Source organism: Hipposideros armiger, unplaced genomic scaffold (assembly GCF_001890085.2).
Source record: "Hipposideros armiger isolate ML-2016 unplaced genomic scaffold, ASM189008v1 scaffold_504, whole genome shotgun sequence".
NCBI lineage: Eukaryota > Metazoa > Chordata > Mammalia > Chiroptera > Hipposideridae > Hipposideros > Hipposideros armiger.
This window is the reverse complement of record NW_017731854.1, coordinates 96,416-167,407: the sequence shown is the minus strand read 5'-3', so window position 1 is coordinate 167,407 and position 70,992 is coordinate 96,416. Positions and strand designations below refer to the sequence as shown.

General features: G+C 42.7%; 2 protein-coding genes across 2 annotated transcripts; both read left to right on the top strand.

Moving 5' to 3' along the window:
- The first annotated feature begins 22,242 nt into the window (after positions 1–22,242).
- On the top strand, positions 22,243–23,932 carry NDN (necdin, MAGE family member). The gene has a single exon (XM_019667738.1). The coding sequence runs from the start codon at positions 22,370–22,372 to the stop codon at positions 23,345–23,347; it is 978 nt and encodes a 325-aa protein (XP_019523283.1). The 5' UTR covers positions 22,243–22,369; the 3' UTR covers positions 23,348–23,932.
- Positions 23,933–54,915: 30,983 nt separating this feature from the next.
- MAGEL2 (MAGE family member L2) lies at positions 54,916–59,164 on the top strand. Its single transcript, XM_019667737.1, has one exon. The coding sequence runs from the start codon at positions 55,166–55,168 to the stop codon at positions 58,718–58,720; it is 3,555 nt and encodes a 1,184-aa protein (XP_019523282.1). The 5' UTR covers positions 54,916–55,165; the 3' UTR covers positions 58,721–59,164.
- Positions 59,165–70,992: the final 11,828 nt, after the last annotated feature.

Below are 70,992 nucleotides of genomic sequence, written 5' to 3'. Positions count from 1 at the left end.
ATATATACATATAGTCATGGGATGTGGAGTAGAGTGTGGGAATGGAGTAAATGGAATTGTAATAGATAAGTATGATATCGGGGGTGGGAGGGCAGTAGATAGGGGAGGGGTTGTTTCTGTGTGAAGGGTGAAAAGGGTAAGTATTGCATTGTTTCAGACACCTGAAACTAACAATAAAAAATATATTTTAAATTTATTAGTATAAAACAATATTTTACTTTGAAAAAAGAAATAAATAAACACTTAAAAATGGGCAAAAAACAAAAAAACATCGAAATGTAAATAATAAATATAAGAAAAATGTCTGACCTTCCAAATAATGACACAAATTCAAAATCTCAGAGTGATATACCATTTTCACATATCCAGTTGTCAGGAATTTAAAAATTATGTAGAGTAAAACGGATGAGACAGCATAATATCTTTTGCATCACAGGGAATGAATTAGGCAAACCCTAGCAAGTACACTGAAAACACCCTACCTTCTTTTTCTGAGATATTCCACATTCAGGAATCAGTAAGAAGAAAATGGTAGATTAGACAATCATTTATTTGCAAAGATGTGTACCATCATGTTGCTTGAGGACCACTTGAAACAAAAGAGAAAGTAAGTCAATAAAAAGAGCTGCACGCTAATCAAGTATTATATTTCTGTAGAAGTTTGGAGTCAGCAACGTCTGGAAGTCAGGACAGTATCAGCCTCTGGCATCCGAAACCCGAAACCAGGGTGAACAGGACAGGAGGTGCAGAGTACAGGCAAGAATCAACTTTCGCTACTTTAGAGTCAACAGGGGGCAAAGATTCTTTTCTAACGCAAACAATTTACTAAGAACTTCTTGCCCTATGCCCCGGGAAGTTGTGTGAACCTGTGCCCTTTCCATTCTCAGAACCCCTAACCCAGCCCTTAGTCCTTCATACAGACAAAGAAATTTCAGAGGAATGAGAAGAAATAAATGGAATTTGGAAGCCTCAGTTTAGAAAGAGGAGAAGGATCCAACTACTGTCTGTTGATAAGGACTATTGCAGAACTAAAGAGCTTTTTAGAAATGATATATAACTACTACATATTCATAAAAATACTATATTTATACAAACAAGGCAGAAAACCAGGTCACTATTCCCAAAACAAAGTGACCTCCGAGGTCATCAGTCTTTGCTTGGTTTCAGCGTGACATTCATCTACAGGTGGCTACTGGCAAGTTACATAAAGAGAGTGGGTTCCAGACTTTATTTAATTCTCACTTAGTGTCCCCATAATGACATCTACTGAGCAGCACCAAAGGTAGAGGGGATTGGGGAGAAAGCCAATTTCTCTAAATAAGCACATTTGGTTTGGGGGAGCCATCACTGAAGGCTGAATGATGTTATTCTTTGGCTTTCAATTCCAAAACACACGGTGAGATTGAAAACCCTTAAGAGTTTTGCATCCCAGCTGGAAAACAAAACCAAACTTGAGAACACTAGGACAATTTCCCTTTTAGAAGCCCCCAGGATTTTTAGGAATTCAAAATGACAATCCAAGTTTATTAACTTTGTTTTTTCATTTTGATAAAAATCCTGGGGTAGAAGTACAAAAATAAAGGCTTTTCCAGACGGGTTTCAGCTTGGAAATTAGTGGTGATTTAATTGAGAAGCAAAAGAGCCAAAGTTTAAGGGCCGAAGCAACACATCCATGCAAGAGAACTACTTGAGGCCAGGGAACACCATCTGAAAAAGTTAGAATTAACAGAGTATACCCCTAATATAGATCGAAAATAATATTTCTTCCCACCAGCCAAACTGGAAAACCTTGTAATTCATGGAGTACTGGGTGGAGTACACAAAAGGGTTTTCTTCAATTATGGAGAACAATGAGACCTACACTAAGCACTGATACAATCCACAAAAAAAAATAGAACAAAGATGACTACATGAGAATTCTTACAAATCTAAGAAATCCAACTAAATCTCACAATATCTGAATCAAGAATATAGAGATCGAATGTTTAGTGGTTCTGACAAGATAACATTCAAAATGTCTGTCATTCAATACCAGACGTACAAAGGAACATGAAAATGCAATATATATATATATATATATATATATATATATATATATATATATGTATGTATGTATGTATATGTATATAGCCACGGGATGTGGAGTACAGCATAGGGAATAGAGTCAATGGAATTGTAACAGCTATATATGATGTCAGAGGGGTAGTAGATTGGGGGATGGGGGTTATCACTTTGTGAGGGGTGTAAATGTCTAACTATTACATTGTTTTGTACACCTGAAACCAATAAAAAAAAGAATGAGGAAAAGATTAACCAATTGAAATTGATCCAGACTGGACACAGATATTAGAATTAGCAGGAAAAAAATAAAAACGTTAGAACTCTTATTATAACTGCATCCCATATGTTTGAAAATTTAGGTAGAGCCATTAAAGTTATAAAAGAGATAAAAATCAAACTCCTAGAGATGGAAACTATAATGTGAGATAAAAAATACACTTAATGGAATCAATGAGAAAATAAACATGGCATAAGAAAATACTAGCGAAATTAAAATGATAGCAATAGAAACTATTCAAAAACTTGAACACAGAGAACAGGAACTTTAAAAAAATCATTGAGCTGAGACAACTTCAAGCAGCATAACATTGTATTGTATATACATGCCATGTGTGTCTCCAAAAAAACTGAAGACGTCATGGTGAAAATTTTTCAGAATTTAATGAAAAATGTCAACACACACATTCAAGAAGCTTAATGAAGCCAAGGATAAGAAACTTAAAAGGAAATTACTTCAATGCTCCTCATAATCAAAATACCCAAATCCAGTGATAAAGAGAAAGTTAACAACATCCAGAGAAAATGAAGACACATCTCAGACAGAGGAAACAAGATAAAGATGCCATCAGATACCTCCCTGAAACTGTGAGATTGAAAAGACAGTAGAGCAATATCTTCACAGTACAGAGTCCCCCTTTTGCCATGGTTCCACTTCCCATAGTTTCAATCACCCAGGTTCAACCATGGTCTGAAAATATTAAATGGAAAATTCCAGAAATAAATAATTCATAAGTTTTAAATTGTGAGCAGTTCTGAATAGCGTGATGAAATCTCGTGCCATCCAACTCTGTCCTGCCTGGGAAATGAATCATCCTGCTGTCTCGGGTACTCATGATATAGTCATTACCCGACAGTCACTGAGAAGCCACCTCAGTTATAAGAGCGAAAGAGAGAGGCCACATTCACATAGCTTTTATTATAATATATTGTTATAATTATGAGTTATTGTCATTAATCTCTTATTGTGCCTAATTTATAAATGAAACCTTATCATAGGTATAAGTGTATAGGGAAAACATATTAATAGCATAAGGGTTCGGTACTATTCACAGTTTCAAGCATCCACTGGGGGTCTTGCACTTATCCCTTGCAGAAAACAGAGACTACTATACTAAAACAAGTAAAAACTTAAAACATAGAATTTTATACACAGTGAAAAAGCCTTTCAAAAAGAGGTCAAATGAAGATGTTTTCAGACACATAAAAGCTGAATGAAGGGAGAGTAGGGAGCTGGATTATTGGTCCCTCCACTGAAAAATCATTAAACTGGCCCAAACCAACAGATCCACTTTTTCTGAAGTTTAGAATCTAACCCAAAACTTACAGCAATCAGGGGAGTGCTCACTGAAGACAAAAACGGCTGAATTTTGGTTATAGAGCATTCTGACATTTCGCTTACCTAGTCACCAACCCTGTGGAGACAATGCTCCTACAGTGGCTTGCTCAGGGGAGAAATGTGAACTTTGTTATAAAAAAAAAAGTGGTCACTGTGCACTTTGAACTGTCAGGAAGTTCCTTGATGGAGCAGTGCAGGGGCTGACATTTGTTTTCCTCATGTTTGGCTAGGGTGGCTAGAAAGCAAAGAGACAGTGTGCAAATTGGGAGAAAATAATTTCAAATCTTATGTCTGTTAAGTGTCTAGTATACAGAATATATCATGACCCCCTCCAACTCAATGATAAAAAGATAAACAACCCAGTTTTAAAAGTTGGTAAAGGGTTTGAATACATATTTCTCCAGATAATCTAGACCTGGGGTCAGCAAACTTTTGAGACAGAAGAGCCAATTCTGTCCCTCACAACAATTTAAAAATTACTCGAGCCATAAAACAAATGAAATCACCATTATGTGAATAATATCCTTTAAAATTTTTTATAAATGAAACTATGATAGTTTTATTTTCATTTTTAATTTTATTTCAGAGCCACATGTGACTCGTGAGCCACAGTTTGCTGACCCTTGATCTAGACCAATGGCCATAAGCACATGGAACTATCCTCAATATCTTTAATCACTAGGAAATGCAAATCAAAATAAAAATGAGATACCACTTCACATCCACTAGGACAGTGACAAGGAAAAAAGAGAACATAACAAGTGTTGACAAGCATGTGGAGAAATTGGAACCCTTATAAACTGATGATTGAGAATGTGATAAAACAGGTTGGTAGTTCCTTGTAAAGGTATGTGTTAATTACCTTGACTGTGGTAATCGTTTTTGCCATGTATACGGTAGAAGTTGACAAATTAATTTGAAAATTCCTATTAAAATACAAAGAACCCTTTTTTCCTTCATCAAATACACGGTGATGAAAGAACTGACTCTGGGTGGTGAACACACAATGTGATATATAGATGATGTATTACAGAATTATATACCTGAAACCTATAACATTACTAACCATTGTCACCACAACAAACTTTAATTTAAAAAAATAAGAAATACAAAGAACCCAGAATAGCTAAAACAACCTTGAAAATGAAGATTAAAGGTGAAATTCTAACAGTATCTCATGATAAGGTTTATGATATTTTAATATTAATTAAGACAGTGTAGGGCTGGCCAAGTGGCACGTTGGTTAAGAACTGGCTTCGGATGCCAGAGGGCCCTGGTTCGGATCCCACATATGAGAGCCAGTGACACTGCCCTCTACAGCTAAGATGCTGAACAACAGCTCAACCTGGAGCTGGGCTGCTGTGGGTCGCTGGCGATGGCGTAGGCTGCAGTCCCATGCTGCAGTGGGCTGCCATAAGCTACCTACCGTGTGTAGCCAGCAACCAGTGTGAGCGGCCAGCAGCCGCAGTGAGCGGCCGTCCAGAAGCCGGAGACTGATCTGCCTTGCCTGGGAAGAGCGCAATGATGGTGCCAACTTGGGCCAGTGAAGCAATGTCCTCCACAACTAGACTGAAGAACAAAATGACAGCAACTTCTCTGTTCCCCTTCCCCCGATTCCCCAGCGCTGTTCCCCTCCCCCAACTCCCCAATAAAATCTTTAAAACAAAAGTGTAGTACTGGTGTAAGATAGATCAAATCAATGGAACAGAACTGAAAGTCAAGAAATAGAATGGCCCATATGCAGATGACTGAATTTTGACAATTTTTTTTTTTTTAGCTGAGCCATCCTGCTACCTGTTGGCAGCTCGGGCTGGACTCGAACCACTGTTGCTCAGAGCTCAAACTCTTGAGCGAGCTCTTAACCAACTGAGCCACTCGGCCAGCCCCAATTTTGACAAAATTTTGACAGAGGCACTACTGTATTGAAGAACAGTCTTTTTGAAAGAATTAACTTCAATCCATAACTTACATTGTATACAAAATTTGAGACAAAATTGGTAAGTATTTACATTGTAAGTGCACCCTGATATTAAACTTAATACTATAAAACTTTCAGAAGGAAACATACCAGAAAGTGTGACACCTCAGGCTAGGAAAATACTTCTTAGCTCTGACGTCAAAATGCACAATCCATTAAAGAGCAAATTGATTGATTGGACTTAATCAAAATAAAAACATTCTGTTCTCAAAAAATCCTTTTAAGGGAATGAAAAGACAGCTGCACCTAAGACAAAACATTTCCAAAGCACCCTTCACCACAGATGATACATGGCTGTTGAAAAACACATGACAAATTCTCAATATCATTAACCATCAAGCAAATGAAATTAAACTGCAACAAGTTATCACTGCACCCCTATTAGGGTGGCCAAAATTAAAGAGACTATACCGATTATTTGTGAGGATGTGATAAACTTGGACCCTCAAGCACTGTGAGTGGAAATGCAAAATGTTACAGTGACTTTGGAAGAACTTTTTGGCAATTTATTGAAAAGGGAAATGTTCACCTACCAATGGTCCATGCCTTCCATTGCTAGGAAGAGAAATGAAAACACATGTCCATGCCAAGTCTTTTATATAAATGTTCACAGCAATTTGATTTGTGATAGATGGAAACTGGAAACACATAAAATGTTATCAACAGAGGTGAAATAAACTGTTTAAACGGCTAAACAAAATGGTTAAACAAATGCAGTATGTGGTATATTTCTACAATACAATAGCATTCAGCAACATAAACTCTTGGTATGTGCTACAGCATGGATGGATCTCAAAATAACTGTGCTGAATGGAAGAAACCAGACAAAAAAGAGTACACACTATACAATTCCATTTATATAAAATCTAGAAAATGTATACTGGCCTATTGTGACACAAAAGCAGATCGCTGGTTACTCAAAACTGAAAGTGGGTGGGGAATGATTACCAAGAGACATGAGGAAATTCTGAAGGCGATGGATATGTTTATTATCTTGATTAAGGTAATGGTTATATATACTCATATGTCAAAAGTTGTCAAGCTATTCCCTTTCAATGTATGAGGTTGGACAATTAAGTTTGTAAACTCATCCAAGAAAAAGTGCTACATACCTCATTGCTGAATATCACAATAGTCACCTTCTAAGTACTCCCCTTGGGAAGCTATGCACCGACGCCAGCACCTAGTCCACCCTTCAAAGCAGTTTTGGAACTCTTTTTCTGGAATGGTCATCAGAGCTGTCATCGGATTACCCTTAATGTCCTGAATGTCATCAAAATGTCTTCATTTCAATATTTCCTTTATCTTCGGGTAAAGAAAGAAATCATTGGGGCCAGATCAGGTGAGTAGGGAGGATGTTCCAATACAGTTATTTGTTTACTGGCTAAAAACTCCCTCACAGACAGTGCCGTGTGAGCTGGTGCATTATCATGATGCAAGAGCCATGGATAGTTGGCGAAAAGTTCAGGTCGTCTAACTTTTTCATGCAGCCTTTTCAGCACTTCCAAATAGTAAACTTGGTTAGCTGTTTGTCCAGTTGGTACAAATTCATAATGAATAATCCCTCTGATATCAGAAAAAGTTAGCAACACCATTGCAACAAGTTCACAAACTTGTATGTGTGCATCATACATGCATGTACATATACACCTGTATACACCATCATATGTAACATATTCTGATATGAGGAAAGAAAAGTGCAAAATGCTTCAGCACTATTTTGTGTGTGTATATATATATATATATATATATATATATATATATATATATAATGAAACTGTCTTATCAGAGGCTGTGGGACAATTAAAAAATTGGTCTTTGTCCCAGGTTCCTGGCTAACAACTTCAAAGATTCTTGTAATGTCCTGAGTGATAGCAGTGTCCTTGATATGCTAATGAGGTGAATCATGGTGGGGCAATAAGCAACTTCAATATGGGAGATGGTTACCAGAAAGATCAATCACATGAGTCGATGGTTGAGACTTTTAGCTTCCAGACCTCCATGGAAGAGAGGGTGGCTAGAGATTGAGTTCAACTCCATGGTCAATGATTTGAGCACTCATACCTACGTAATGAAACAAACAAAAAAAATCTCTGGTCATTGAAACTCAGCAGAGCTTCCTGGTTAATGAATACATTGATGTGCTGAGAGGGTTATATACCCTGACTCCATGGGGAGAGGGAATGGAGAATGTGTGTTGGAAACCCTCCCAGATCTCGCCCTTTATAATAAAACTATTATCTTGTGTATAGCATGTTCAGTTGAGCACTGTGAGTCTTTCTAATGAATTCTTGAACCTGTAAGGATCATGGGAACCCCAGAATTTATAGCTAGTTGCTCAGAAGTGCTGGTGGTCTGGGGCCTGAGAAAGTACAACTGGTGTCTGAAGTAAAGGCAGTCTTGTCGGGGGCCATGCCTCTCAACTTGTGGGATCGGCATTCACTGAGTAATTACTGACACAACTGAATTTTAGTATATTCAATTAGAAGCAATACAACAAATTTAAAGCAAAATGAGGCTTATGTAGCTCTTTAATACATTGATAAGGGGGCAGGCAGGCAATAATTATTTTAAAAATTTGACATAATTTTACATAATTATGTAATTATAAAATTTAATCCCTACCAAACAACATAAGCGGGTGGAAGCTATCAACTAGGGGCTCTGATGCAATGAGGATTATTCCTGGAATAACAAAGACCTTTCCTTATTCCAGAAGATAGTGTTTGAATGTAAAATTCTAAGTTACCAGTGGATAAGTGGGATTTGAAGCTATTTACCCTGTGACTCCCAAATAGAGCTAATGAGACCTAATGATATTGAGACAGTGAATTCCCTCCCTCTTGAGACCAACCTATTGTGGATCAGTATGAGTGTACTGTACCACATACCAAGGAGTTAGGGAAAATGCTAGACTTGGATTTTACCCAGCAGCCCTTGCCAGCTTGATTTTCGCTGAATGTTAAAGATTCCATAAGGTTCCTTATAAATCCCAGGGTACTCTGTGCAATTTGAAATCATCTTATTATTCATCCTTCCAAAAGGATGACTTTCTGCAGGGCAAGGGTTTTGCTAGGATTCTTTCTTCCATTGACTTTTTGTTCAGGCACAGTTTTTTCGCTACTTCTCAGACTACTGAATTACCTGGATTCTCAATTTTCTTAACACATTATTGACCCCTGTGGTAAGATGAACAATACCCCCCAAGATGTCCATGCCTCAACCCCTGAGACATGTGAATATTGCCTAATATGGTAAAACAATAAAAATAAAAAGTGTCTTTGCAGATATGGTTAATTTAAGAATCTAACATGAGGTCATCCTGGATCTAAAGTGGGTCATATGTTTAATGATTGGTGTGCTTATAGGAGAAAGGCGAATGATGCAAGAGATACAGAGACACATGGGGGAGGCTGCCATGTGAATATCCATGTGCATCTAGATTGACAGCAAGTCCTCCTGAGACACAACTGAGGACCAACTGAACAGCTTCTGCACAGCAAGCAAGAGAGAGAGAGACTCCATAGGGAAGGTTGGGGAACCACGGAAGCTCTCTGGGAGCTGAGGGCATTCTCCAGGAGCAGAAGAACTGGCAAGCGCCATTGTTTTTGTTTCAGCTGCATGTGGATAGTGTACCCGATTCTATATAAGTGTCTGGTTGACTTGTAGGGCTGCTCTAGCATGTCCCCAGGTAGCTCTAGAAGGAACAGCAGCCCCCTACTGTGCATGCACGGGGGCCCCTCCAGATTGAGATTGTTCCAGAGGACACAGAAAAAAGTTGCTGTGTGCACATGCAGGGCTCCCCCACCCAGAGACAGTGCAGAACTAGTAGGGTGCTGTTGCAAGAGCACATAGGACTGCCCCGCTTAGAAAAAGTGCTGAACTAACAAAGTGCTGTGGTGTGAGTGCTCAGGGCTACCCAGTCCCATGAAAATGGGGAACTAGGAGTGCACTGTGAGGTGCACAATCAGGATAGCCTGCCCAGACCCGGCTGGGGCAACAAACAAAGCAACAGGGCACACAGCCCAGGGCATGGAAGTGTGCGCACATCAGACTGCCTCGCCTCTACTCCACTGTGGCCATATATAGCTAGAACAACTGGGAGCTACAGCACACACGTGCACACCAGACTGCCCCACCTGGAGCCCTCTCCTTCCAGCCAGGTGGCACACCAGGCACTGCACACGCTCACCCCAACTATTGGGTTGTTGGAAAAGTCATGACATATTTTTCCAATGCTTTTTGTTGCAAAATGCATGACTTTTCTGACAACCCAATACAACTGGCCTCCCCAAACCCTCTGGCACTCAGTCTAGACAGAGGCCATTTTTTTCAAGATTGGGAGAGATAGCTATTTCATCTAACTTACAGAAACAAACACAGAAAGTCAAACAAAGTGGGAATACAGAAACATATGCCCCAAATGAAAGATTGAGAAAAAATCTGGAGAAGAACTCTAATGAATTGAAGGTAAGTAATTTGTATGATAAAGAATTTTTTTAAATGGTTATAAAGATGCTTAACAAACAAGTATAGAATAGAGGAACCCAAAAAGAACTTCAAGAAAAGGTTGGAAAATATAATGCAGAACAAATCAGAGATAAAGAATATGGTAACAGAAATTTAAAAAACCAATAAGATAAATAAATATCAGATTAGTTAATACAGAAGAACATATTAGTGACCTGAAAGATAGAATAGTGGAAATCACCCAAGCAAAACAGCAAAATGGGGATGGAAAAAAAAAAGATACTGTAAGGTACCTCTGAGACAACATGAAGCACTCTAACATTTGCATTATAGGTATTACAGAAGGAGAAGAGAGGAAAAGAGCGGGGAGGGGCAAAGTATATTTAAAGAAATAATGGCTGAAAAATGTCCTCATATAGGGAAAGAAACAAACATCCGCATCCAAGAAGCACAGAGAGTTCCAAACAAGATGAAACTAAAGAGGCCCACACTAAGCCACATCATAATTTAAATGTCAAAGGTTAAAGACAAAGACAGAATCTTAAAAGCAGCAAGAAAAAAGCAGTTAGTTACCTACAAGGGAGCCCCCATAAGACCATCAGCTGATTTCAACAGAACCTTTGCAGGCCAGAAAGGATTGGCACAAAATATTCAAAGTGATGGAAAGCAAGGACCTACAGCCAAGATTACCCTACCTAGCAAGGCTATCATTTAGAATTGAAGGATAAACAGCTTCCCAGACAAGAAAAAGCTAAAGGAGTGTATCACCACCAAACCAATATTACAAGGAATGTTAACAGGACTTCTTTAAGAAGAAGGGGAAAGGAGGAGGAGGAGGAGAAGGAAGAGGAGAAGAAGAAATTAAAAACATGACTAATGAAATGGCAATAACTACCCATTTATCAACAATTACTTTAAATGTAAATGAATTAAATGCTCCAATCAAAAGACATAAGGTGCATGAATGGATAAGATAACAAGACCCTTACACATGTTGCCTATAAGAGACTCACTTCAGATTGAAAGATACACACAGACTGAAAATAAAGAGATGGAAAAATATATTTTGTGAACATGAAGAAAAAGAAAAGAAAAGTTAGGGTAAGAAGGGAAGGGTGGTAGATGAGGGTAAAGGGGATCAAATATATGGTGATGGAAAGAGAACTGACTTTGGGTGGTGAACACACAATGTGATATATATTGGGTTCTCAGAAAATTCATGACACATTTTTGCAATGAAAAACAGAAAAAATACGTCATAACTTTTCCGACAACCCAATAGATGCTGTACTACAGAATTGTACACCTGAAAGTGATGTAACTTTGCTAACAATTGTAACCCCAATAAACTTTAATAATTATTTAAAAAGTTGGGGTAGCAATAATTATACCAGACAAAATAGACTTTAAATCAAACCTATAACAAAAGACAAAAAAGGATCCAGCAATTTCACTTCTGGGTATTTACATGAAAAAAGCCAAAACACTAATTTGAAAAGATAAATGCATCCAAATGTTCACTGCAGCATATTTTACAATAGCCAAGATATGGAGGCAACCTGGATACCCTTCAATAGATGAATGGATAAAGGAGAAGTGGTACATTTATACAATGAAATATTACTCAGCCATAAAAAAGAATGAAATCTTACCATTTGCAGCAACATGGATGGACCTAGAGATTATTATGACAAGTGAAATAAGTCAGACAGAGAAAGACATATGATCTCACTTATATGGGGAATCTAAAAATCAAAATAAACAAACAAAACAGAAGCAGCCTCATAGATACAGAGAACATTTTGGGGTTGCCATATTGGAGGGGAGGTATTGGGAGGATGAGTAAGGGGGAAGGGATTAAGAGGTACAAATTTGTAGTTACAAAATAGCTATAAGGATGTGAAGTGTATCACAGGGAATATATTCAATGATATTGTAATAAGTATGTATGGTGGCAGGTGGGCACTAGACTAATTGGGGGATCATTTCATAAGTTATATAAATGTCTAATCACTATGTTGTACACCTGAAACTAATATAAAATTGTATGTCAACTATAATTGAAAAATGAATAATTATTTTAAAAATACCTATCCATCTCAAACTATTCGAAAAAAATTAAAGAGGAAAGAACACTGCCAAACTCATTCAATGAAGCCAGCATTACCCTAGTACCCAACTAAAGACATGTAAAAAAAAAAAAGAAAAAAAAGAAGAAAGAAAGAAAGAGAAAGAAAGAAAATTATAGGCCAATAACCCTGATGAACATAGATGCAAAAATTCTGCAAAAAATGTTAGTAAACCAAATCAACAATATCTTTTAAAAACTATATAACATACAATGTGATATATAGGTGAGGTATTACAGAATTGTACACTTGAAACCTATGTACTTTTACTGACCATTTTCACCCCAATAAATTGTAATAAAAAAAACCTATATAACATGATTAAGTCTGATTTACAACAGGGATGTAGGAGGGTTCAATTTTCACAAAACAATGTGATATACCACGTCACCAAAACCAAGGATAAAAAGCATGTGATCGGGCAGGCCAAGTAGCACGTTGGTTCAGAGTTGGCTTGGGACACCAGCTCTGAGCAGCAGGGCCCGGGTTCAGATCCCACATTAGGACCAGTGATGCTGTGCCCTCTACAGCTAAGATGGTGAACAACAGATTGACCTGGAGCTGGGCTGCTGTGAGTCGCCAGCTACAGTGACAGCGTAGGCTATAGTGGAGCTGCAGTGGGCTGCTGTAAAAAAAAAACCTACTGAGAGCGCTGGCAGCCAGAGTGAGCTGCCAAGAGCCGCCATGAGCAGCCATCCAGGGCCCAGCGACTGATCTGCCTCACTTGGGAAGAGCACAATGATAATCCCAACATGGGCCAGTGAAGCGACGTCCTCCACAACTAGACTGAAGAATGAAAGGACAGCAACTTCTCTGTTCCCCTTCCCCAATTCCTCAACACTATTCCCCTCCCCCAATTCCTCAATAAAATCTTTTTTTTAAAAAGCATATGATCATTTCACTAGATGTAGAAAAAGAATTTGATAAAATTCAACGTGCATTTATGTTGAAAATTCTCCACAAAGTTAGTATAGAAGGAACTTACTCAAAGATGACAAAGGCTATGTATGCAAAGCCTACAGCTCACATCAGAATTGATGAAAAGCTGAAAGGTTTTTCTCTAGGATCAGGAACAAGACAAAGATGTCCACTCTCACCATTATTATTGAACACAGTATTGAAAATTGTAGCCACAGCAATCAGACAACAAAAAGGAATAAAAGACATCCAAATGGAAAAGGAAGAAGTATTAGTTTGGTGAAAGGTAACTGAGGTTTCGGACTGTGAATTTTGAATCATTATAACTAAGCTCAAACACATCTTTATTAATCAAAATAGGAACCATTGCAATCAACACATTTTTGCCAATGCAAAATAAGTTTGTTTATTCCTGTAGCGTAAAAATCCATGCTTCAGGATTTGACGAACTCTTGGAAAACACTTTCTGCATCCTGCTGGTTGTGGAAGTGTTTTCCCTGCAAAAATTGTCGAGATGCTTGAAGAAGTGGTAGTCGGTTGGCAAGAGGTCAGGTGAATATATATGGTGGATGAGGCGAAAGTTCGTAGCCCAATTTGTTAAACTGTTGAAGCATTGGTTGTGTGATGTGAGGTAAGGCATTGTTGTGGAGAATTGGGCCCTTTCTGTTGACCAATGCCGGCTGCAGGCATTGCAATTTTGGTGCATCTCATCGATTTGCTGAGCATACTTCTCAGATGTAATGGTTTTGGTGGGATTCAGAAAGCTATAGTGGATCAGACTGGCAGCAGACCACCAAACAGTGACCACGACCTTTTTTTGGTGCGAGTTTGGCTTTGCAGAGTGCTTTGGAGCTTCTTCTCGGTCTGACCACTGAACTGGTCATTGCCAGTTGTCATATAAAATCCAGTTTTTGTCGCATGTCACAATCCGATCAAGAAATGGTTTGTTGCTGCTCTGTAGAAAAAGAGAAGAGGACACTTCAAAACGATGATTTTTTAAATTTTCAGTCAACTCATGAGGCACCCACTTATCGAGCTTTTTCAACTTTCCAATTTGCTTCAAGTGCCCAATGACCATAGAATGGTCGAAGTTGAGTTCTTCAGCAACTTCTTGTGTAGTTGTTGTAAGAGGATCAGCTTTGATGATTGCTCTCCAGTGGTCATTGTCAACTTCTGATGCCTGGCCACTACGCTCCTCATCTTCAAGGCACTCATCTCCTTTGCAAAACTTCTTGAACCACCACTGCACTGCATGTTCGTTAGCAGTTCCTGGCCAAATGTGTTGTTGATGTTGTGAGTTGTGTCTGCTGCTTTACGACCCATTTTGAACTCGAATAAGAAAATCGCTCAAATTTGCTCTTTGTCTAACATCATTTCCATAGTCTAAAACACATATAAAATAAACAGCAAGTAATAAGTCACTAGCAAAAAAAAATAAATCAAGAAATGTGCATTAAAATGATGTATAACTTAACCACATTTATTTAAGAATATATTCCAATATCAAAGGCAATTTTCGACAATGCAAAAACAGCAATTGCTTTTGCACCAACCTGTCACTATTTATAGATGACATGATACTATATATAGAAAATCCTAAAGACTCCACAAAAAATTTAGAGTTAACAAATGAATTTAGCAAAGTAGCAGGATACAAAATTAATATACAGAAATCTGTCACATTTCTATACACTAATAATGAATGATCAGGAGAAATTAAAACATCAATCCCATTTACAATTGCATCAAATAGAATAAAATACCTAGAAATAAATTTAACCAAGGAGGAAGATCTGTACTATGAAAACTATAAGACATTGAAGAGGACACAAATGGAAATATATACTGTGCTCATGGACTGGAAGGATTAATCTCATTAAAATGTTCATACTACCCAAAGCAATCTACAAATTCAATACAATCCCTATCAAAATACCAATGGCATTCTTGTCAAAATTAGAACAAACAATCCTAAAATCTATGGGGAATCAGAAAAGACCATGAATAGCTAAAGTAACCTTGAGGAAGAAAAACAAAATTCGAGGTGTCACGCTCCCTGATTGCAAACTATATTACAAAGCTATAATAATCAAAATAGTACAGCATTGGCACAAAAACAGACACATAGATGCATGGAACAGAATAGAGCCCAGAAATAAACCCTCACTTATATGGCCAATTAATCTACAAAAAAGGAGGAAAGAATATACAATGGAGAAATATGGCAGTCTCTTCAACAAATAATGTTGAAAAAATAGACAGATGCATGCATGCAAAAAAAAAAAATGAAACTGGACCACCCACTCTCTTATACCATATCCAAAAGTAAACTCAAAATGAATTAACTATTTAATGTAAGACAAAAAAAACGATAAAATTAGAAGAAATCACAGGCAGTAAACATTTGACATCTCTCTTAGCAATATCTCTTTGGATATATCTCCTTACATAAGGGGAACAAAAGAAAAAATAAACAAATGAGACTATATCACACTAAAAAGGTTTTGCTCGGTGAAGGTAACCATCTGTAAAACAAAAAGGCAACCTACTGAATGAGAGGAGATATTTACAAATGATATATCTGATAAGGGATTGATATAAAAAAATATTTAAAGAACTCATACAAGTCAATGACAAAAAATAAACAATCCAATAAAAAAATGGGCAGAGGACATGAATAGGCATTTCTCCAAAGAGGACATACAGATGGCCAACAGACATGTGAAAAAATGCTCAATGTCACTAATCATCAGGGAAATGAGAATCAAAGCTATCATGAGATGTCACCTCACACCTGTCAGAATGGCTATTAATGAAAATTCAACACACAAGTGTTGGTGAGGCTGTGGAGAAAAGGGAACCCTTGTGCAATGTTTGTGGGAATGTAAATTGTGCAGCCACTATGGAAAATATTATGGAGGCTCCTCAAAAATCTAAAAATAGGGCCGGCTGAGTGGCGCATTGGTTAAGAACTCGCTTGGGACGCCAGAGGGCCCCGGTTTGGATCCCACATATGAGGGCCAGTGACACTGCCCTCTACAGCTAAGATGCTGAACAACAGCTCAACCTGGAGCTGGGCTGCCATGAGTTGCCGGCAACCGTGTAGGCTGCAGCCCCTGTGGCAGTGGGTTGCCATGGGCTACTGTGTGTAGCCACCAGCTAGCGTTAGCGGCCAGCAGCCGCAGTGAGCGGCCGTCCAGAAGCCGGCGACTGATCTGCCTCACCCGGGAAGAGCGCAATGATGGTGCCAACTTGGGCCAGTGAAGCAACGTCCTCCACAACTAGACTGAAGACCAAAACGACAGCAACTTGTCTGTTCCCCTTCCCCCAATTCCCCAGCACTGTTCCCATCCCCCCAAATCCCCAATAAAAATCTTTTTTAAAAAATCTAAAAGTAGAACCACCATATGACCCAGCATTTCTACTTCTGAGCATTTATCCAAAGAAAATGCAAACACTAATTTGTAAGCATATCTGCACTCCTATGTTCACGGCAGCATTATTTACAATAGCCAAGATGTGGAAGTAGTTTAGGTGTCTATCGATAGGGGAATGGAGAGAGTAGCTGTGGGGTGTGTGTGTATGTGCATGCAAGCGCACACAATGGAATATTATTCAGCAATAAAAAAGCATGAAATTCTGCCATGTGCAACAACATGGATGGACCCAGAGTGTATTATGTAAGTGAAATAAGTCAGTTAGAAACAGACAAAAATCACATGATTTCACTTATATATGGAAGTTTAAAAAAATCAAAACAAATGAACAAACCAAACCAGACTCACAGAAACAAAAAATAAACTGATGGTTGCCAGAGGGTAGTGGGGGATAGGATTGGTCAAAAAGGTGAAGGGGAATATAGTCAATAGCAGTGTGATGAGTTTGCACGGTGACAGATGGGTACTAGCCTTAGAGTGTTGATCACATTGTAATGTATATACATGTCGAATCACTATGCTATACACCTGAAACTAATATAAAATCATATGCCAACTATACTTCAATTAAAACAAAAACATATAAAGACAGTGCAAAAAGAGATAACTACAGACCAATATCCCTGATGAACACACACACAAGAATCCTCAACAAAATACCAGCAGATTAAATCTGCAAAAATGTAAAAAGAATTACGCAACACAAACTTGAACACAACCCTGCTTGAACAGGATTTATCGTCAAGAAGAAATGTCCCAGAAACAGACTCGGTAAGGAAACCCTATGACCCTCTGGAAAGAGGCCTGTTGGTCAGCTCTGTCTTTCTTCCCTCTCCTGGCATGTTAGTTTCAGTGGTTCTCAACAAGAAAATGTACTGCTCAGAAAAGGGCTTTGGGCACTGTGTATGTGTGTGTGTGTGTGGGGGGGCATCTTTTTTCTTTTCTTACATTTTGTGTTTTGTCCACATCAGAATGACATCTATATTTGTGCTTACGGGGACCAAGGTGTCAACCTCTGTGGTGTGTGTTACACTTTCACACAATGAAAAATGACCCCACCCTCGTGCCAGGGGTGGTCTCCTTAAAGAACTCTGCTCTAGACGTTCTCGGGGTGACATTATTTACCGTTTTTACCTCTCAAACCTCTGTTTTCAGCCCAGGCCTCTTTCCTGAGACTTATATATCCATATAACTGCCAGGTGTGTCCACTCTCTTCTCCGAGTAGTCTCAGGAAACAGCACCTCCATATGCTAGCCGCACGGCGCTGGTCAATCCCGGCCACCCCGAGACTAGGTCTGGTTGTCCCCGGCACTCAGTCTTCTGTCTCATCTCCTTATTATCTATATCTCCTCTGCCACCCCTGCTCCACATTGGTTCCCTTGATTCTATTCTCTGCCTCAATGTCGTGGCTCCGACGCGGTTCGCATCACAACATGATTATTTAGCTACTCATTTGTTTCTTTGCTGTGGCCCTTCACCTCCACCATTTCCCCTCACGACACTCTCATTCTATCCAGGCACGATGCCCAAAATGTAGTGCATAATAAATAGTTGCACCCTCCTTTCCAAGTGGAGTCCTGTGGAAGGTCTCCGAGTTGCTCTCTCTGCCTCTCTTTATCCACCTGCCCCCAACTTCCACCCAGCCTTCTCTCTGATTCCAGCTGAACTTTCGAAAGACACTGACCCTGTCAGCCCCTGAGTGTCAGTCCCTGTGGGCCCCTGTGGGTCCCTGTGGGTCTGGGTGGAATGAGAAGCTCTCGCATTTCAGTGAGTGTCCTTGGGCCTCAGTTGGACAGGAAGGCAGCGTCCCCTTAGGGACACTGGACCGGCTGAGGGGCCAAGCTCAGGTCCCCTCCCTGCACCTCCCATTGTGAAAAGCAGCATGTCCTGGTCTCACTTCTTATTTTCTAAGGAAAAGTGGCCAGGCTGCAAATAGTCCCGATGGGTTGTTTCCCCCCTGAGAAGGAGAGACTTTTCTGAAATGAAACAGGCACATAATAGACATTGCTCAATATTTGCTGAACACGTTCAAGTGAGTTATCTTCCTCAGTCCTTTGGCCTGCATGTGGGGCCTGTGTGGGGCCCGTGTAGGGCTCAAGGTTGAGGCTGCTGCCTATGTGGCCAGGAAGGAGCCAGAAAGATTCACATTTCACGCGGGGCCTCGGGGCCTCTGCGCTGCGAGCATGCGTGCTGTCCAGTGGAGGCTCCAGGGTGACCCCCCCTCCCTCTGTTCGCTATGGAAACCAGCGGCAGGACAGGCCTCTCCTCCTGTTCCCGCGTCTGCCAAGAACAGCCTATCCCACAGCTGTGTAATCTGTTCCACATTATAGAGTTTGAAGTAAGCCACCAGCGAAACTGTCCGCACCAGGAGATTTTAAGTTATAACTTCTCCATAGACTTGCTGCGTCCATGGAACTTGATCCACAGAATCTTGATCTTAAAGGTAGCCCTTCATGAGCTTGTTTGGGGAGCTATTTTGTCAACTTTGGGCTTTTGTTTCTAAGATACTGGCCGGGAGAGGACTCATTGCCCACATCAAGTGGGGCCGACTCTGGGAAACCCAGCAAGCCTAATTAACCCTCGGCACTCTCGGGGCAACGCTGGATCGTATCCCCAGCCCTCGACCCTTGAGTTAAAAGACTTGTAGAAGCCTCATGAGTACTGGCTTCCTCTTCTTACTTGTGTTGTCACCTGTCCCTTCCCTTATGGTTGCAAAAGTCTGCATCTCTGGCTTATGGGTAGGCACCTGCTTAGGTAGCCATCAAGCCACTGACCCCTCCCATGACACATGTGCCGGTGCATTTTCTCTACTTAAAGGTGGTCCCAAGCTTTACATGTTTCCACCTCCCTCTCTGTGAACTTCCTTCTTGGTGGGAAATGGAGCCTCTTCAGCAGACCTTGTCCTGGTGATCTGAAGAGGCGTCTAGTTGGGCTGCAAGCATGAGCATGACTAGGGGTCTACCCTGTACTTGGCTCCAAACTTGGGCTTCAGTTCCAATGCTTTAAACCCTCCGAACACGAACCACACACCATGGTACCGTATTAGCCGACCCTCCTGCCGGAAGTGAGGTGTGGTAGGTGTGGGGCTCTACTGTTGTCTCTGGGCAGCTTCAGTAGAGCGAGGTGCAGTCCAGCTCCAGCACTAACTGAAACCCAAGCGGCTGTCTGGCCTGAGCTCTGACAGCTCCCTGAAGCAGGAGCTCTCCAAAGTTTGTAATTGTGCTTTTGTAAATGTTTTCATAATTGCTTTTATACGTTTTATGTACCCGGGGTGCCAAAAAATGTATACACATGACTTTTATTCATCTGTCGTTATTGGTATATATTGAGTATTACAATTTTAATAGAGTTTTATCCTTTCTTAAAATGTGTACATTTTTTGGCGCCCTCTGTATACGTGTATTCATACTTTCAAAATTGTTGTGCCCAAGTTTGCAATTTCATTTCACGAACCCATTAAATCCAGGAGGGTAAAAGATGACACAATTTTAAAAACCTTACAATGGCAAAAATTATGGCCGATGGCCAAAGCTGAGCTGAGGTTTTAATAATAGGCTCCAACACTTTCATTATGAAAGATACCTTAAATGGACTAAATAGTTAACCCAAATATTTTGAAAATAATAAATATCCAAGTGGAAGAAAAAAAAGAGAAGAGAGGGGCCGGCCGAGTGGCGCGATGGTTAAGAACTCGCTTGGGATGCCAGAGGGCCCCGGTTCGGATCCCACATATGAGGGCCAGTGACACTGCCCTCTACAGCTAAGATGCTGAACAACAGCTCAACCTGGAGCTGGGCTGCCGTGAGTTGCTGGAGACAGCATAGGCTGCAGTCCCTGTGGCAGTGGGTTGCCATGGGCTACCGTGTGTAGCCAGCAGCCAGCGTGAGCGGCCAGCAGCCGCAGTGAGCGGCCGTCCAGAAGCCGGCGACTGATCTGCCTCGCCAGGGAAGAGTGCAATGATGGTGCCAACTTGGGCCAGTGAAGCAGCGTCCTCCACAACTAGATCGAAGAACAAAACGACAGCAACTTGTCTGTTCCCCTTCCCCCAATTCCCCAGCACTGTTCCCATCCCCCCAATTCCCCAATAAAAATCTTAAAAAAAAAAAAAAAAAAGAGAAGAGAAAGGTAATGGGTATAAAATGCAAGAAATGAAGATTATTTTTAAAGAAAAATGGGGGCAATAATTTGACCCAAGAGCCACTCTTAAGTAAAAAAAAAAAAAAAGCTAATATGACAACACGTCTCTATAAGATATACTCTGAAAAATAGAAATCCATAAATTAAAGAAGAATAAAATGATAAATGGGGAAAATCTAACTAAGACACACCTGAAAAGCCTGTAGGAATACCCTTGTGAAGTCTTATTGGAGTGATTGGCGTGGGAATGATCCTGCTAAAGGTGATACAAGCAGGAAAATCCAGAGATAGAAAAGCAACACGGGACATCCTCGGAGGGCAATCTACATGAGAAAAAATTAAGTGAGAAATGAGACAGGGGACAACCAAATACAGAGAGGACTAGAACTGTCAAGACAGTATTGTATATAACCTTTGGGTTTCAAATGACAATTACCAGACCCAAGACGGCATATTTATGAAGCCATTGGTTTGAGGGAACCCAGGAAGGGCTGCAGGGCCTCAGTCACCCAGACCAGAGGCTTCGCTGGGAGTGTCAGCTTTGTTTTGCCGGTTGCAGGCGTGCTTTCTGAAATTGGAAAACACCACCACCAATATGTCACATCTCTTATTGTTCGTCATTTGAGAGAGATGATCAGATATAATCTATAGGACTCATGTTAACAACAACAAAAAAGTCTTGGGTGTGGTTGCTGGCATAGGACCAGCCAGTTGCTTCGAGAAGGTGGGGTGGGGTCCTGTAAGAAGGTGAAGTTTCTACATGGACACGGAGTGGGAAAAAAGACATCATACAAGTCTGTGCTAATAAATACGGCAATCTTTGAGTGATGGGATCTTAATGGAAAAATTAAAATAAAATCAAAATGACCCAAGGGATGTGGAAGCCAAAATCAATAACCATTAGAAGACTAACAATGTCGTTTGTGTATTATCTCCAGGAAAGTTCCGTTTGCACGTGGATTGACTACGTTCTGCGTTTCTCATTTTATCACCCCTCTGATTTAGTAAGAACTCAAGCTTTTACTGGCATTTTTCCGGATTCCAATCTCAGACATCCTTTTCACAGTTTACGCATTTTCTTGGGAAATCCTGATGGCTCGCTCGATGTAGATTCTCACACTCAATGTCAGGAAACCCACATTTACACCGCAGCCTACACCTTTCTCTGGGACGCTCGTATCTAATCTGATCCTGGATATACCTAGTTAAACGTTTCCTGAGAAACTCAACCTCAGCATCTCAGAAGTTAAGTTCTCATCTTTCCCCTTCAATTTGCTCCTTCTCCAGGGCTCATCCTCTCCCTCTCCGCGTCCCCAGACGTGCTTAGCCCACACAGGCCACCTGGGGGTCACTGTTGCCATTATTCTAGCGGACCGCTGCCCGCTTCGGGGGCTCAGCGCCCACCCGCCCCGTCGGGCTCCCCGCCCAGCCCCCGGCAGCCCGGACAGCGGCCGGCGGACGCGCAGGCGCAGTGGCCCGTCCCGCCGCCGCCCCGCCCCTCCTGGCCTCTGCGGAAGGCGCCGCGCTCAGCAACGCGCACTTCCTCTCCAGGAGTCCGCGGAGGGAGCGCAGGCTCGAAGAGCTCCTGGACGCAGAGGCCCTGCCCTGGTCACACAGAGCCGACATGTCCGAACAAAGTAAGGATGTGTGCGACCCCGGCTTTGCAGCCGAGGCCGCCAGCTCCGAGGTGCACGGCGGCATTGCGGTTCCCGGAGGGCCCTCGTCGCCCGCGTCTCAGGCCGCGACCCTCGCAGGGCCAGACAGCCCTCCCGTAGGCCCGAGCGACGCCCCTCCAGCCTCGCCGCCGCCCCAGGCCCCGAGCGAAGACGCAGACCCGAAGGCCCTGCAGCAGGCCGCGGAGGAAGGCCGCGCCCACCAGGCCCCGAGCGCGGCCCAGCCGGGCCCCGCGCCGCCCGCCCCGGCCCAGCTGGTGCAGAAGGCGCACGAGCTCATGTGGTACGTGCTGGTCAAGGACCAGAAGAGAATGATCATCTGGTTCCCAGACATGGTGAAAGATGTCATCGGAAGCTACAAGAAGTGGTGCCGAAGCATCCTGAGGCGCACCAGCCTCATCCTCGCCCGAGTGTTCGGGCTGCACCTGAGGCTGACCAGCCTGCACACGATGGAGTTTTCGCTGGTCAAAGCTCTGGAGCCGGAGGAGCTGGACAGGGTGGCGCTGAGCAACCGCATGCCCATGACAGGCCTCCTGCTGATGATCCTGAGCCTCATCTACGTGAAGGGTCGCGGCGCCAGGGAGAGTGCGGTGTGGAACGTGCTGCGCATCCTTGGGCTGCGGCCCTGGAAGAAGCATTCCACCTTTGGAGACGTGAGAAAGCTCATCACCGAGGAGTTCGTGCAGCAGAACTACCTGAAGTACCAGCGCGTACCCCACGTTGAGCCACCTGAATACGAGTTCTTCTGGGGCTCCCGTGCCAGCCGTGAAATCACCAAGATGCAAATCATGGAGTTCCTGGCCAGGGTCTTTAAGAAAGACCCCCAGGCCTGGCCCTCCCGGTACAGAGAGGCTCTGGAGGAGGCCAGGGCTCTGCGGGAGGCCGACCCCACTGCCCATTGCCCCCGCAGCAGTGCCTCCGAGGACTAGCAAGGTCTGGAGGCAGATTCCTGGTTTCTGACCCTCACCAGGGTGGTGGAGGGGCGGGGGGTGGGTGGGCATTAGAGTATTCAGGATTTCCAGTGCAGTATTTCACGTGTAACTTTTAAGTTTTCAGTACAGTGCTTTTATACCTTTTAATGCAATGTTGTATTCATTTCAGTACTATTAGGTAGTGGGTAAGACTTCTGCATGTTTGTTTATAAGTAAGCTCGGTCGGTGCTTTCGCTTTTGTGCTACCTTTCTTGAATTTTTGTACCAGAGATGTGCTAAACTTATGAAATACATTGAGAAATTTTCCATCTTATTCTTTTATATGGAACGGATGGTGTATGTGTATTGGGTACACTGCCCCTGGGGAATCTGGAAGAACTCACCAGTAAAGCTGGCCTAACCAAGAGAAAAGTCAAGGTCCCCTCAGTTTGTGACCTCGCTGGGCACAGGAAACATCCGTGTGGAGTGCAGTGATGTGGACTGAAATGGTCTCAATGTGGGCACTTGGCACAGTTTACTAAACACAAGTACAACCCCACCATGAGTAAACTTTCAACATTAAAGATTCTTGTGATACAATCATTTTTGGAAAAGTGTACTTTATCTTTTTAACAAAGTAATGTGGGTTGGGAATAAGACATTTTTCAAACTCCACAAATATAACTTTTTCATCTAATAGGGTGGGAAAAATCACGACTCTTTACTTGTAAAAGTGTGCACTTTACAGTTTTATTGTTTAAATGTAACTCAGGTTCATTTCAAAACTTCGACAAATACAGAAAAGTAGAAAAACAAGAAAGCAAAAATACTCGTTGTCACACCACATAGAAACAACAGCTGGTAATTTCCTCTCTTGCATTTTGTACGTTTTATTAAAATTAATAGCTCTGTTTTGTGGGCACTTAAAGAAGGAAGCATTGTACTACACCCTTTCCGTGCATTTTCTCCTTTTATTGAATCCTCACAACTGCCTTAGGAGACAGGCTCTCATTACATCTGCCCCAAAGAGGAAGTTCAGGAACAAAGTCGGTAATTAACTTACCCTGGATCAGAAAGCTTAGTGAGAAGAGAAGCTGGGATTTGAACCCAGACAGAGCGTATCTGGAGCCACTCCTCCCCCACCTGCTTGCAACCACCCTCCTACCGCCTGCCTTAGTTTATTTCTTTTTTAAAATTTCTTGTTAGAGTCTCTTAGCTCCCTACCCGCAATGCACAAACACGCTCACAAGGCTAAGGATTCTATTTTTCTAGTGAATCCACATTAATCTTAGAGGAAGCAATCATATTCTGATTGTACAAATTAAGAAACTTGATTTCAGAGAGATTAATGGACCTAATCAAGTCATAATCTTGCTTAGCGGTGAAGCTGAGATTTGAAACATGGTCCTCCCCTGAAGGACTGAGATGGAACCTTCTCTGACTGGTGGTGCCAGGGGAACACACACGGGACCCCTGGGTGAGGGAGGTGGGGTGGGGGTGGCAAGGTTGCCTCCTGAGGCATCTGTGACCCAGCAGTTCTTGAATTGCAATGGGCCGCTTGTGACTCCCTCAGCGGGTGGAAGGGGGTGAGGAAGGGGGCGAGGGGCAATGACCAGAGATCTCATTATGGAGGTTTCAGCCTTACATGGGGGAGAGAGGGAGCTGGGTCTTTAGTAAAACCTGAAACCCTTCCGACTTCAGAAGGTTGGAAAAGGCCATTTGGTCAAAGCCTAATTTGGGGAATACGGAGAATGAGGGGAACACGTCACATCACCCCCCAAGAGAAGTACAATATAAAGAAGTTCTATTTGGGTGAGGGAGTTGTAATCTGGACTGGGAGCTAGGATTCCCAGCAGTTACTGGCCATACTTAACAGGTGGGTGCGGTTGCTAAAAATGCTGACAGAATCCCTTCCCAGGCAGTGGACTTCCTGTGAGGTCTCCCATGGGGGAGGGGGACACTTCTGCAATAACTCAGATGGGGGTGACCTGGCTTTGATGCCACCTCTTACCTAGAGCCAAGGTGACTGTTTAGAAATTTTAGAATTGTTTCAAAAAGTTACTTTCCCCTCACGCCCTGCTTAAAAAAAAAAATTTGGCAGAATCAAAACAAATTTGCTCCTTTAAATTTAAAACTACAGGGCTATCCAGGAGATTCCATTTCTGGAGCAGGGCCACAGCTGTCACTCCTGCCACAGCGGGTGTGGGTCATTCTCTCTAGTGCCCTAAAACTTCCCTCATGGACGGGGTGGCTCCTTGCAGCAGCCGTAACTCCTGTGCACTTCTTTCTGTCAAACCCAGAAGTCACTGGGAAGGGAGCCCCCCCACCCACCCATTTAACTCCCTGTGTTAATGTTCCCGTTCCTCTGCTGAGAGACAGGGAGAACAACTCCAAAGCTACCCCAAGCTCACGGACACAGCACATCAGCCCTACCGCAGAGAACTGGACCTCCAGAGAAGGTCAGGGTCATGACAAATGAGCAGCTGACCCCAGGAAGTCGTGTGGGCAGGGCTGCTCAGCTCCTCTGCTGCCTTAGAGCAGCCTGACCTCCAGGAAGAGACTTCCCAGATGTGGAATAGTTAATTCATGACGCCTGGCAGGACAGTCGATATCTTAGATTTTCACTATAGGCTCAATGGAAAGGTTGGACGGTTTGTCAGATATTTTCCAAAAGGTTCACCTACGAGGTGCTGGGAGAGGTCAGCCAGGAGTGGTCTTCACATTGTCCATGTTCCAGTCCTGATAACACTGTGGTGAAGCCCAGACCGCTGTGGCTGGGGAACGGGACCGAAATCCCCATAACACGTGACCTTTCACCCCTCTGTCCTGCCACCTGGAACCTCACTTCTTTACAAACACCCATGCACATATATCACTGTAACTGCCTTTGTTTTATTAAAGTCACAGAGGGCAAAAGGGATCTTTGTAAACCTAATATAAAATAAAAATGCCACCTGCTAAAAGCTATTCTGAGAGGACTATCGATGACTTTTGTAGTATCATTATTAAATAGGAAAGACATGCTTTAAATGCACTTCTTAAAGTTGAGTATGTCCCCTGCTTAAAAAGCTTTCTACGGCCCCTCCTCCTTGACCTTTATGTGACCAATTCATGAGCACCACTTCCAGCGGGAGCACTTTCCTGGCCTCATAACACAGCTGTGTCCTCCTTGTGTCAGCTCCAGGGGCATCCCTAACCGTTCGCCCCACAGACCCATGCTGTTTGTAAATAGGTTTCGTGTGCCTCTTTCTTCCTGAATTATTAGATGCTTATAGGTAAAAATCGTAGGTGTCATTTTCATAATTGCCTTGATGTTTAACTTACCTTCTGGCACATGTATCTGCTTGATAAGTATTTGTTATATGACCTAAGGAACTCAAAATATTACAAAAAACTGACTGAACCAAACAGCAAAAACAAAGCCAAAAATAGCAAATAACGATCAACCACTCTAAAGCAGAGGAAATACAGGCAAGTTGAAATTAGTGAAAGAAAAGGTAATACGGAAAAATAGTGTAAACAAGAATTTTTTTGAAGTCAGTTCTTTGAATACACCAAGAAAATGGGCCAATAGATAGCAGGTATTTATGCATTGATTTTATTTTCATTGACATATAATGTTGTATGAGTTTCATGTGTACAACATAATGATGTGTATATATTATGAAATGATCACCACAGTAAGTGTAACTAACATTTATCGCCAAGCAGTTACAAATTTTTTCTTGTGCTGAGAACATTTAAGGTCTACTCTCATAACAACTTTCAAATATATAATATTGTTAACTATAGTTATCATGCTGTACATGACATCTCCAGAACTTATGTATTTTGTAACTGGAAGTTTGTACCCTTTGACCACAGTCACTCATTTCCCCTGCCCCTCAACCCCTGCCTCTAGAATCCAGCAATCTGTTCTCTGCATCGATGAGTTCGTTTTTTAAAATCCCACTTATAAGTGAGGTCATACAGTATCTGTTGTTCTCTGACTTATGTCACTTAGTATGACACCCTCAACTTTCATCCGTGCTATAGCAAATGGCAGGCTTTCCTTCTTTTTTATGGCTGAATAATATTCCACCATATATACATATATAAGCAGTACCACGGTTTCTTTATCCATTCATCTGTTGATTGACATTTAAGTTATTTCCATGTCTTGGCTATTGTAAATAATGCTGCAATGAACATGGGTGTGCAGATAGCTTTTTGAGACAGTGATTTTGTTTCTTTTGGATAAATGCCCAGAAGTGGAATTGCTGGATAATATGGTAGTTTTATTTTTAACTTTTTTGAGGAATTTCCATAATGTTTTCCATAGCAGCTGCACCAATTTACATTCCCACAAACAGTGTGCAAAAGTTCTCCTTTCTCCACATCCTCAGCAATGCTTATTATTTCTTGGATTTTTAAATAATGGTCATTCTAACAGGGTGTGAGATGGTTTTCTTAAAGGGAAAAATAGCGAAAATAAATATCTTCATATCAAGTAAATGAGCCAAAGACACAAACAGGTCAGAGCCTTAAGGTAACACAAAGAGCAAGTGAAAGAATGAAAAAAAATTAACCCAATTGTACTTATTATTAAATGAAGATACTTTTTATATGCTCATTGATCAGATATAATAAAAGCTAATATCCTGTGCTCGCAAGAGTGAATAGAAACCAGTGCTCTTATACCCTGCGGTGGTTGTATGAATAACTACATGCTTTCTTATTTTATGCCTTAATTTGGAATGTATGTTTAATGCCTAATATGTCCCAGATGCAGTGCTGGGACTCAGGGATGCAGTAGTGAAGAGATGAGATGCTGTCCTGTGCTCACAGAGCACTCAGTGCATTGAAAGAAGCAGACAAATAATAAGAATTACACTTCAGTGCAGTGAATGCCTCACTAGAAGCACAGAGGCTAACGAGGCCCAAACAGGTGCACCCAACCCAGACTTTCCCAGGGAAGTGACATGTAAATTTACATCTAATGGATGAGAAGGCACTGGCAGCATGAAAGTGGTGGGAGGGCACACATGAGAGGAGGGATCTTTGTGCCTGGGGGACTCCTGTGTGAACATATACACAGGCATGGGAGACACAAAAAGTGTCTGGGAATCTGAAAAAGAGGTGGGAAATATATGTTAGAACAGGCTAGGCTCTAGAACATTGGAAAAGAGAAGAGAAATATCATGCTGAAGATAGTCAGTGTCCTCAGAGATGAGAGTGATTGTTTTAAATTAAAGTTTATTGGGGTGACAAAGGTTAGTAAAGTTACATAGGTTTCAGGTGTACAATTCTGTAACACATCATCTATATATCACATTCGTGTGTTCACCACCCAGAGTCAGTTCTCTTTCCATCATGAGATGAGGGTGATTTTAATCACAGGAAGACCCGACACATTTAGAAGGAACTATGCTGCAAGACTGCCTTCCTCTGAGTTAGCACATTCTTTCTTTTCTTTTCTGATTGCTAATCAGGGGTCTAAAACACCTCTTCTTGTCTCTTAATTTGCCACATTATTCTTTGTTTCACCTACTAACTCGTTTGGAGCCCCTTAATTATATTATGTGTTTTCCTGTGTCTAAAGAGTTTCATATGTCCCCTTATTAGCAATCTATTTGATATATTTAAAAAATTTACAAGTTTTGTAATTTGATGTATAAATGTATTTGCCTACATATTTATTTAGTATAGACTAATTTAACTTAGACTATATGGCCATATTGTGCTGGGTACTGAGTATACACATTAGTAAATTAGACAGAAATGACTCCTGGCCTCACAGTTTACTGATAAATTCATAGAATAACAAAATGGAAACAAATGGTCCTTTAAATGCAAGTTACACGTTTAAATAGGATAATGAAAGAAATGACTTGGTTAGAGAGATAAAGAATGGTGGAAAAGATTAGCTAAGATAACATGCTTAGAAAAGAGTTCTCTGAAAATGTGAAATTTAAGCTGATACTTAAAGGATTAGGAGAGATCTGGCAAAGAACAGAGTAACATAATTCCAGGCAGAAAAAAAAACAGCATATATGAAGGGCAGAGTTAATTAAGAGGATTTGCGGTTGACTTTACTAGCATTATAGATGAGCTGACCAACACGCAACATCCAACACTCTTTTCTGGTCTGTTTCCGTAACTGAAGAAGCACAAGTGAAATATTGGATTTATCAGCCTTTCGGCCATGTTCCAGCCAAGAGAAGTAAAGAAAAACTCTCTTTACACTTTCCCTTGTTGCATCCTTTTACATAGAACATAAAGTATTTACAAAAACATAGAAGGAATGTCAAGAGCTATTGCAATTCCTGTGGTGACACGTATGGAAAGAGTCAAAAGAATTACAGAAGATAATGAGTCTGACATCTTCCAACAACTGAACAAATATAAACAGCCACCTACTTTTCTCTGCATTTTTCCCACAGATTTACCAAGATATAATTGACATAGACTGTGTAAGTTTAAGGTGTACAATATGTTGATTTGATGCACATATATTTTGCAAAATGATTCCCACCATAACATTAGCTAAAACCTCTCTTATGTCACATAATTATATATATTTTTGTGTGGTGAGAACATTTAAGATCTACTCTCTTAGCAACTTTTAAGTATATAATATACAGCATTATAACCACCATGTTGTATATTAGGTTTCCAGAACTTACTCATCTTGTAATTGGAAGTTTGCAGACTTTGACCAACATCTCCCCATCATCCAAGCTCCTGGTAACCACCACTCTACTCTCTGTTTCTTTGAGTTCAGCTTTGTTAAGATTCCACATATAAGTCATATTATATAGTATGTCTTTGTCGGACATGTTTTACTTAGCATAATGTTCTCAAGGTTCATCCATACTGTTGCAAATGGCAGGAATTCCTTCTTTCTTGATATATATATCTTCTTCATCCATTCATCTGTTTATAGACACTTGGGTTGCTTCCATGTCTCTGCTACTGTGAATGATGCTGTAAGAACATGGGGGTGCAGATACCTCTTTGAATTCCTATTTTCATTTCCTTTGGATAAATACCCATAAGTGGGACTGCTGGACCATATGGAAGTTCTTTTTTAATTTTTTGAGACCACTGTATTTCTTGGAGTGTAGAATAAACTTCTATTTTTAAAGCTACTGTCTTGCAGCTCTGTGGGTTATTTTGTTGTTGTTGTTTTGCTTTGTTTCATATAGCTCAAAGTGTCCCTAACTGGTATAAATCTCCAAGCTTTTCCCTCCTCATTGTGTTTCTGGTACTCATTTGGGGTAATACTGATCATTGGTGGGGGATTATTAGGTTATGAGAAGCAGTGTAACCCTATCTCCTTGCTAAGATCTTATGCTTAGATCAGGCATGCGAACTTAATTCAGGCCTAGAAAGTCAGAACATGGAGGTCAGAACTTCACTGAGATTTGACAATTGCCACAGGAATAAGACTATAATTTTTGGTCTTGAAGCTTGCAACCTTTGTTTTTTTCCAGTGATCACACACACACACACACACACACACACACACTCTCTCTCTCTCTCTCTCTCTCTCTCTCTCTCTCTCTCTCTCTCTCTACATATACAGAGGGTGCCAAAAATATGTATATGCATTTTAAGAGAGTAAAAAACTGCATTAAACTTGTAATACTCAATATATACTGATAACAAAAGATGAATACAAGTCTGTATGTGTGTGTGTGTGTGTGTGTGTGTGTGTATTTCAGTTAGTGCTAAGTTATTTGATTAAGAAATCATGCTAGACTTGGTAGTTCCAGGAAAGATGGTACAGTAGTAAACACTGCTCACCTCCTCCCCAACCCATTAATATTACAACTAAATTACAGCACAATCAGCCTGGGAGCCATCTGCAGACTAGCGGAACAGATGCCCTATCACTAAGGACATACAGAAGAAGCCACATCAGCCTGTAGGAAGGATGAAGAGGTAGAAGGAGCTGGTCCTACTCCCGCATGTGGCGGGTGGGAATCAGGAGGGATATCTCAGCTGCAGAGGGCCCACCAGAGGAGCTAGGAGTCCCAGCCCATCGGGGTCCCCAGCCCAGAGCGCCAGTGCCAGAAAGAGGAGCCCCCACAACATCTGGCTGTGAAAATCAATGGGGATTCTGTCCATCCAGGAGAGATAGAAGGCTGTGAAAAACTTAGACATCCTCTGGGCCCACACACAGACTCACTTGCTCAGGCACTCACCATGGGCTTTGGTGGAGAGATGGAGAACTCGGAGGACATCAGAGACATTCAGGCAGAGACTGAGTTGTGTGGCTTCAGGATGAGGATGGAAGGAACAGCCGCCATTGTCCCTGTGGTTAGCCCTTGTCCCCTGAAGCCTTTCGGGCTGACACCACATTTCCTGTGTTGAGCCCACCCCACAGGCCAAATCTGAATCTGCATTGGCCTGGTGAGCTCTGCTGCTCCACACTGGAGACTCTCTGGGACCTGGCCCCACCCAACTTGCACACCGTGGGAAGCACTTTCAAAGGCGGACAGATAGCCCCACCCTGCGCACGACAGGTGGCTCTTTCAGCAGCAAATAGCCAGCCTTGACTCCTGCACCACCTGAGGCACATTCAGTGGTGGGCAGCTAGCCCCAGCCTGCACTGCAGTTTTTCATGAACAGCTTTCAGAGGTCTATGGGCCCAAGCGGGAGTAGGGGCAGGCCTCAGCGTGCTCTGTGCCTTTTACTGAGTGGCCCCAGGATCAGCACTGGTGCCAAATATGAATCTGCATTAACTTGGTGAACACCACTCACCTCAACCTGGTGACTCCCTGGGACCCCACCTCAAACTCACATATTACCTGAGACTCTTTCCGAGGCAAGGGAAACAAAAGAAAAACTAAACAAATAGGACTACATTAAACTAAAAAGTTTTTGCACAGCAAAGGAAACCATCAACAAAATGAAAAGACCACCTACTGAATGGGAGAAGATATTTGCCGATGATTCTCTGATAAGGGGTTAGTATACAAAATTTGTAAAGAACTCCTATAACTCACCACCAAATAAACTAACAACCCAATTTAAAAATGGGCAGAACACCTGAATAGACATTTCTCCAAAGAAGACACACAGATGGCTAATAGACAGGTGAAAAGATGCTCAACATCACTAATCATCAGAGAAATGCAAATTAAAACCACAAGGAGACACCACCTCACACCTGTCAGAATAGCCATCATCAATAAATAAAAAAACAAGAAGTGCTGGCGAGGATGTGGAGAAAAGGGAACCCTGGTACACTGTTGGTGGGACTGCAAATTGGTGCAGCCACTGTGGAAATCAGTATAGATATCCCTCAAAAAATAAAAAATAGAACTACCTTGTGACCCAACAATTCCACTTCTGGGTATTTACCCCCTAAAATCCAAAACACTAATTTGAAAAGATATATGCACCCCTATATTCATTGCAGTGTTATTTACAATAGTCAAGATATGGAAGCAACCTAAGTACCCATCAGTGGATGAATGGATGAGGAGATGATACATATATGCAACGGAATATTACTTGGCCATAAAAAAGAAAGAAATCTTACTGTGACAACATGGATGGATCTAGCGGTTATTATGCTAAGTGAAATAAGTCAGGCAGAGAAAGAAAAATATGATCTCACTTATATGTGGAATCTAAAGAACAAAATAAATGAACAAACAAAACAGAAACAGACTCATAAATACAGAAAACAAACTGATGGTTGTCAGATGGGAGGGGGTTGGGGAGCTGGCTGAAAAAGGTGAAGGGATTAAGAAGTACAAATGGCAGTTACAAACCATCATGGGGATGTAAAGTACAGCATAGGCAATATAGTCAACAACATGATAATAACTATGTATGGTGCCAGGTGGGGACTAGACTATAAGTATTCAGAGGATCATTTAGTAAATTATGTGGATGTGTGACCACTATGCTGTATACCTGAAACTAACATAAAATAATATTGACTATCAACTGTAACTGGAAAAAATAAATAAGTTATTTTAAAATATATATCAAAATATTGGGCTGTCTTTATACCATATTTTCAAAGTGTGGGAGAAAACAAATGTCATTGTACAGTGTGGACATACATTGAGGATGAGAATAAAGAAACGGATAACAATAAAACAGAAATTTATATGATTGTTTCCCCAAACTGCTGACGATCTTTGAAGAGGCCATAAAGAGCCTAGAGAAAGATGAACTGACTGCACCTGAGTTACCTGATGCTATGTTTTGGTTGTAAAACAAACAAACAAACAAACAAAACAAAACAAAACAAAACAAAGAAAAAAGATATAGAAAAAAACAAAGAAACTATTGGGGGGGAACTATTTCAGAACTTAAAAATAAGTAATCAGAAAAGGACAGCCAAGTTAAACAGAACTTTTTCCAACTTATTTTTTAAAAATTTAACTCCTTTAGAATCAAAATTTGATTTCACAAGTGCAAATTTTCTGTGTGCCTTGAAACCAATCACCCTGAATAAGAGGATTAACTCATCATGGCACTTAGGAGTGTTTATAAATCATGGACATTTTAGATGTCTATAGCCTATGTGATCAATTTATAAATGCAAAGGATTTGACAAACAGCTAGCCTACCAAAATAAGTCTGTAGGTTCAAAGTACATTATACTTTGGGATATTTTTTGAAAGCTGGAAACCAATTCCTACAAACCTAAAAATCTGCTGTTGCTCCAAGTAAAATCCTAAGTATTCTATGGTGAAAAGCTTTTCTTGAGAAAACATTTAGCTTGAGGTCATCACATTGGACTCAGTGTCATGTGGATTTGATAAGGGAAGACCTGCAAGTCAAAGTGAATTACATGTTTGACTGTACTTGGTTTTATTACTACATAAAAGTAATGCTGTATAGCATGAAAGCTACAGGCATTGTAGAGAAGTATTATTGGAAAAGGAAATAGAAGGAGAAAAATATCCCATGTATCATGGGACAGAAAAATTATGTCATTGTTATTTAAAGTTAAGTGTATTAATATTCTCTATATTTTTGAATTTATATTCTCCTGAAATTCTTAATTTATTCATCTTAAGAATAACTAAAATATAGCCTACAACATTTAAATATGCAATCAAGAGTTCAATTGCTGTGTCAGAGAAGAGAAACAAAGTCTTGTTATATTAATTATTTATTAATCCAACTATTAATTACTACTAATTGACACTGTTAATTAGTCCTATTTGTTTTGTTTGTAAATATCATTTATGTATCATAAAAGTACACGAGCAGAATAATATGCAATTTCCAGTAAGCCCCTGTTTTTCATATGCTATGTAAAGTAATAATACATTATAATATATATATTATAATGATGACTTATTTTGTATGGTGTAACTAAGCCCGGGGTTGAGTCTCTGAAAGGTTGTTCACATTATATGTAGACAAGCTGATTCTAAAATTCATATTGAGAAACAAAGGAACTAGAATAGCTAAAACAATTTTGTAAAAGGTGAAAAAAGGGGGAGAATTTGCTGTACCTAAGTTTAAGACTTACTATATGACTCAATAGTCAGTGTGGAATTTGGCAGAGGGATAGATGATGCATAGATCACTGGAGCAGAACAGAGAACTCAGAAATAGACTCTCCACCATCCAGCCACCTGAATTCTGATAAGGTGCATAAGCAATTCAATGGAAGAAGGATAATCTTTTCTTTTTTTCCTCTTCAAATAATTTAATTTTTTTCAATTACATTTGACATGCTATATTAGTTTTAGGCATACAACATACTGATTAGACATTTATATAACTTACAAGGTGATCACCCTGATAAATCTAGTACCCATCTGACACTATACATAGTTATTACAATATTATTAACTATATACAGAAAGGTAATCTTTTCAACCAATGATGCTGGAGCAATTAAGCATCCACATGAAAAAAAATCAACAAAACTCCAAGAACCTAAACAAACACCTCACACCTTATACAAAATTTAAAATTATTTATAGATCTAAATGTAAAATATAAATTTCTAAAATTTTTAGAAGAAAATGTAGGGTGTGAATCTTCATGATGTAATATTAAATAAAGACACCAAAGGCATGATAGACAAAAGAAAGAAGTGATAAGTTGAATCTTGCCAAAATTAAAAACTATTGTTCTTTAAGACATTGTTAAGAGAATGGAAAAAAAAAGGCACAGACTGGGGGAAAATGTTTGTGGACCACATATCCACACAGGACTTGTGTCCAGAATATATAAAGAACCCTCTAAACTCATTATGAAAACAACTCATCCAATTAGAAAATGGTCCAATATTGGAACAGACACTTAACCAAACTGGCTAGATGGATGGCAAATTAGCACATTAAGAGATGGTCAACACCATTAGCCATCAGGGAGATGCAAATTAAAGCCACAGTAAGATACATCTATACACATATTAGAATGGCTGAAAGGAAGTACACTGTCAAGATCCAGGAGGGGCTGAGGAGAAAATGGAATGCTCACACATTGCTGGTGAAAATAGAAATTGCTACAGCTTCTCTGAAAATGGTTTAGCAACTTCTTATAAAGTTAAACATACGTTTTCCATAAGATCTACTTTTCCCACTCCGGCATGTTTACGCTGCAGATATGAAGGCATATATGCATAAAAACTGGTGCACTAATGCTGATTGCAGCTTTAGTTTGCAACAGCCCGCCACTGGAAAGAACCCACATGTCCTTCAATCAGTGAGTGGGTAAATGGGGATATATATCGGGGTGTTGGAAAAGTCATGACGTATTTTGTCTATGTTTTTCAAAGGTCATTTATTTATACAAAGAACAAAGATCAATCAATGATATATTGCCCATTTTGTTCGATAACCTTTTATCATCTTTCAGTGAGCTTCATAATTCCTCATTCATAGAAGGACCTGTCTTTATTTGCAAAAAACTGAACAAGGTGCTGATTTGCAGCCTCATCTGAATTGAATGTTATACCACGCAAGGAGTTTTGAAGAGAGCGAAACAAGTGGAAGTCTGACAGCACAAGGTCAGGTGAATATGGTGGGTGTGGCAACACATACCATCCAAGCTCCAATAATTTTTGATGGGTGATCAAACTTGTGTGTGGTCTCGCGTTGTCACGATGGAACACAACTCATTTACAATTAACAAGCTCTGGACATTTCTGGATGATGGATTCGTTCTAACTGTCCAATTGCTGACAGTACACATTCAAATTGATTGTTTAATTCCTTGGGAGGAGTTCGAAAAACACGACACCTTTAAACTCCCACCACACTGAGAGCATAACCTTCCTCTGATGAATGTCTGCTTTCAGTGTCATTTGAGGCGAATCATCACATTGGGACCAAGACCATTTGAGCACCACATTGTTGTAAACAATCCACTTCTCATCACCAGTTATCAGTCGCTTCAAAAAAGGATCATTTTGGGCCGGCTGAGCAACAGCGGTTCGAGTCAGCCCGAGCTGAGCAGCCGTGAGCTGCCAACAGGTGGTGGGATGGCTCAGCTAAAAAAAAAAAAAAAAAAGGATCATTTTCAGGCCGGCTGAGTAGCACGTTGGTTAAGAGTTGGCTTGGGATGCCAGCTCTGAGCAGCAGGGCCACCAGTTCGGATCCCACATAGGCCAGTGACACTGCGCCCTCTACAGCTAAGATGGTGAAGAGCTCGACCTAGAGCTGGGTTGCCATGAGTCGCTGGCAATGGCGTAAGCTGCAGTGGGCCTGCAGTGGGTTGCCATGAGCTACCATGAGTGCCTGGCAGCCAGCATGAGCAGCTGGCAGCTGGTGTGAGCTGCCAAGAGCCACCGTGAGTGGCTGTCTAGTGGCCGGTGACCGACCTGCCTCACCCGGGAAGAGGGCAATGATAATACCAACATGGGCCAGGGAAGCAACGTCCTCCACAACTAGACTGAAGAACAAAAGGACAGCAACTTGTCTGGGCCCCTTTTTTGATTCCCTAACACTATTTCCCTCCCCTAATTCCCCAATAAAAATCTTTTTTAAAAAAGATCGTTTTCTTCACGTTTAATGAGCATATTGCAGATGTTTATATGCGCCTTCAAATGAACTTCTTTGAGTTCATGCAGAACCCAAATATTGAGCTTGCTTATGTATCCCAGCTTCTTCAAGTGGTCATGAATGCTTGAATGATGGATGTTCAAGTTTCTGCAATATCTCGTGTCATTTAACGTGGGTTTGACTCAATCAATGCCTTTATTTTGTCATCATCAACCTCGGGGGGCCGCCCTGACCAAGGAGCATTGTTGAGATCAAAATCACCAGCACAGAATTTCATGAACCATCGTTGGCACAGACGTTCTTGTAGAGCATTGTCACCATAAACTTTATTCAACTTTTCACAAGCTTGACACGCGTTCTTCCTTTTATGGAAGTGAAACAGTAAAATATGGCAAAAATGCACAGTTTGGTCTTCCACCTTCAAGTTGTTGTAAAATCTCCAAAACTCAACCAAATTGCTCAATTTTTTTTTAGAATGAAGCTAGAACTGTCAGCTGTCAAATGACATAGCAATAACATAGATGCGAATGACTCTAAAATGTACTTCCAAAAATGAACATTTTGGAATGTACTTCCAAAAATGAACAATTGCCATCTGTTGCAAACATGCATCATGATTTTCTGACAACCCAATATATATCTTCAATATCGAGTTCCTTTTCTCTGCTACATAATATTTAGCAGATAAATATGAATATTATACACAATATGAATATTATGCAGCAGAGAAAAGAAACTCAATATTGTCACACATAACAACTTGGATGATTCCTAAGAGAGTTTTACTAAGTGCAAAAAGCTAATTTCAAAAGGTTACGTACTGTATGACTCCAGCATTCTAGAAGTGACAGACTAATAGTGATGGAGAACAGATAAGTGGTCACCAGGGTTGGTGGGAAGGTAGGACTATAAAGGGGTAACATAAAAGAATTTCTTTGTGGAGATGGAAAAAGTCTGTATCCTGATTATGTTGATGGCTACACAACTGTACACTTGTAATAAAATTTTGTGGAATTATACACCCCCTCAAAAAAAAAGAGTGCATTTCAAAAGTGGTGAAATCTAAATAATGTTTGCAGTTTCTTTAATAATACTGTACTAATGCTAATTTCCTAGTTTTGATTATTATACTTTGGTTAGATAAGTTGCTATCTTTGGGGGAAGATGGATAGAGGTGACATTGGAATTCTCTGTACTATTTTCCAACTTCTATGTGAGTCTAAAATTATTTCAACATAGAAAGTTAAATGAATGCTAATAGTGGTATGAGAGATAGAACATTTTTTAGAACTTTCTAAAAAATAAAAACAGGGTAGCATCCATAGCTTTTGACCACCCAGTATGCCCAGTACTACGAGAAAACTGATTTTCAGCATTTTACAAAACACAGACTAAAGGATAAAAGGATAAAGGATGACATATCTATGAGGCTTTAAAATCATAAAAGGGCACATGGTATGATAGAACAGTAATGATGATGTTATTAATAACAACTAAAGCTGATACTTACCAAGCACTTAACATGGAATTCTTACAAGAGTATATGTGAACCATTTTACAGATGAGGAAAGAGACACATAGATATTAACTCATATACCCTTGATCACAGACCGAGTTAATGTCCTCACTGGGATTTTCACCTAAGGTGGTCAGGCCCTAGAATCTATGTAGAATATAGAGAACTGTATAAAATAAAATTCTGAATGGTAAAAAGAACACAATTACAATAGATGAAAATAGGCCCTCTCAGAATTTTTATGTATTATCTTGTTGATATGTGTCTTTTCATTCATGCACTGATCCATTGATAAATAAAATATTGGCTGAACATGTATAATAGACCCATCCTTGTTCTGGGAACATGGGCTCCAGCACTGAATGAAGCCAGCAATGCCTCCGTCTATTAGACACCTAGTCTAATGGGGGGAGAAGGGTGACACAAATCAAAAAAAGTATAAGACAATTTCAGATGACAAGTGCTGAAGTAGAATAAGGGATTAAGATTGTCAGGGAAGGCCTCTCCGAGGATATGACTCTTAGGCAGATGTGTGAAAGCAGTGAGTGAGTGGACCATGGGAATTTCTTGGGGAAGGAATAGAATATTCTTGGCAGAGGGCTCTGTATCTACAAGTGCCTGGGTACTGGGACTGGATCCAAGGTCTCCAAGGAGGCCCATGTAGATTGAATTGGGCTGGGAGATCGAATGTGGCAGAGAGCTGGCCAGGGTCATGTCCTAATGCCCAGAGCACACATCTCATTCAGAAATTATCTCATACAACCACCGTCTTACATTTCCTCCTCCTATTGCTTGTGTTTTGTTTGTTTTCAGGAATGTAATATTTGTTAATATTACAGCTTCCAGACAGAAGCTGACATGCAGTTGCTATTGCTCTGTCCACTCCTTTCTACCTTTCACTGGAAAAACTCCCTTCAGTGTGTTTGGATGGCATGTCCTATGGGCACCTCTGCTGAGGCTTCACCGAGCCTGGCCTGGAGGGAGTTCAGTGGGACTGCTGTCCATCCTGATCTCCCATTCTCAGAAATCCCAGCATATCAAGTGGAACCTCAACCCCCAAACCCTCCCCACCAGGTGAAGAAGAAATGGAGGCCTCCCGAGAGTACGAGGAAAGGGGGTGACTGAACTCTTCTGCCACCTTGTGACTGATTCCATTTCTCCCTTCCCATCACAGGGATGCTTTTCTAGAAGCTCTTTGAATAGTAGTGTAATTTTCAGGAGAGGCTCTTGACAGGATCAAAGAACTGGGGATGAGAAGCCCCCGAGGACTCCTCAGCACAGAGCTAATCCCAGACTAAAGGGTACACTTGGTGATGAGATGGAGGGTGGGCTGTGAGAAAAAAGCCTTGGGGGATCACGTGTCTTTAATGTACCTGAGAGGTAGAGAGAGCCAAGAGCCAAGGTTAGGTGTGGGGAAGAAGTAAGGGGTTAAACAGCAGGTGTCCCATAGGTGCCATCTGTCCTTGGAACTGCACTATTGTCTCTTCTCTGTGACACATGTTCAAGCACCAATAAGCACATGCATGGTCTCCCATTAGGAAATACAGCAGTCTGTCCACACACTGTTTCTCCTAACAAGGACACACTGCCACTCGTCCTCCCTCTCCTCAAGCCCTGGTTTGTGAGGAAACCTAGGCTGTCATTCAGGAGCTCCTTCAATGCTTGGCCCTTGCATGGTTCAAGATGGATGCCTAGATCCAACCTGTCTGCTTTTTTTGCTTTTGATGAATTACAGATACAATCCTCCCCTCACACATCTCACCTCCTACGAGACAGCAATTTTCCTTCAGCTCACCCTGCTTTTTCAGTCTTTCCCTTTCTGCTTTGTACATGTATGCCCTGAATATACTTAGTACTACTTTGTATTGGCAGTAATGGCAGTGCCATTTATCACACACTCCCCATTCTGTGCTGTGCTTACTGCTTCACAACGTAAGGCACAAATATGCAATTCCAGGGCTGGTTGCAAAGAGTGCTAAAATTATCCAATGTGTCACTTTAAATGAAAACATAGAACCTAATGATTCTTGGTCAAGTCATTGTCACCTTTATTCTTTGGTCCTGTCTAATTATGAAGATTAATGCATACTTTGGGGGAAATTTTTAATATAAATCATGAAATTAAAAAAAAAACAATTCAGGTTCAAGTGGGGCCATTATAGTAGTGTCTTGAGCTCTAGCACACAATGACAATGACAAATTGTCCATGCTTTTTGGTGATTCTTTGTGTAAAGAGTTTGGAAAGGACCTCCAATTCCATGTCAGAAGCAAAAAGTTCGACCCCAGTCATGAGAGCAATATGGATAAATTACAAAACACACATGCGAGCTCAAGACGAATGAACCCAAATGAATTAAATTCCAAAAATGGCAAGCCCTTCGAAGGAGAAAATAGTTCCATTGCTGTTTTAATCTCTGGGGGTAACACAGCAGTAGGAACAAACTCCCTCAGATGGCAGTGATGAGAAGCTACTCAAACTATTAACAAACACCTATTGCTTGCACATTGTCTGGTGTGACAGCTTCTGATCAGTCTAAATTCACCTGCCAAGCCTCTCTTCAAGGCTCCCCTTGGCTGCGTGTAAAATGCACGCCAATGGACAAGGGCAGGGCAAGGGAGATAAGACCATCATGAACCCTTCCTTAATTGTGGATTATGATGAGGAGGCTTTGTGGGACAATGAGAGCTAAGAGGTAAGGCCCTGAGGCGCACAGAACCCTCCTTGAAAGTAAGGCAGCAGCCTGCAGGGGGCTGTGAGTGGAGAAAGAGAACTGTGCACACAAAGTCTTCTCTGACTATGGTACAGTGGCCTGATGAAAATGAGAGGCAGCGATTGAGAAATAAGAAAGACCTCCTGTGGCTTGATGATGCAGAGCAGAGCTGGAAAGTAAAGAAAATTCCTCAGGGAACAAAATAGCTGTCATCTGGGTTTAAAGGAAAGAGAATGAGAATAAAGGAAAGAAAATGAGAAGAGGGTGAGTTAGAGGAAAGAGAGAGTGAATGGGGGAGAGAGAGAGAGAGACAAAGAGAGAGAGAGAGAGGGAGAGAGAGAGAAGAGAGAGAGAAATTCACTGGTCTTAGATTTGAGTCTCTGCCAAAAGAAAAGAATGTCTTTATTTCACCCTCAAAATATATGTATATGAAGCCATCACGGGGGAAGTGAATCTAACTATAGTTGTAAAATAGTGCCAGATCCAACTTAACTGCATATTAGATTATTTAAATCTAATTATTTAAATCCCATATATTGGTGGTCTGACAGAGGAAAATTATGCCTTTTTTTCTATGACTATTACATACTTCAGTCTTTATTTTTTTTACACACATTGTTTCACAGACAACAAACAAAAATTAAGAAACATGGGGAAAAGTAGAAAAATGTGACCTATGGACAAGAAAGGGAACAGATACACTAGAAGAAGACTCAGAGATTATCCAGATGTCTAAAGTGGCAATGAAAACCTTTAAATAACCATATACATACATTAAGGCATGTAGTATAAAGGTGGGTAACATATAGGAACAAATGAGAGATTTCAGTAAAAATGATAGAGAACGCTAAGAAGAATGAGTGGGAATGTTATAAGAGAAAAATACAATATATATCAAAATGAATAATTCATTCAATGGGCTGAACAGCAGACTGAATACAGCAGCAGAAGAGAGGGTCAGCAGACATGAAGCTAGGTTAGTGAAATGCACTGAAACTGAAAAATTGAAAGAGCATTCAAGACCCACAGGGCAACATAAAAATAATTTCAACGTGTGTGTAATTGGAAATCACTGGAATGACAGGAGAGAGAATAATACAGAAAAATTATCTGAAGAGATAATGGCTGAGAAATTTGTAAAAGTGGTGAAATGTATTAACCTCTATATCCAACAAGCTCAGTGAATCCGAATAAGGATAAATAAAAGAAATCCATAACTCTGCCTATTATCATCAAACTGTTAAAAACAAAAAATAAAATCTTAAAAGTAGCCGAGTGGGGAAAAAAATTACATACAGGAGAACAACAATAAGAATTATGCCTTATTGTATGATATTGAGGGGAAATGGGGCAGCAGGTTGGGGCAGAGGGGTTGTCACTTCGAGGGGTAAAAAGCATAACTATTGCACTGTGTTGTACAGCTGAAACTAATTCTAAAAACTGTGTATTTCATAATAAAAATAATTTAATAAAAAAATAAAAAGAATTATGCCTTATTTCCAAAATTCAGAGGATTAATATCTTTAAGGTGCTGAAAGGAAAAATAAAATTGTTCATCTATAATTTTCTATTCATCAAAAATATATTTCAAGAATGAAGGTGAGGGAGATCGGAGATGGCAGAGTAGGTAAACACTGTGCCTGCTTCCTTCCATGAATACATTAAAACCACAACTAAATTATAAAACAATCAACCTGAAGAACCAACTGAAGTCTAGCCAAACAGAAGTCTTATAACTGAAAATACAAAGAGGTGTGGAGACTGGTAGGCAGAGATGTGAAACAGGCCCCAAACCTCCGTGTGGCGGTTGAGAACCAGGAGGAATACCTTGGCCATGGAGTTTCCCCCAGAGGAGCAATGGGTACCAGCCCCACACCGGCCTCCCCAGCACAGAGTACTGGTGCCAGGGAAAGTAGCCCCACAGCATCTGGCTGTGAAAAACAGTGGGGATCCTGACCATTTGGGTGGGACAGAAGGTGGTGGGAAACCAGACATCCTCTTAAACAGCCCACACAGAGACTTTCTCACTCACAGGCACTCACCCTGGGCTCTGGCATAGGAATGATGGATGACTCGGAGGGCATCAGAGGCATACGGGGTGGAGCAGACTGAGGTGTGTGGCTTCAGAAGGAGGGCTGGAGGGCAGTTGCTATTTCCCTGTTAGGAGAGTTTCCTCCCGAACAGCCTGGCAGGTGAGTACCATTTTTCCTGTATTGATCCCGCCCTCTATGCCTATGGCTTACAGCCAAATCAGAATCTGATTGGTCTGGTGAGATCCGCTGCTCCGCCCTGCTGACTCTGCTGGGACCCCGCCCCATCCAACTCATTGATAGCTGGAGGAACCTTCTCACCAAGAAGCCAGCCCCGCCAGCATTGCACTTTTTTTTTTTAAGATTTTTTATTGGGGAATTGGGGGAGGGGAACAGCGTTGGGGAATCAAGGAAGGGGAACAGACAGGTAGACAAATTGCTGGGGTTTTTTTGGTGTTTTTTTGTTTGTTTGTTCTTCAGCCTAGTTGTGGAGGACGTCGTTTCACTGGCCCATGTTGGTATGATCATTGTGCTCTTCCTGGGAGAGGCAATCGGTCGCTGGTCATTGGTCGGCCGCTCACTGCAGCTCACAGCAGCTCTCGCTGGCTGCCAGCCACTCATATAGCTCACGGTAGCTCACTGCAGCCTACGCCATCGCTGGTGACTCACAGCAGCCCAGCTCCAGGTCAAGCTGTTGTTTATCATCTTAGCTGTAGAGGGCACAGCGTCACTGGCCCTTAATGTGGGATCCGAACCGTGGCCCAGGTGCTCAGAGTTGATGTTCCCAAGCAAGCTCTTAACCAACTGAGCCACTCGGCTGGCCCTGCATTTTTTCTTGAAAAACTATGGAAGCCTGTGGGTCCCAGGCAGGCTGCAACTGGCCTCGGTGTACTCTGAGACTTTTGCTGAATTACTCCAGGCTCAGCACGGGCACCAAACCAGAATTTACATTAACCTGGTGAACACAACTCTTCCCACTCTAGTGCTCCTTGCCTTACCTAACTGCCATACCGTTTGAGGCTTTATCAGTGTCTGAACCTTAAGGGAGCTGGCAGGTGGCAGCAGGCCTCAGGGGCTCCTGGCTTTTTGCAGAACTACCTCAGGGCTGGTACTGGTGGCAGCCAACCTTGGTTCGCAGTGTGACCTCTCCTATATGCCTCAACTTTAGCACAGGAAGCCAACAACTGTGGATCACTTTGTAGCTCCTACCAGTGCTGGTCACAGGTAGTGGCTGACCTGGGCCTGCAGCAAAGCCCCTCCCAAAAGACTCCAGAACCAACCAACATTCATGGAGGTTGACTTCAGACCACAGCAGAGACACCACCCAATTAGCCCCATAAGCAGCACACACAAAGTGTGGTCTCAGCAGGCACCAGAGCCCACTGGGATGAATCCCACTCTTTGGGGTAAGCCCCTCCCCACCACAGCAGCTGTAAGCTGTGGACATGGCCAAACCCAACAGCCAATCAGCTTAAAGGCCAATTCTACCCATTGCTGTACCAACAGCAATCAAAGCTTAACTATAACATAAGGGCACACCCAACCCACACAAGGGACACTCCTGGAGCACCTGGAGCAGGTGACCTGAGAAACAACAAGGGCCCCACAGGGCACCTACTACATAAGGCAACCCTGCCAAGATTCTGAGACATAGATGATCAACTAATAAATAGAAACAAACACAGAGAGGCAGCCAAAGTAAGGAAAATAAGGAAACAAAGAAATATTTGCCAAAAGAAAGAACAGGATAAAACTCCAGAAAAAAGAACTAAACAAAATAAAGACAAGCAACATACCAGAGACAGAGTTCAAAACAATGGTTATAAGGTGCTCAAGGAACTTAGTGAGAACTTCAATAAAGAGATTGCAAGCATAAAAATGGACATAGAAACCATAAAAAAGAACCAGTCAGAAGTGAAGAACACAATAACTGAAATAAAGAATGTACTAAGAGGAGTCACCAACAGACTAGATGAAGCAGAGGATTGAATCGATGATTTGGAAGACAAGGTAGCAAAAAACACTCAATCAGTACTTTCTAATTTGTACTAATTTGTGACTACTAATTGTGCAAATTAGTAGTCACAATATTGCCACAGGGATGTGAAAAACAGTTTGGGGAATATAATAAAAAATGTTGTAAAGATTTTGTAGGGGGTCAGATAGGCACTTGTCTTATTAGGGAGACCACTTCACGGACAGTGTAGATGCCTGACCACTATGCTGTACACCCGAAGTTGAAGCTGAATAATATTGAATGTCAACTATGATTAAATATACGTATAATGTACACTTACACAGTGGAAATTTCACAAAGTTAATTGTCTGACCCCATCGTGTGTGTGTGTGTGTGTGTGTGTGTGTTTGTGTGTGTGTGTATTCTATGGTCATGGGATGTGGAGGACAGCATAGGGAATAGAGTCAGTGGAACTGTGACAGCTCTATACGATGTCAGGGGGTAGTAGATTGGGGAGGGGGGTTATCACTTTGTGAGGGGTGTAAATGTCTAACCTATTACATTGTTTTGTACACATGAAATTAATCTTAAAAAGAAAAGAAAACACCCAATCAGAACAGCAAAAAGAAAAAAGAATTAAAAAATGTGAGGATAGTTTAAGGATAGTTTAAGCCTTTGGGAAAACATCAAGCGTAACAACATTCACATCATAGGGGTAACAGAAGGGGAAGAGAGAACCTATTTGAAGAAATAATTACTGAAAACTTTCCTAACCTAGCTATGAAAATAGACATACAAGCCCAGGAAGCACAGAGAGTCCAAAACAAGATGAACCCAAACAGGCCCACACCAAGACACATCATAATTAAAATGGCAGCGGTTAAAGACAGAGAGAGAGAATCCTAAAAGCAGCAAGAGAAAAGCAGTTAGTTACCTACAAGGGAGCCCTCATAAGATTGTCACCTGATTTCTCAACAGAAACTTGCAGGCCAGAAGGGATTGACACAAAACATTCAAAGTGATGAAAAGCAAGGACCTACAACCAAGATTACTTTACCCGCAAGGATATAATTTAAAATCAAAGGACAGATAAAGAGCTTCTCAGGCAAGAAAAAGCTAAAGGAGTTCATCACCACCAAACTGGTATTACAAGGAATATTAGAGGGACTTCTTTAAGATAGAAAAAAAAAAAGATCAAAACTGTGAATAATAAAATAGCAATAGCTACATATCTATCAACAATTACTTTCAATGTGAATGGTTTAAATGCTCCAATCAAAAGTCATAGGAGGAATGAATGGATAAGAAAACAAGACCCTTACATATGCTGCTTATAAGAGACTCACTTCAGATTGAAAGACACACACACACACACACACACACACACACACACACACGGACTGAAAGTAAAGGGATGGAAAAAGTTATTTCATGAAAATGGAAAGAAACAAAATACTGAGGTAGCAATACTTATACAAGACAAAATAGACTTTAAAACAAAGGCTCTAACTAGAGACAAAGAAGGAACTAGTAATCCCAATTCTGGGTATTTAGTCAAAGAAACTAAAAATGCTAATTCAAGGGGACATGTGCATCCATATGTCCATTGCAGAATTATTTAAAATAGCTAAGATGTAGGGGCCGGCCGAGTGGCTCAGTTGGTTAAGAGCTCGCTCAAGAGTTTGAGCTCTGAGCAACAGCGGTTCGAGTCCAGCCCGAGCTGAGCAGCCGCTGAGCTGCCAACAGGTAGCAGGATGGCTCAGCTAAAAAAAAATAATAATAAAAAAAAATAAATAAAATAAAATAAAATAAAATAGCTAAGATGTGGTGTCTATTGATGGAAGAATGGATAAAGAGGAGGTGGTACATATATCCAGTGGAATATTGCTCTGCCATGGAAGGGAATGGGTTCTTGCCATCTGTGGTGGCATGGATGGACCTGGAGGGTATTGTGCTGAATGGAGTGTCAGGCAGAGAAAGACAGATGTAATGTGATTTCACTTATATATGGAATCTAAAGAAAAAAAATAAACAACAACAACAAAAAACAGAAACAAACTCATAGATACAGAGAACATTTTGATGGTTGCCAGATGGGAGGGAGGTTGAGGGTGTGGGTGAAAAAGGGGAAGGGATTAAGAAGTACAAATTGGTTGTTACAAAGTAGTCATGGGGATGTAGAGTATAGCACAAGGAATATAGTCAATAACATTGTAATAGCTGTGTATGGTGTCAGATGGGTACTAGATTTGTTGGGGTGATAGATGGGAGGGGTTGGGGGCAGGATGAAAAAGGTAAAGGGATTAAGAAGTACAAAATGGTAGTTACAAAATAGTCATGGTGATATATAGCATAGGCAATATAGTCAGTAATATGGTAATAACGATGTATAGTGCCAGGTGGGTACTAGACTAGTCAGGAGGATGATTCCTTAAATTATATAAATGTCTAACCACTATGTTGTACACCTGATGTTAATATAAAATAACTGCAAATGAAAAATTAAAAAGGGGGGGGAATGTGAAGGGAAATAAGAGGTTCAAATTTCCAGGTATAAAACAAATAAGTCATGGGGATGTAACATACAGAATGGGGAATATAGTCAATAATACTGTGATAACATGGTACGGTGTCAGATGGTTGCTGGACTTATCATGGTGATCACTTCTTTGGGTCTATAAATGTTGAATAACTATGGTGTACACCTGAAACTTATACAATATTGTATGTTAGCTATATTTTTTATAAAAATATAAAATAAAAAAGAATGAAGGTGAGAGCCAAGAGTATACAATGGAGAACAGACACAATCTTCTATAAATAGTGTTGGGAACACTGGACAGCCACATACAAAAAAAATTAAGCTGGATCACTATCTTATACCATACACAAAATTCAAATTCAAAATGAATCAAAGACTTGAAATCATAAAATTGTTAGAAGAAAACATATGGAAAGAGCTCCTTGACATTTGTATTGGGGATACTTTTTTTGGATTTGACACCAAAAGCAAAGGCAACAGAAGCAGAAATAAATAAGTGGGACTATATCAAAATAAAAAGCTTCTGCACAACAAAGGAAACCATCAACAAAATAAAAAGGCAACTACAGAATGGGAGAAAATATTTTCAAATCATGTATCTACTAAGAGGCTAATATCCAAACTATAGCAAGAACTCATACAACTCAATAGCAAAAACATCTCCCAAACAATCCAATTAAGAAATAAGCATATGAACTGAATAGACATTTTTCCAAAGAAGGCACACAAATTGCAACAGGTACAGGAAAAGGTTTTCAACATCACTAATCATCAGGGAAATGCAAATAAAAAACACCATGAGATATAATTATATCTATTAAAATGGCTATTATCAAAAGGGCAAGCGATAAGTGTTGGAGAGGCTGTGGAGAAAAGGGAACTCCCATGCACTGTTGGTGGGACTGCAGATTGGTGCAGCCACTACAGAAAACAGTATGGAGGTTCCTCAAAAAATAAAAATAGAACCACCATATGACCCAGCAATTCCACTTCTGGGTATTTATCTGAAGGAAACAAAAATCACTATCTTAAAATTATATCAGCACTCCCATGTTTATCGTGTTATTTACAGTAACCAAGCCATGGAAACAACCTAAGTGTCCATCAATGGATGAATTCTTAAAGATTATATATATATATATATATATATATATATATATATATTAGTAAGCCACAATAAAAGGAGGAAATCCTGTCATTTGTGGTAACATGGATGAACCTTGAGGGCATCATGCTGAGTGAGATATCAGACAGAGAAAGAAAAAAAAGTGTACAGGGCCGGCCGAGTGGTGCGATGGTTAAGAACTCGCTTGGGATGCCAGAGGGCCCCGGTTCGGATCCCACATATGAGGGCCAGTGACACTGCCCTCTACAGCTAAGATGCTGAACAACAGCTCAACCTGGAGCTGGGCTGCCCTGAGTCTCTGGCGACGGCGTAGACTGCAGCCCCTGTGCCATGTGGCAGTGGGTAGCCAGCAGCCAGCGTGAGCGGTCAGCAGCCAGCATGAGCGGCCAGCAGCCACAGTGAGCGGCCATCCAGAAGCTGGCGACTGATCTGCCTCGCCCGGGAAGAGCGCAATGATGGTGCCAACTTGGGCCAGTGAAGCAACATCCTCCACAACTAGACTGAAGAACAAAATGACAGCAACTTGTCTGTTCCCCTTCCCCCAATTCCCCAGCACTGTTCCCATCCCCCCAATTCCCCAATAAAAATCTTTAAAAAAAAAAAAAGAAGAGAAAAAAAGTGTACAGTCTCAGTTATATGTATTATAGAATCTAAAAGAAACCAAGCTCATAGATCCAGAAAATGGATTGGTGATTGCTTGAGGCAGAGTATGAGGGGTGAGCAAAATGGATGAAGGTGATTAAAAAAAAGGGAATGAAGTTAAATAAAGTCAGATAGACAATAGCTGAGGAGATCTGTTTCCTGCAACATCCTCTACAAGAAATATTAAGGCAAGTTTATCAGGCTGAAGAGGATTGATACTAGATTGAATCTTGATAAGCAGGGAGAAATGAAAGCAACTAAAAGTGTGTGTGTATGTGTGTCTATCTGTGTGTATATATAAAATTAAAAAGTATATATAATAAAAATGCATCATGTAAAAGGACTTTCAAATTATTTCAATAAATGTATACGTGCATGTTTATAATAGTTTAATACATAGAGTTTAATATAATAATAATATACTACATACATACAAGTATGCATATATTCAAAATTGTACACAGCCACACATACACATATATAATACAGGCAACCCTTGCTTTGCATAGTACTGGGTTGGCTGAAATTGTGCATATCAAAACAGTGTTTTTACTTTGCATGGAAACTCAACTACCATAGACCTGTGCAAAGTTAGTACACTTTCTGATGTTAGTATAGTCTTATGCACGGCGAGAACTGTATACACACACACACACACACACACACACACAAGTATATATTAAAAATACAACTGGCTGTTTAAAGCAAAAGTAATAGTCATGTATTGTGGGGTTTCTAGCAGATATAGAGGTAAAATAAATGACCACCAGAACAGAGGGTGTGGGGAGTTTAAATGGGATTATACAGTTGTTAATCTCCTATGTTATTGATGAAGTAGGTGGTATTTTTGAGGTAGATGGTGCTGAGTTAAAGATGCATATTGTAATCTGTATAGCACCCATTAAAAAAGCAAAAGAGGTATAGGTAAAAAACAAACATTGGAGATAAAATGGAATACCCAAATATTTGCTTAATCCTAAATGGGAAACCCAAAATGAATGTCATAGATATAAAAGAAACACCAGTATAATCGTCTAAATCCCTACCCTATCAGTAATTGCATACATTGCTAATAGGAGTGTAAAGTTGTACAACCACCATTTCATATCCATTACAATGATCAGGATTAAAAAAAAAAAGACTCGTAACAAAATTTTGTGAAGCTGTCGAGCCCCTGGAATTCTCACACATTCTGGCAGAGTGTAAGATGGTCTGATTGAGCTGGGGATGACAGTTACAGCATCTTATAAAGATAAGCACATGTCCCCTCTATGACCCGATCATTCAACCCGACACTTACTCAATATATGTGAAAATGTACGCCCACCAAAAAAAAGACTTTTAGGAGAAATTTTAGAGCAGCCTTTTTTTTTTCATACAAGCCTCAAATTGTAAAGATCCCAAATGTCAATTGACTGGAAAACGGCACACAATGCCTTTACTTGATAAAGAAAATGTTCCTTATCTAGTTTTGAGAGATGGAGGCTTGGTGACAAAGCTCATTAAACAGACTAATGTAGATCTATGCATTTCATTGGGTTAATTATATCCAAAATGAAAAGAAAAGGGTTTTGGCAGCCCTGGTGTAATGGCTCAGAACGCTGGCTCTTGGCAGCAGTAGATGAGGCTTTAATTCCAGACTGCTGCCGATTGCCAGATCTGTGACAACTTAATTACCATCGTCAGCCTCAATTTCCCAACGCATAAAATGGGGTCAAACACTTGTGGATTTTGCGAGGCATATACAGTGTATGTAAAGCTTTTAGGACAGGATTTGATTAAATAATAACCATTCAGTTAATAGCAGTTACACTATTTTCATGAACTGCTGGCCAGTCTTCTTTCAAATGCCTTGTATTTCTCATATATGCGAGGCTTTTTTTCTTTCTTTCTTTTAGTGCTCAGTCTGTCTGGAGAATGCGCGTGAATCTCCACATTCGTGTTTTCTTTTCCTTGCTGCAGCCACATCACAGCCCCCATGCTCGAAGCAGAAAGGCGTATTTAGTTATTTGCATCAACTGTGACAAATATGAGTTATAAACAATGCAAACGCTTGATTGCAAGAAAAATATGATATTACTGTCCTTATGTGTCTATAAGATCTGCTTTCAGATTTTTCTCTATAGCCCTCCACAAGCACCAAATCCTTAACAAAAGGTATTTCGTAAATAAATAATTTTGGACTTTGTGAAAACGCAACTGATTATTTGACTCATTTATAAATCCTTGCACCAAGTCGAACCACCATAGAGGGATGAAAGGCAGGCACTTCTGTGCTAATCTTACACTTTCAATCGACAGCTTGGTACTGACCACTTAGGATGCACCGGGGACACACCAGTGAATAGAACAAGGCTCCAGTCTTCATGGAGGCTTCATGCTTGTGCTGATATGAGTACAAATGATAAATAAATACACAATTCTCCATACACCTACCCAATGACTTCCCCATTTGTCTATCCTTAGTTCTCCTTCTCTCCATGTTTTTTTTTATTATCTGTGTTATCCTTTTCTTATATACGTATGCAAATACCAAAAGCCCTTTCAAATTACAAGACAAGCAGACACCTACATTTCATGGGTGTTTTGTGTGCATTCGCCTTTTGTTTTCTGCTCACCTAGGAGTAGAAAGCCTTCAAACACTGTTTCATGGAGAAACGAGGAAAGGAAATTGTGACAACATTTGGCTCAGAGGTGTGCAGATGGAAGAGCAGATACACAGAGGAGTGGCGAGGGCCTCCAAGAGCAAGATTACATAAGGAGAAGAGCGATCGGATACCTCTTGAAAACTTCTTGTCCAAATTCCCCACTGGGCTCAGTACAGTACTGGGTGTTGCTGGTGTGAAAGCAGTCAGTCTTCACAAAGGAACGATGTGTCGCATGCTTCCTCAGGTGTGTTTGATATTGGCAGATGGTGATTTGTGAGTAGCTGGGTTGACAAGTGGCCTGCGCCTGAAAGCACTGATTGTCTAAAATAGGGAGATGTACTTGCGAGGGAAAAGAAAATCCCATTCACCCACAGTTACTGGCCCCGCCAGAGTCACGGAATAATGGTTTCTGGAGTGTCTTCACCAGTTCAAGTTTGTTACCACGTGAGACTTGGCTACCTTCCATTCCTAAGAATACCTACAAGGTGTTTATTTTCCCCCCCTCCATAACTCCTGATACTTCCTTCTTGGCTTCTGTATTGTCCGTAGGCACCAGCTGGGCCTCCTTTCACAGAATGGACTTGGGGAGTTGACACTGCACAGTGTGCTATTCACTGAGCTCCAACATCGGAGAGAACAATGGAGCCTGACGCGTAGTCACTGATTGTGTGAGAAGACCCACCGCCTGGTGGACTGAAAGGTAAATTGGCCATAACCCCAAAACAGAGATGGTTAGTGGAAGAACTTATTCTCTGAGGAATTTAGACATTTGAACTGGAGGAGGAAAAAGCACGCCCATGTGAGAGTAGAAATGTCATAGGCTGATAAATGAACTGACTTTCTCCAAACTAGCCACAGCCAGTAAAAGTCATGTGGCAGAGTTGGTGACGGGGAACATAAGGGTTACACGTCTAGAGTTGGCCCCTCTGAAGTGGTTCAAACAGAGAAGTCTTATATGGACAGATTATTAAGTCACAAGGAGGGCCTGGAAGCCATGAAGCTGGGGGAGCCTTTCTGTAGATGCAGCTTTCTGGGTGCATACAGGAGTGACATGACATCAGACACCATGAGAGACCTGCCTGCCTTTGAAAGAAAGATGTTCCTGGGGATAACACTTCTGGTTTCTCATCCCTTCAGTTGTCACCAAAACCACTGGTACCTCACTCCCAAATTATTCCCTCATTATTCAAGGCAGTAATAACCTTGGGAGTGTGCATATGTGTCCATTGGGATTCAGAAATCACCAAATTTGAGAAACACTGGCTAAGAGTACCTCAGGAGTGGGGAATAGGCTTCACCATTCTCGTATGCCCCCTTGTGGCATCTTTCATGGTTTTTTGTCACTCTGGATTCTTGCCCTAGGTTGTACACAGCCTTTTCTAAATACATTTAATATTTAGCATCTGGTGTATTTCCAGAAAACTCCCCAACTACAACTGAGGCTGTCATTTCCTTTCAGCATGAGATAGGATAATGTTGCCAAATAATTTTTGTGTCTTCTGCTTTACCTTTTAATACATTGTCTAATTTTTAAACTGATTTTGTCCATGAGATTTCCCCCAAATTTTGTATGTTTTTTCCTACATATTAAACATGAATTTCTTTATTCACCCACTTTATTCTTTTCTAGAGTATGTGGGAACTTTTATTTTTTACAGTTTCTTCCCTGCTCGGCAACTGATGAACATCACCAGGAAACCAAGCCTGTTCTTTCATCCGAGCCATTCAACAGGAATGCTCCCCCCCGCACACACACCTAAAAATGCTGCCTTCCACTGATGTCTGGGGCATCTTAATTTCCGCGATGTCTCTCCTTCTCTCTCTGCTCTCTGCCAACCGTATTCTCTGCCTGGGTCTAAAAATGCCTGTATTCTTCTAGATGGATCTCATGAGCTTCTCTGTAGAAGATCTTTTTCTGAAACCCCGTTCGCTCCCACAGCTGTATTTTCTTGTGGAGCACCTTACTCCTACCCCAGTTTTCTTTGAAATCCCAAGCAATTATACAGGGGTGTCTCTCCTTGGCGCTGTAAATGCCCATGTCCCAATCAATACCCATCAATCTGTCTTCCTGCACCGGGCAAGAGCCCACTCTCCCGGGACAGGCTCACATGCCTTCTCCATCGCTCTTGCTCTTAGGCTGAATGATAAGCGCTGCCCACGAAGGCTCCCGAATCGTATGCATATGTGTATATATGTGGACTTCTTTCATCCTCCGGCCCGGTTCGCTGGATCTGAGCTCAGACCACACCATCTCCCCCCTCATGGATGCCTTCCATGTTCCCAGTGGTCTGTTCCCACTCTATACTGCACTACAGTGATTTCTAAAACCTAGGTCCTGCCCCTGTCACTCCCCTGTGAAAACCCATCCATGGACAATCTGACGGGGCTGCATTTGGGGACGGGACAGAGTGAGAAGGTATCTTGTGTCAGCCTGGGTTCCTGGTAGCCGCCCCTATTCACTATCCACTTGTGGTGGTCGGGGGCGGGGAAGGGGCGGGATTGAGCCCCCTTCCCCCCTCCTCCTTACTGCGGAAAGCTGCAGAGCTAAGGGCACTTACTTCCTATTCACCAGTCAGCAGGGAGGGATCGTCTGGTCTGATCAGCCACGTAGGCATTCTCTTCTCTCTGGAGGAAAAGGCCCAGCAGCTGTCGGAGGAGAAGGCCCATCAGCTGTCAGAGCGAACGGACATGTCGCAGCTAAGTAAGAATTTGGGTGATTCGAGCCCCCCGGCGGAGGCTCCTAAGCCTCCGGTCTATAGCCGCCCTACGGTTCTGATGCGGGCCCCGCCCGCCTCCTCCCGGGCTCCGCCAGTCCCCTGGGATCCTCCTCCGATTGATTTGCAGGCTTCACTGGCCGCTTGGCAGGCACCTCAGCCTGCTTGGGAGGGCCCACAGGGCCAGCCGCCTGCCCCAGTGGCTGCCATGGCCCAGCCTCCAGCCCTAGGGGGCCCGATGGTCCAGGCTCCCCCTCTGGGAGGCCCGATGGGCAAGCCTCCGACTCCTGGGGTCCTGATGATCCATCCTCCCCCTCCGGGAGCCCCGATGGCCCAGCCTCCGACTCCTGGGGTCCTGATGATGCATCCTTCGGCTCCCGGAGCCCCCATGGCCCACCCTCCCCCTCCGGGGACCCCAATGGCGCACCCTCCCCCTCCGGGAACCCCAATGGCGCATCCTCCCCCTCCGGGGACCCCGATGGCCCATCCTCCTCCTCCGGGGACCCCGATGGTGCATCCTCCGCCTCCGGGGACACCGATGGCCCATCCTCCGCCTCCGGGGACACCGATGGCCCACCCTCCCCCTCCGGGGACACCGATGGGCCAGCCTCCAGCTCCGGGAGTCCTGATGGCCCAGCCTCTGACTCCGGGAGTCCTGATGGTCCAGCCTCCAGCTCCGGGAGCCCCAATGGCCCAGCCTCCACCTCCGGGAGCCCAGATGGCCAAGCCTCCAGGTCCTGGAGTCCTGATGGTCCATCCATCGGCTTCACGAGCTCCAATCAATCAGCCTGCAGCTTCAGGAGCCCCGATGGCGCAGCCAGCAGCCCCACCTGCACAGCCTCTGGCTTCTTGGGCCCCACAGGCTCAGCCTCTGATTCTGCAAATCCAGTCTCAGGTTATAAGGGCTCCTCCGCAGGTTCCCCAGGGCCCTCAGGCCCCGCCAGCACAGCTGGCCACACCCCCGGGCTGGCAGGCCACCTCTCCGGGCTGGCAGGCCCCTCCACAGGGCTGGCAGGCCTCACCCCTGGCCTGGCAGGCCACACAGGTGACCTGGCAGGCTCCGACGATTGCCTGGCAGCCACAGCCACCGGTGCGCCAGGGTCCACCACCTATCCGCCCAGGCCCACCACCCATCCGACCCGGGCCCCCGCCTGTGCGCCAGGCGCCACCCCCGATCCGCCAGGCGCCACCGCTGATCCGTCAGGCACCGCCGCCTATCCGGCCTGCCCCCCAGGTTCTGACCACTCCACCTCCACTCTGGCAGGCCCTGCCGCCCCCACCACCTCTGCGGCAGGCACCGCAGGCTCGGCTGCCCACTCCGCAGGTGCGGGCGGCCCCCCAGATGCGGGCGGCCCCCCAGGTGCGGGCGGCCCCCCAGATGCGGGCGGCCCCCCAGATGCGAGCAGCCCCGCAGGTGCCCACGGTCATTCCAGCAGCACAGGTGCCCGCGGCGCCTCCCACTGGTCTGCAGGTGCCCCACGCTGCGCTGTCGGCCCCTCTGTCTGCGCCACAGGCTGTGCACTGCCCACCCATCATCTGGCAGGCCCCCAAAGGCCAAGCCCCGGTGCCACACGAGCTGCCAACGTCGATGGAGTTCCAGGAGGTGCAGCAAGCCCAGGCGCTGGCCTGGCAGTCTCCAAAGGCTCCGGGGCACTTCTGGCAGCCCCTGCCTGCCCAGGAGGCCCAGAGGCAGGGCCCACCACTGGTTCAGCTGGAGCAGCCCTTTCAGGGGGTCCCGGCCTCCCAAAAGGCCCTGCAAATCCAGCTACCCACCCAGCAGGCCCAGCCCTCGGGCCCGCAAGCAGAGCTGCCCACCTTGCAACTCCAGCCCTCCTGGCAGGGCCCCCCTGCAGCCTTGCAGGGTCAGCCCGGAGCCCCCTTAGCGGTGGCAAATTTTCCCATGGGCTCCGCTAAATCACTGATGACTCCCTCAGGAGAATCCAGGGCCTCTTCCATAGACCGTAGGACCTCGTCGAAGGAGCGCCGGACCTCGTCCAAGGAGCGCAGGGCTCCTTCCAAGGACCGCATGATCTTCGCCGCCACTTTCTGTGCTCCAAAGGCAGTGTCAGCTGCCCGAGCACACCTGCCGACTGCCTGGAGAAACTTGCCTGCCACACCAGAGACCTTCACTGCCACCTCAAGGGTCTTTCCAGCTACCTCCCAGTTCCAGCCTGCCTCTTCTCTTGCCTTTAAGGGCCCATCTGCCTCCTCAGAGGCCCCGAGGTCACTGCCACTCGCTCTGCAAGATCCCTTTGCCTGTGTCGAGGCCCTGCCTGCAGTCCCCTGGGTCCCACCGCCCAATGTGAATGCCTCGAAGGTGTCCAAGGCAGCACCCACCATCCTGATGGCTACGGCAGCTGCCCCCCAGGCGATGGCCACCACTCACGAGGCCTCGAAGACCTCCGATGAGCCCCCGCGGCGCTCTGGAAAAGCCACCCGGAAGAAGAAGCATCTGAACATGGAAGAGGACCACAGGGGGCAGCTGCTGGCCCTGCGCGACTGGCCAGCCCCAAGGCCCTGGGGAAATCTGAACTCGAATGACTGGGAGGTTCCAAACCCCATGCAGGTCCTGGGTGACTGGGAGGGCCTGAGCACCTTCCGTAGCCTGAGTGGCTGGGAGGGCCCTAGTACCTCCAGGATCCTGAGTGGCTGGGAGGGACCCAGCACATCGTGGGCCCTGAGTGCCTGGGAGGGTCCGAGCACCTCGAGGGCCCTGGGTCTCTGGGAAAGCCCGGGTAGCCCTCAGCCTTTGCTCATCTCTGAGATCCCCAGTCTCTCTCAGGGATTCGGTACCACCCAGGATGAGGCCAAGTTGGAGACGCAGCCATTGTCTCCCTTGGATGAGAGAGCAAACGCGTTGGTGCAGTTCCTCTTGGTCAAGGACCGAGCCAAGGTGCCCATCAAGCGCTCAGAGATGGTGAAATTCATCATCCGGGAATATAAAGATGAGTGCTTAGACATTATCAACCGTGCCAACAATAAGCTGGAGTGTGTCTTTGGTTATCAATTGAAGGAAATTGATCCCAAAAACCACGCTTACATTATCATCAATAAGCTGGGGCGTCCTAAGGGTGAGCCGGTGGCATCCTACTTAGACACGCCCAAGCTGGGCCTCCTGATGGTGGTCCTGAGTCTCATCTTTATGAAAGGCAACTGCGTCCGGGAGGACGTGATCTTTAGCTTCCTGTACAAGCTGGGGGTGGATGTCCGGGAGACCCACGGTCTCTTTGGTGACACCAAGAAGCTCATCACCGAAGTGTTTGTGAGGCAGAAATACCTAGAGTACAGGCGAGTCCCCAATACTGAGCCTCCACAATATGAGTTCCTGTGGGGCCCCCGAGCATTCCTCGAAACCAGCAAGATGCTCGTCCTGAGGTTTCTGGCTAAGCTCCATAAGCGAGATCCCCGGTGCTGGCCGTTCCAGTACTTTGAAGCGCTGGCAGAGTGTGAGTCTGAAGATTTAGATGAGGACGAGCCCGGATCCGATGACAAAGCCGGTGGCCCCACCAGCAGGTCCCCTCCCCGCTAATGAGGTTTAACAAATATCTCGTTCCTTTGTGTCCCTGGCCAAAGGCCACTGACAGGGTGGGGGGAGGGACGTTTCGTTTCTGGTGTTTACGTTCCTGTTCCGTGTGTGTAAATTTGGATTTCAAGTTGGTTTTGTATCTGCCAAAGCTTTGTACATTTTCATGTGGTGTTGATTTCAACTGGCTACTGTTCTATTCGGTATTTTGGCATTTGTATCTTTAAGTGAGATCTGTGATTCTCTGTTTTGTGTTATAATTGTTATGTTTTGGTATCAGAGTTGTGCTAACTTTGTGAAATGAATTGAGAAGCTCTCCATCTCATTCTGGTACAGATGACGTAGCACTGAACTAGGCTATTCTTTGAACGTTAACATGACTCACCAGTAAAGCTGTCTGCAGAGAAATAAATATCTATATCTATATATAAAAATATACTTTCAGCATAACATGGAAGTGTTTGTCTTTATTCTAATTTTTACTCTAGATAGTGGGAGCCAAGTTTTACCATCGTCTCTAAATAGACCTGAACATCAAAACTACTACCAGTGTTAGTAGAAACCATGGTGACGAAACTGTGTTTCCAGGACGGTGCCACATTCATCGTAAGGAAGCAGTGACTTTGATGGGTGGTGAGCCGTAAGATTTGCATTCGACCCAGAGTAAAACTTCACCAGGCAGTAAGGCTGAATCAAGAGGAGGTTGTACACCTCTTCTGATTTCGTTCTCACAATAATTCTTCAAAGTCGGCTTTGTTATTGGAAGCAGAACATTTTCATAAGGGGGTGTGGGAAGAAGGATCACCTGCCTGCAAGACCACAGGTATCCATGCTCCTTAGCCATGGGGATAAATTGGCCAAAGGGGCATTTGTCAGTCACCTGGCCCGTGGTGGGTGTCCAGCAGCTCTGGGGGATTGGGTTTTAGCAATACACTGATATTGGGGTGGAAACATGGTCCCTGCAAATCTCCCAGGCTTATAACAGGACGCAACGGGCTTCAAAGAACTCGGGATCCTGCAAATTGCAGGTGGGGGTGGAGGTGGGGGTGGCAGGGGACACCCAGCAACATGGAAGTCCAGGGGACGCTCCTGGGGGTGAGGGGTCAATCCTAACGCACAGAGGACGTCAACTGGCAGTGTCTGAGCCGTTTTTTGAGCGCAGGGTCTGGTGTGGGAGGCGAGGTGACGGAGCAGTGAACCGGTCCGAGAGTTTTGGGGAAGATGTTCGCACACACACTGGGGTGGTGTCTACAAGACTTTCCGGAAGTTACTACTGTCTTCATGTGGACAGGGATCATCAGCGCTGCTGCCACCCCTCTTGTGCTACACGGATCACGAACCCCAACCCTAACCCCCCTTCTCTGGGTGAAGGTGAAGCTCCAGATGGGAGGTAAGCGGTGAGAATGGACTTCTTCTGCCCCCTAGTGGCATGTGCTGGTTCTGCAGCGGCACAGAGCGTAAACCTCACACCACTGACAACACCTGAGTGGTGGTTAACGCTTGCTCCATAGCCTTTGCCCATAATTTTACCTGCATCTATGCCCAAACGTCCCTTTTTCCCTCTTATATCACAGGAGAACATGAAACCTCTTCTCCACGTTCAAGCCATTGGCACTTAGGAGCTGAGCTTCTGCATGAGATGGTCAGGTCATTCCCTGCACAGGCAGGGCTGGACTTTCTTGGGCCACCAGCCCCACCCCAGAGCCTGCCTGCCTGGGGATCTCTGGCAAGTTGTCCAAGTGACTAGGTGTTCCAGAAACTCGGAGGGAGTTTCTTGTGAACGCCTTGGGTGGGGGAGTCCAGCACCTCGCTCAAACTCCACAGCAAATGCCCCTGGAAGCCCACATCACTGCCCAGTGGAGAGCTGTCCCCAGATGAGACTTCTCTGGGCCAGCAAACTGGCACACAGGTCTTGTATTTCTAGTTGCTTAGGCTTCATTTATTATTGTTTCTACAGTTTTCTCCAAATCATTTACCCACAGGGTGCTTGAGCTCTGTGCGGACCAAAATTTGGAAAGTGGCAACATACTCGTATGGCTTTGGTGCCATAATTCAGATGCTGTCCTCCGCAGCCCCCTTCCCGCTTCCTCCAGCTCACTTATCTCGTATGCTTAAGACTCAAATTGGATTCAATTATATAATGAGATGAATGACACTAACAATGAATTTTTAAGGACAAATAAAGAAACTACATTAGCCAGATATTCAACTGAGAAGTTTCAGAAAAGACAGCTAACATCATGAATGCAGAAGGTAGAAAGCAAAATACAGGGATATATGAAAATATAGGGTAGGAAGCAGTGGGAGCACAGTTAGGACCCATTTATTTGAAAGCACTGAAATGAAGATAAATGTAAGACAAAGCTTTTCATTGTAATGTATAACTATTACATTGTTTTGTATACCTGAAACTAATAATAATAATAATAATAATAATAATAATAATAATAATAATAATAAATGGAGGTGGGGAACCGTGTAACTAAATGGGGAAGAGGTATCAGGTGACACAAAAAGAAAGGAAGGAAGAAAGAAAGTATATATATGGGAAAGAACATTGAAAACTGTTCCATCTCACTAATATTTAAAGGCAGAAATATTAGACCAGTATTTCAGTTTTCACTTATTAAATTGGCATAGAATAACATAAAAGCCCACGAAAATCTAATGTAATAAATTTGTTACGAAATGGCACCCTTCTATGCTACTGAGGAAAGTATAAACTTGCCCAGAAATAAACTCAGCCAACTGCATCTTCAAGAAGCTTAAAAATATTAAGGCTGTTTTACTCAGAGATTCCTCAGAAGAGAAGACACTGAATGGAAATAATCTGCAGTGGAGGCAAAAACTTCTTGACAAAGAGAGCTGCTTATGAGAGCGGATGATGTTAATGACAATACCTGCATATGTACCCCCCCATATAACCTTATGTCAAGGTGAGTGGCCTCTTCTGCTGAAAAAACAAAAGGCCACCCCAGAAAATGATGTGCAGTTCGCTCCAACACAAAATAATGTGACGTGGAGCAGAGACATGACAACCTGTGCTTGAAAACTTTACAAGTGGGGGCTAGCGGATGCCCATATCAAAGCCCTAACATGAGCTCAGGAAAAGCCATTTCCTCCTAAGATGTACGACTACCAGTGAAGGGAAATTAAAAACATTTCTCAGAGTGACCAAGCCAGCGCCCTGTTGTGTAGGCTGCTAAGTGACAAGCAAGCTAATATCCTGGGATATTTACCTAAAAAAAAGATGGTTTGAGTTTTTGGAACAAATTTACTCTAAGCCATGCTTCCTGAGAGCAGTGAAGACAAGGGCTAGTTGCTTGTCAAAGCCACATATAAAGCAACGTTGTTAGCAGACAAGAATTAATCGTCACGGCTGTGATGGACGGAGCAGTCTCCCAGGTCTCTGTGGCCTTGACTGGGCATCCAGCCCGAACGCTCTTAATTAACCCTCAGATTTATAGGCACACGCTCTCCCATTATACTTGGAAGGAGATGGGCTTGTCCCTGACACTCCTGCCCCTGGGTTCCAGAGCCTAAAAAGCTGGCCATCTCCTCCCTCATTTGGTCAGTGGTCCAGTCGTGCCATGTTTGCCACCTCGTTTGATCAGCGGCCCCCCTTCCAGCCATCCTGCAGCCATTGCTTCCTGCCTCGACATGGCAACTGCCTGGGATGTGGTCTCTACCATCAGTATCACCCTTCGCACAAGCCCTACGATGACTGCCCAAATCATACCATTTCACTCGGTTTAAAGCCTCTGATGGCTCCTAGTTTTCTGAGTTAGACGCAGCTCACTCTGTCATCCTGAGGGTTAAGCTGCAGCAGGTTGGAAGTAGGTTAGCCTACACTGGGATTTACAAATGAGCGCAGGGGTCCCTCTGCTGGCTAGTTCCAGAACTCCTAGAATTCTGTATTGAAAACCCAGGTGCTTCAACAACCACGGGTCCTAAAGAGAAGCGCCTGGCATCTAGATCACAGACCCTTTCTGCTTTTTCTTGTCCCCGCCCAGAAAGTCATACGAGCACAGAAAAGGTCTGGCTTCTCCGGGAGAATCCTTGGGAAAGGAAGACTAGCCTGGATTCACCTTTGGAACTCAACCCCCAGGTCCCTGAGGACAAGCAATTTCTTTCTTCTGAATCTTCCAGAGGTTCTATTGCAAATCCCGTGAAAGGATCTGAACACTGCTAGCTTATTGATCCAATCTCCTAATCCTTTTCCACTCTGAAAGTTATAGCTGCCCCTTTCTGTTTAGGAAATGAAGCTTATGGGGAGCCTTCTTCGTCATCAGCTTCCCTCTATTTTTCTTGGTGGCACCGCAGGAATCATCTGGGTGGCCTCAGTGAGGTGCCCTTCTTGGTGCCAGTGACTTTGCAAGCTGCCAGTGAGTGTCCCAGTGGGACTGGGTTTCTATGCTGTCACTAGTCCGAGGTGAATCCAGTTTGGGGACCATGGTTGACAGAGGGACTGGTGCCACCCAATCTACCAGCAGGAACCACAGAAACGGGCCCAGACCCAGTAGACTTCCTGGAGCGTGCTCCGTAATGGCTCAGAGTCTTCAGCTGGGGCCACAAAGCTGCGGAATTGGGGTTTGGGCTTTTGTGGCTTCTGTGAGGCATCCTCGAAAACATTTCATTTTGAAATGATGATAGATCCACTGGAAGCTGCAAAGATGGTGCAAGGCAGTCTCGTGCACCCTTCACGTGGTCTCCCCCAATGCTTACATCTTATATTGCTGTAGTGCAATGCTACTGGGACCATGTGGATGGACGGTTCAGTGACACTTTGTCACAAATGTAGATTCTGTAGACACTGCAATCCACAAACAGAACTATCCACCCCCGCCAAGATTTCCCTCATGCTACCCTTCGTAGTCACGTGCATCCCCAGCCTCTCACTATCACCACTCTGCTCTTCATCTCTGAAATCTTGTCATTTTGAGAATGTATAAACGCAGTCATAGCTTTGAGACTGGCATTGTTTTTCGATCACTATAATGCCCTTCATATCCACAAAGCATTGCATGTATCGATGGTTCATTCACTTATAATGCTGAAAAAATACTTACCTGTGAAGGACATTTTGGTTGTTTCCAGTTCTGAGTCACTTTTATATAAAGATCCTATGAACATCTGCACACAGGTTTTTATATGGACATACATTTCCCTCTATCCGGGATAAACGCCCCTCGATGTAATTGCTGGCTTGTATGGTAAGCGTATATTCGCTTTTAAAAAGGAAACTACCAAACTATTTCCCAGAAGGGCTGTAACATTTTACATTCCCACCAGCAATATATGAAAGGTCCAGGTTCTCCACCCTCTCACCAGCAATTGCTGTAGTCCCTTTAGACAAAAATTATAATAGCTGTCCTAATAGGTGAGTAGCGATAGCTCATGGTCTGAATTTGCCTTTGGGAGGTGGGCGGAGATATGGGGGTTGGATATCTTTCCTTCTGCTTTTTGTCACTTGCGTAACCTCTCTGGTGAAATGTCCAGTCATTTCTTTTGCCTATCTTCTAAATGAATTTTTGTTTTGTTTTGTTTTATAATATTGGGTTTTGCGGGTTCTTTATGTAATCTAGAGTTGAGTCCCTTATTAGAGGTGGTTTGCGAGTATTTTCTCTCAGCTTGTAGTTTGGCTTTTTCATCATCACTGCAGGGTCTTTCACACAGAAAGCATTTTAAATTTTGATGAAGTTTAATTTATTTCTTTGATGCATCATGTTCTTGTTTTCATAGCTAATTATTCACCATCAGAACCTATGTCCCAAGGGTTTTCTGTTATGTTTTACTTTAAAAGTTTAATAGTTTTTAATAGTTTTATATTTTACATTTTATCCTATGATCCATTTTGAGATTATTTTGTATAAAGTATAGAGAGTGTTTCCCCCCTGTGCTTTTGCACCTTCTTAAAAAATCAGGGCTCCACTTGTGTGGGCTCTTTCTCAGTTCTCTACTCTGTCTCACTGATTTATGTATCTATCCTTCCACCAATACCATACCATTTTGATCATTGTAGCTATATAATAACTCTTGAAATAAAGCACAGTGATTCTTCCCATATTATTCCTTTCTTTCAAAATTATTTTGATTTAGTCTATCCTTTGACATTCCATATCTTTTTTTTTAATTGGGGAATTGGGGGAGGGGGAACAGCACTGGGGAATTGGGGGAAGGGGAACAGACAAGTAGCTGTCCTTTCTGTTCTTCAGTCTAGTTGTAGAGGACGTTGCTTCACTGGCCCAAGTTGGCACCATCATTGTGCTCTTCCCAGGTGAGGCAGATCAGTCGCCGGCTTCTGGACGGCCGCTCACGCTGGCTGCTGGCTACACACGCTGGCTGCTGGCTACACACGGTAGCCCATGGCAACCCACTGCAACAGGGGCTGCAGCCTACGCCGTCGCCGGCGACTCAGGGCAGCCCAGCTCCAGGGTGAGCTGTTGTTCAGCATCTTAGCTATAGAGGGCAGTGTCACTGGCCCTCATATGTGGGATCCAAACCAGGGCCCTCTGGCGTCCCAAGCCAGCTCTTAACCAACACGCCACTCGGCTGGCCCTCCATATCTATTTTTAAATCAGCTTGTCTATAGCTACAAAAGGTACTGCTGGGATTTTTATAGGAATTTAATTCAACCTGTATATCAAAGTGGATAGAATTGATATTTTTACTATGTTGAGTCTTCCAATTCATAAACATGGTATATGTCTCCATTTATTTGGATATTTAAATTTTTTATTCTTTGTCCAATCATCTATCAAAGGACACTTTAGTTGTTTCCATATCTTGGCCACCATAAATAAAGCTGCAATGAACATCGAAGGATGTGGTATATATACCCAATGAAATACTATTCTGCCATAAGAAAAGATGAAATAGTGCCATTTGTGACAACATTGATGGAATTTGAAATTACTATGTAAAGCGAAATAAGTCAGACAGAAAAAGTTGAGAACTATATGATTTCACTGATATGTGGGATATAGAACTGAATACAACAAAGGAACAAGATGAACAAAGAAACAAAAACTCATAGACAGACAATAGTTTAGTGGTTACCAGAGGGTAAGGGGAGAGGGGGGTGGTAGAGGAGGGTGAAAGGGATCAAATATATGGTGATGGAAGGAGAACTGACTCTGGGTGGTGAGCACACAATGTGATATATAGATGCTGTATTACAGAATTGTACACTTGAAACCTATGTAACTTTACTAACCATTGTCACCTCAATAAATTTCAATTTAAGAAAAAAAGCTTCGAAGTCATCATTCCTGTCCTGAAATGAAGAAAAATCTTGACAAATAGAGAATCAAAGAGTTTTCTTGGACCCCTTGGAATACTGAGGTGGCAAAACAAACCAACCACCCTGAAATCTGGAGAAGTAACTCCAGGGAGATACAGGATGTGAAGACTGAGGCAAAAGCTACGGATGCCATAGGCTGGAGGAAAGCCTTCACCAGAGAACAATAGTGAAACTTCATCCCATCTGGGGAAAGGGAAGTCTACCTGCTCCAGCCTTACTCCAGCCTTCCTGCACCATCTAAGGAATAAAAAAGCTATTGTCGGGCCGGACGAGTGAGACGTTGGGTTAAGAGTTGGCTTGGGCCACCAGCTCTGAGCAGCAGGGCCCCAGTTCAGATCCCACATTAGGGCCAGTGACGCTGCGCCCTCTACAGCTAAGATGGTGAACAACAGCTTGACCTGGAGCTGGGCTGCCATGAGTCGCCGGAGACGGTGTAGGCTGCAATGAAGCTGCAGTGGGCTGCTGTGAGCTACCATGAGTGGCTGGCAGCCAGCGTGAGCTGCCAAGAGCTGCCATGAGCGGCCATCCAGTGGCCGGTGATTGATCTGCCTCAGCCGGGAAGAGCACAATAATAATACCAACATGGGCCAGTGAAGCAATGTCCTCCACAACTAGACTGAAGAACAAAAGGACAATAACTTGTCTGTTCCCCTTCCCTGATTCCCTAATGCTGTTCCCCTCCCCCAATTCCCCAATAAATTCTTTAGGAAAAATCAAAAAGCAAAAAAAAATAAAAAACAATGATGGTGGAAAAATTGGATGTTCATATGGAAAAAGTAAACTTTGACACTAACCTCACACCTTACACAAAAAGCAACTCAAAATACATCATAGGACTCAATGTATAGTGCAAACCAATAAAATATTTAGAGGAGAACCCTTGTATGCCTTTGGGGTGGTTAATGGGTTCTTGAATACAACAAAAAGTATAATTCATGAAATAAAGAATCGATAGATTGGACTTTATTAAAAGTAAAATATTTTGGGGGGACCAACCAAGTGGCTCAGTTGGTTGAGTTAGCTTAAGAGTGCGAGCTCTGAGCAACAGGGCCTCCGGTTCAATTCCCACATGGGCCAGTGATGCTGCGCATGAGCTGAGCTGCCGCTGAACTGCCAACAGGTGGCAGGATGGTTCAGCTGGTGAGAGCACGTGCTCCTAACAACAAGACTTCCTGTTTGATGGTGGCTATGCCCACCTGCAACTACAATAAGACTGAACTCAGTGCCTTGAGCTGAGCTGCCACCCGGATGGCTCAGTGGACAGAGCCTGCGCTCTTAACAAGGCTGCCAGTTCAACTCCCACATGGGATGGTGGCTATGTCCAACCCGCAACTAATATTGTAACACAGCACCTTGAGCTTAGAGGCCACGAGTTGCAGACAGGCAGCCAGCTGGCGACTGGCACCCTCCACAACTAAGATTGAAGAACAACAACTTGGCTGGTCCCACTCCCCAATTCTCCAACACTGTTCCCCTCCCTCAATTCCCCAATTAAAAAAAAAAAGTAAAATATTTTTCTATGTGAAAGTCACTGTTGAAGGAAGACAAGTCACAGCCTCAGAGAATATATTTGTACATCACATAGCTGATAAAATATATAAAGAATTCTTAAAAGTCAATAAATAAAAAATGAATAGCCCAACTAGTAAATTGGCAAAAGAACATTTCACAGATTTTCAAGACACTTGTAGATAGTCCACAGACAGCCCTAGTTCTACCCTCTTTTCTTCATTGTACCCTTCGTTCACTATACAGTTTCCAAATATGAGTGCCTAGGTGCTATCCTCTCTCATGAGAAGGGGGCAATGGGGCCTGTATGTCTTCCTAGCTGAAGCCTGAGAGTAAGACTAGATATTTTCCACACACGCACATTATTATTCCTTCTCCTAACATGAGTACTTTCCCAGCTCAGGAAGATCTTATTTAATTCTAGTTTTGTAGGGTCCTACAGCCCTCTTGGGCTGTGAGCCTATTTATGTTGCACCCTGTTGTTGAGGATTATTTTCCATTCCCATTAAACAACACTTTGTTGATACTGCAGAGTCTTCAGTGAGCAATATCAGTTCTATCAAACTGCTCTGACTTCACTCCGCATCCCATGGGCTGTGAAGTAGATTCTAGTACGGCCATCTGGCGGCCACCAGGTAAAGCAGCAGATTTTTGTATTTCCTGTTACTGTGAGGGACTTGAACTTCACCAAAGCTGTACTGAGAAGTAAAGTAAAAAACTAGTGTTTGCTTCAGGCTATCTGCAGGCATCCCCAACATCTCAGAGAATTCAGAACCCATATGCTTCGTTAGTGTATTGACTGTACTATGTGTCTTACATGTAATTACCTATTGCATAAATATAGAATCCATGTGATTTCCCTAGACTTGATTCATGAAATGATTCAGTGTAATATACCCATTTGTCTTGACAAGTCACTAACATCTCTTGCCTGGAAGACTGCCGTTTTCTCCTACTTGTCCCCTCTTGAGCCTTATAATCCACGGTCCAAACAGTAGCCCAAATTACCTTTTAAAAACATGCATCAAAATAAGATCATGCCTTTTCCCTGCTTGAAACCCTTCAGTGATGTTTCATCGCCGTTCAGATGAGTGTAAGCTGTTGACCATCGCCTTCAGGGTCCCTTACGGTCTGGTCTCCACCCACCTCTTCAACCTCACTGATTATCCCTCTTCTCTTCAGTCACTGGAAACCAGATGCACTAGTTCCTGTTTTGTAAACATGCCCCCAAACTTTGGTCTTTGTATGTGTTGTTCCCTCTGCCTAGAATGATGGGTTCCCACGTATTTGCATGGATAGCTTTTATCTAAAACCATGGGTGGTTTCAGATCAAATACGGCATCTTTAAAGGTCCATCTTTTCTGGGTCACTCAGTGAAATGAACAATAGCTGTAATGACAACACCCAAGTCTCAGTGGCTTAGTTATATTTTGTCATTTCATGTTATATTATGCCGTATCACGCCATGGGATAGCATATCACATCACATTATTCTTGATTATGCAAAGTTAAGTATGAGTTAGGGAGAGTGGAGCTTCATAAGCTCTGCTCCATGCAATTCCTTAAGGACTCTGCACCTACCCTCTAATGACTCTGCTCTCTACTTGGTTCTCAGAATCTATATCATTCACCTGCCAAAGGAACTCAAAGAGCACAAAGGGTTATGTCAGAGGTTTTTATGGGCCAGAAATGGTGGTGCAGCACTTTTTTCTGCCTACAGTCCACTAGTTGGAATTCAGTTACATGACCTCAATGAACTACTCCAACTGTGGGTGGGAAATGTAGGCCAGTTGTGAGCCCACGAGAAAATAGGATTTGATGACACTGCATTTTCTCCGCCCAGGTAGCCCTTTTGTTCATCCAACATTCACTTCACCCTTCTTTTCACATGTTGAACACACACCTTTCCTAAGGTAGACAACGCAAAATTCATCTAGATATTGAAGCTGGTTCAAAATTCAGGATTTCTCAATGATATTGAAGTCCTGATATGGTTTTTCATGCCAAGGACTTGGGAACTAAAAGGATAAGTTATCTTCTCCCAACACCAAATAGTGAATTAGAGAAAGAACAAGGAAAACCTCTTATTTGAAATCTCTAATTTGGAAAGGCGAAGGAGACACACAACAATCATTGACCACAGGAGTTACGGAATCCCACTGACACTGACCGTTTGCTAGTTCCTGCCTTTTCTGGATAAGGCAGGTAAAATGGAGGCCTGGAAATAAGAAGTAAATTTCTTTACATTTCAATGTAATGAACAGAGAAAGGACATGTAGCTTGATTATATGTTGAAGTGTTTATGGGGTGTTTCACATTGGCTCCCCCTCTGTTTCTCCCATTTGTACTCTGAAGGTCAGATCACATGTGGGAATGAGTCACCTACTTTGATGGAGCAACCAAAACTCTGACTTCAAAGAATGAAACTTGAATTCTGAAAAGAAAATGAAAAGATTCAATTGCATGTTTGTGGAGAGAATTTTTATGTTCTTGATGACTCATAGAGGACTTATGAGATAGAGAGGCTATACTGATGAGAGAGAGGAAGGAATGAATGATATTTGATTTAGGGAAACGAGGTGAGGGTTGAGGTTGATGGTACAATAAAAAGGAATGTGTTTTAGAACATGGATTTTTTTTTATAACATGGCTCCTGACTCAATGTAGAATCAATCATTCATATTTCTCCTGGGACCCTCTCTAGGAAGAGGTCAGTCCGTTAGCTATTGCGTATCTAGTCTAAGGTGATGCTTATCTGTACTTTCTTGTTTGTGTCTAAAGATTCAGGAAACGTGTAAGTAATTCTAGGACAGGGGGTGAATTATTTGGACATCCTGGGGAATGGCAGTGTAATAAGAAAGCCTAACTACCCAGTCATGTTCACTTCAGAGAGACTCACACAGACATTACCTTCCGCTTCAGGGAGGGAGTGGATGTATGGTCCTTGCTACCTAGCATGCCTCACAGTTGTTGTTGGAACTCTATGATAATCACCTGTCTCCCCCACGAGGCTGAAAGCTCTGTGATGGCAAGAGCAGTGTCAATTTGTCTCACTATTGACTTACCAGCGTTTATCACAGAGCCTGACTTATAGTAAATATGAGATGAATAAATGAATAACTTTGCAGTAGTCATTCATTGCTAAACTGAATGAGAGTCAAACAGTGAAGCCTCTATATTTTCTATGTGCATACACAGTTCAATTCGGAGTCAAATGTCTGTGGCACATATCTGAGCTCCCTAGATCTGATTTAGAAAGAGTTGGCTGTGCTGAATGTTCTATGCTTAAAATCATGCTTGCTAAAACTTCAAGTGTGTGTGTGTGTGTGTGTGTGTGTGTGTGTGTGAAGGGGTTGGTGATGGAGAATACTGAATGTGAAAACACAAGCAAAAGAAAAACAATGAAAGATCTCGTACATTATAGTAATAGGTTTGGTCCTTATTCATTCTAATAGCAACAGGAAGA

Excerpts from the sequence above, each read along its gene's own strand:
- NDN (XM_019667738.1), top strand. The coding sequence starts at position 22,370 with ATGTCCGAACAAAGTAAGGATGTGTGCGACCCCGGCTTTGCAGCCGAG.
- MAGEL2 (XM_019667737.1), top strand. The coding sequence starts at position 55,166 with ATGTCGCAGCTAAGTAAGAATTTGGGTGATTCGAGCCCCCCGGCGGAG.